Below are 72,089 nucleotides of genomic sequence, written 5' to 3' on the forward strand. Positions count from 1 at the left end.
AGGGGTGTCTGGGATCATTGAAAATAAAGGATTGACAGTTAAATCATCAGTACAAGGTAACAACCTATGCTCTGCTGGAAACAGCTTTCTATCCTGCTTTCATTCTGTTCTGTACTTGTGAAGAATGAGAAAATATAAGAGATCATTTAATTAAAAATTATAAAGGCCATTCTTTAAAGGACACAAGAAAATTTCTCTCTGAAACGAGCCAAGAATGTAGGCTGGCCAGTTCCAGGAACAGGCTGACTGAAAAAGAAGGATATAAGTCATCTGGGTGGTTCCAGGAAATAGTTAACCATAAAGTGAATGGTAGGGCAAGACCATATTCTTAAAGAAACTGGATGTACAAGCCACATGACCCTGACTAATATGGGTTGGGTCTCTCTGGGACTTTCCACTATTTTTATATTATGTTTCCTTAATTACCCCCTCACCCCCCTGGTTTGTGGTTTTCTCCTATATAAGCCCTCCTCACCCAGCCATTCTTTGTCAGTTCCTTTGCCCCTGAATGGGTTATGAATTGACCATCAGCTGGCTGATTAAAGCCTCCACATGCTCGCATCCAGTTTTGGTGACATCCCGAGACTTGAGTGAGGGTCTTCCCTGAGTGGGGGTCTTTCACATGTTTTGTCTGACCTGCCTTCTCTGGAGATCCTTGAGACTCTTCTACAAGTGATTCTCTCTTGATATTCTAAAAAGTTCTCTGGATAGGTCATCTCCTGGAGTTCATATGCCCAGTCTTTTATTTTACACTTCAATCCAGTCATTTACTCCAATTTTCCTTTTGATTATCTTAAGAATGGACATCCTTGGACCACAGGCCCTTAATTCTTAGAAGACAGCAAGTACACATTTTCTTTAAACACTAATAAAAGAATTTAGAGACCTGCAGGCTTCAGATAACCACAGAGGCTAAACTAGCTGGGTGGAACCCAGTCATAAGCTTACCACTTTAAAACATTGAGGGTTAACCTAGCCCTGTCCAAGGTTGATCCTCAACTCAGGAAGCTGTTTGACTTTGTGAGCATAAATAACAATTAGAACAACAAAAACTTAGGTGGGTTGAATGAATCTCTTGTCATCAAAACTCCTGAAGTCTCCTCATCTTCTATCTCCTTAGTATCTGTCTGAAAAGTTGGCTCACATCACACCTGCTTTCTTTCCTTTAGTTTTGTGAAGCCCCTCATAATTCAAATTGCATCACTACTTTTTGAGGAATTATATATATGGAACCCAAGTTTTTAGAGTTTTTTTCCACAGCCTTAAGGGCTGTCATGTAGGTCCAAGCATTTACATTTTGGTGAGACATTAGCCACACCTTTGGTTCCTGGACTTGTGCTGCCTCAGACCAGCAGGAAGTCATTAAGGATAGCAGGGAGGATATTCCTAAAAATATATGTACATTTTAATACAAACAAGCCTTATGTTTAAATCACCTATTGACACTCCTGGAGGGCCACATCCACTAGCCCTGTATCCAGGGCAGGAACCATGTTGTCTGGTCTCCACCAAGGCCATTAGGTACTCTGTGCTACAAGGAAACACAAAAATATCGTTTGTTGATTATTGTCTTTTGACAGTAACTGGTAACATGCCATATAATGAATGAAAAGTATATTCTAGCAGTATATATGCGCTGGAGAAATATTCAACTATGTTAAAAAGATTTGGAGATAGTCTTGTGAATCTAGCTTGATATATGGGTCTGAGGTAAAGAAACAGAGATCGAATACAAATGTACAATGGCTATAAAAATGAGTAATGACAGCAGTCCATTAGTCAAAAATGGCTCCATTTCTTGTAGGTCACACAATTGCATAACAACACTGTCAGCTTGGGATCCATGATCATTGAACCACATGCACTCTGGAGGATATTTCACATTTAAACAAAAAAAGTTAATTCTGGAAGCAAATATGAGTGACCACAATCTAGTAAAACATGTGTGACTGCTACACTTCTTGCTCTTATATAGTAAGAGTGTCTTAAGGGTTTTTCTTTCACAACAACAGAACAAGAGAAGTTATGAATAGAAGCATTTAAAATGTACAAGTGGAAGCATGACATAGGTGTGTTAAGTCAAATTGGGGAAATTCCTCTTATTGACTACAGACTGAACATCATGACAATGTTAGTCTCTCCATGGGTTAACACTAATGTAGAATGGCCATGGGGACTATGATCTTCTTACAAGTTATACAGAACTCAGGGACAGCTAACTTCCTACGTCACCATGGAGTTCAGATAAGCAAACTTATCTGTTTGCTTGGCTAACTTTCAAATGCAAAGGTCATGTGAGTGGATCATGATGTATATTAGTGACAACTGAATCATGTTTTTTCTGTTTCATAAAGAATATTTAAGGATAATATGAGTTTTTAACCATGGTAACATCAGTTGTTTTTCTCTCATATGGTGGCTAGAATGTTTTCCAGAAAAAAGAGGAAAGCACTTTCTTTTTATGTTATCAAGATCAAATTATATTCAGTGGGTAGGATTATAGCCAATGTAGATTGTGGCAAGATTAATGGGATGTTTCTCTGGGAATTTAAAAGAGATATTTCAAACAACCAGGATGGAAAATTTCTTTTATTGTGAAATTATCTTCAGTATTTTTTTTGTATGCTGCCTGGTTGGTGGTTCAGGGTTTGAGAGATTTTAGGGTCTGTGTTTGTTGAGACTCGTGGTCTTCTTATGTGGTCACCCTCCTCCTCAATTTCTTTAAACCTTACCCTAATTCAACCACAGGGGTCCCTGACTTCAGACCATAGGTTGGGTGCAAGTATCTGCTTCTGTCTAAGTCAGCTGTTTGTTAGGCATTTTGAGGGCAGCCATGCTAAGGTCCTGACTGTGAGCACTCCATAGAATCAGTAATAGTGTCAGGCCTTGGAGCCTCCCCTTGAGATGGGTCCCTATTTGGGCCAGGCACTGGATCTACTTTCTGTCAGTCTTTTTTTTTTCCTCTTTGGCCCTGCAGTTCTGTTAGACAGGAATAATTCTGGGTCAGAGATTTTGAATGTGGGATGGCAACCCCAGCCCTCCACTTGATGCCCTGTTGCTCTACTGGAGGTGGATTCCACAAGATCGCTCTCACCACTGTTGGGAATTACATCAATGGTCCCTCCCTTTGAGCCTTGAGATTCTCTCAACTCTTCCTGGTATCTAGTACATTCTAGAGGGTCAAACCTACTTGATCTTGGTGAATGATCACATTGATATATTCTTGTATTCAGTTTGATAGAATTTTATTGAATACTTTTAAATCTATATTTATAAGTGTAATTGGTCTGACATTCTATTTTTTGTAGGCTTTCTGTGTGGTTTAGGTATCAGTGTATTTGTGTCATTATGGAATGAATTCAGTAGTGTTCCTTCTGTTTCTGTTATGCAATAGTCTGATGAGCTTTAGTAATAAATTTTCTTTGTAGGTCTGGTAAAATTTTGCACTTAAGTTATTTGGCCCTGGGCTTTTTATGGTTGGGAAGTTTTTAATGATTTCTTCTATTTTCTTCAGGGATATAGGCCTGAGTAGATAACTTACCTGCTCTTAATTTAAGTTTGATACCTGGTATATGTCTAGAAAATCATCTATTTCTTTTATATTTTCCAGTTTTGTTGAGTCTAGGCTTTGGTAGTAGGATCTGATGATTTTTTTTCAAATTTCCCCAGTTTTTGTTGTTATAGCTCCCCTTTCATTTCTGATTTTGTAAATTTGAATACTGTCTTTCTGACCTTTATTTAGTTTGGCTAGGGGATTATGTATCTTGTTGATTTTCTCAAAAGACGAAGTTTTGGATTTGTTGATTCCTTGTATCATTCTCTCTGTTTCTATTTGGTTGATTTCTGCCCTGAGTTTGAGTATCTCCTGCCTTTTACTCCTCTTGGGTGTGTTTGCTTCTTTATGTTCTAGGGCTTTCATGTGTGCTGTTAAGATGTTAGAGACAAATCTCTCCAATTTCGTTATAGGGGTACTTAGTGTTATGACTTTTCCTGTTAGCACTTGTTTCCTTGTATTCCATAAGTTTGAATATGCTGTGCTCTCATTTTCATTCAATTCTAAAAAGTCTTTAATTTCTTTCTTTATTTCTTCCCTGACCAAGTTATGATTGAGTAGAGTTCTTCAGTTTCCATGGATGTGTGCATTTCTGTTTTTTGTTTGTTTGTTTGTTGTTTGCTGTATTGAAGTCTAGCCTTACTCCATGGTGATCTGATAGGATGCATGGGAATATTTCAATATGCTTGTTCTGTTGAGGCTTGTTTGGTGAGTGACATATGGTCAATTTTGGAAAAGGTACTGGGAGGTGTTGAAAAGAAGTTGCATTTGTGTGTGTGTGTGTGTGTGTGTGTGTGTGTGTGTGTGTGTGTGTGTGTGTGTTTGGGGGTGAGACGTTCTGTATATATCTGTTAAATCCATTTGGTTCATAGTCTCTACAAGTTTCTCTGTATCTGTGTTTAGTTTCTGATTCAATAAATTGTCCATTGATCAAACTGGGGTGTTAAAGTCTCCCACTATTATTGTGTGGGAATCAATGTGAGTGTTGAGCTTTACTAAAGTTTCTTTTATGAATGTAGATACCCTTGCATATGGGCATAGATGTTCAGAATTGAGAATTTGGACTTTTCCCAAGATGTATCTGAAGTATTCTTCTCCATCTTGCTTGAGATCTTTTGCTGGAAACTCTATTTTATTGGTATTAGGATGACAACTCTTGCTTGTTTCTTGTGAGTGTTTGATTGGGAGACTTTTTTGAGCCTTTAACAGAGAGGTAGTAGTTGTCTTTGTTAATGAGTTGTGTTTTTTGTATGTAGCAAAATGCTGGATCCTGACTGTGTATCCAGTCTGTTAGCTGAGTCTTTTACTAGTCTTTTTATTGGGGAATTGAGTCAGAAAATATTGAGAGATACTAGAAACAGATGTTGTTTGTTTATGTAATGTTTGTTGTTATAGGTGGGATTACCTGCATGTGATTCTCTCCTTTTGGTTTTGTTGTAAGATGATTGATTTTTCCTTGGGGTAGGTAGCTTTTTTTTGCTGGAATTTTCTTTCTAGAATATTCTGCAGTGCTGGAGTCATAGATAAATACCATTTAAATTTGGTTTTGTCGGGGAATATTTTGTTTTCTCCATCTATGATGATTGAGAGTTTGACAGGGTATAGTAGCCTGGGCTGGCATTTGTGTTCTCTTAGGTTCTGCATGACCTCTGTCCAGGCTCTTCTGACTTTTAGGATCTCTGTTGAGAAATGTGTTGTAATTCTGATAGATCTGCCTTTATATGCTACTAGGCCTTTTTATCTTACAGCCTTTAATATTTCTTGGTTGTGTACATTTAGCACTTTGATTATCATTTGACAAGAGGATTTTCTATCCTGGTCAAATCAGTTTCATGATCTATATGCTCCTTGTACATTAATGGCCATCTCTATCATTAGGTTGGGAACATTTTCTTCTATGATTTTTTTTGAAGATGCTTTAGGGTCATTTGAGCTGGGAGTCTTTCCTCTTTTCCACTCCTATTTTTCTTAGAATTGGTCTTTTCATTGTGTTATGAATTCCTTGGATGATTTGGGTTTAGAGTTTATTCTTTTTTGAATTTCCTTTGGAGTTTATGTTGATATCTTCTAAGCTATCTTCTACACATAAGATTCTCTTTTCTATCTCTTATATTCTGTTGTTGATGCTTGCATCTGTAGCTGCTGACATCTTTCCTAGGCATTCTGTTTTCAGTGTTGCCTACATTTGTGTTTTCTTTATTGTTTCTACTTCCATTTTTAGGTCTAGGACCACTTTGTTCAATTCCTTCATCTGTTTGATTGTGTTTTCCTTTATTTCTTTAAGACATTGATTGGTTTCCTTTTTAAGAGCTTCTACCTGTTTTTTTCCTGGATTCCTTTCAGTGAGTTATTTATGTGCCCCTTAAAGGACTCTATTATCTTCTTTAGACAAGATTTTAGGTTAGCTTTCTGATTTTCAGGTGTGTTGGTGTATACAGGGCTTGCTGTGTTGGGTGAACTGGGTTTTGATAGTGACAGAGTATATTGGCTTCTGTTTATGTTCTTGTGCTTCCCTCTTACCATCTGGCTATCTTTGGCATTAATTGGTCTAGGCGTCTATGCAGCCTGGCTCCTGTATCCCAGAGTTGCTGCTGGCTCCTTTGGCACTGGCTGTATCAGCTCTCCTTGGAGTCTTTCAGACTGTGGGGTATTAAGAGGAGCTGTCATGCTGATCATCTGACCAAATGGAAGGTGCAAAAATTAAAGTGGCTAGAGTTTACACAGGAGATTGGTGTGAAGATGTATCCCTAGTCTACTTGGCTCCTCAGGGTTCTCAGCTATTGTGTTTATTTGGGAGGTTCTTTTACCTGAGGCCTTGCCTGTAGCAGACCTCCTAGGAGGCCTTCAGACTATCAGACTATGGGGACTTCAGAGGGGAAGACATGCTGATAATCTGCCCTGAAGGAGGCATAGGCCTAAAAGTAGAATGGTAAATTTCTAAGGGGTACAAGTCTCTTGTCAGGTATGTCTTACAATTCTTTCTAATCTGCCACATGCCCTCTTTTGAACCCCATTCACAACTCAGCATTATGTTCCCTGGGATCTCCAGCATTTGTTAAGAATTTGTTATTTATTTGTGGTAACCTTTCTTGATTACATCATTTCATCAAAAACTGAGAGGCTCACATTTGCTTTGTCAAAAATGCAGGTCTCAGCATCTTCCTAACTCAAAAATATGATCTCAATTCAGAATTCCTAAAGAATGGATATTATTTCTGCCTTGCTGCAGTCAATGTTGAATGTATGTTCATATATTTACATGGTTGGCTTTCTAAAACACTTATTATAACAGCCAATTTGCAATATACAGCACAACCTTACAAACAGTATTGAACTTTGTACACGTGGTTAAAGCATCTCCACATACTTAGATGTGAGAAGGAAACAACACAAATATTTTTGACAAACAAATTCATCTGCCGATATGATTTATTTTGAGAAAAACAAATGTTGAGCATGGTATCTGTATTAAGAATACTTTGGGGAAAAAGTTCATTTCCAGTGCCATTAGTTGAAAAAAGTTCAGCATATAATTTGTGGTATTTGATAAACATAAAGTGTTAAAAATAAAATGTCATGAGCTGGGTCATGAGGTAAAACTATTCTGAGATTTCTGAAAAATATCAAGTTGACTTACAGAATGTTTGTATAAGTTTGCAATCCCACCAGCAATGGAAAAGTGTTCCTTGCCAGCATGTGCTGGAGTGAAAAATTTGAAAAAACATTATATATATATATATATATATATATATATAATTTCTTTTTAGGTTTTTCTTTAAAGGACATAGAAAACTTCTTTCTGAAATGAGCCAAGAATGTAGATTGGCCAGTTCCAGAACTGGCTGCCCACAAGGATGTAAGTCATTTAGGTGGCGAAACACAATGACCGGGCTGTGGCTGGAGCAAGTGAGAAATTGTCAATCAGAAATAGCTGGTAAATGACAGGGTAGGGCACAGTGACATGGTAAAACTACATTTTTGAGAAGAATGAATATACAGAGTGTTTTTCACATGACTTTGGATCATTTAGGTTGGGTTCCTCTGGAATGTTCAGCTATTTTTATGTTATGTATCCTTGACAACCCCTTACCCCCCCTCCTCACTCCCCTGGTTTGTGGTTTTCCCCTTGAAATAGTTCCTCAGCCGACCTGCCAATTTGTTAAACTCAGCTCCTGTGTGAGCCTGCAGTCTGACCGTTGGCTGGCCAACTCTCCCTAATAAACCTCTGCTGATTGCATCCAGGTATGGTGTCTTGCCATTTTTGGGTGGCCGTGATTTCCCAAGACTTGAGTAAGGGTCTTCCGAGTTTGGGGGTCTTCAGTGCTATCCCTTGAGTTTTGATCTTAGCCATTCTGGTGGGTTTATAATACAACCAAAGTGTAGGGCCATGAAAGGATGATTTGGTCTCCCTAGTAGAGCACTGGGTTTGAGATAGCCAGAGACCCAACACGTGACCATGGCCTGTGAGGGACAGCACACATGCCCCATGCCCCCAGATTCCAGACTCCTCCATGCTTCCTACATCCCCATTAACCTGCACCTTGCAGACACGTTTGGCTCAGAGTAGCTCCTCCCAGAGAGGTTTTGTGTCACCAGCTACAACCACAGGTAGAGGGTGTGGTTACAGGCCTCAGCCTTGAGATTGCCATATTCATGAGTTACCTAAAGGCGTGGGGGGAGGGAACCTAGCTAAATTAAGTTATTCCTTCCCAGTCCCTCCTCTTTTCCCTCTCCCTGTTTAAGCCAGCTCCCCTTTGGATTGAACGGGTGTGGGGGGGGGTGCACACACCATCTACATTCACCATGGACAATTAACTTTGGAACCCACAAACTCCTCATGTTTATTGTGGCCTGCCACCCTGTGACTGGCATGGAGGACTTCCCTGCGACCTGACTACCGGTCCACTGCTTTTGCAAATTTGTCCCACACCCAAGGTTTGTTTTGACTTGAGTTTCTCTGATGAGTAAGAGCTTTGAACATTTAAGTGCTTCTCAGTCATTGGACTTCCTCTGTTGAGAATTCTCTGTTCAGTTCTGTGCTTCCATTTAAATTGGGTTATTTGTGTTGTTGGTATCTAACTTCTTGAGTTTTTTTAAATGTATTTTGGATATTTGCCCTCTGTCAGATGTAGGGTTGGTAAAGATACTTTCCCAATCTATGAGCTGCCGGTTTGTCCTATTGACAATGTCTTTTGCTCTCCAGAACCTTTTTTATTTTGATGAGGTCCCATTTAATAATTGTTGATCTCAGAGTCTGAGTCATTGGTGTTCTGTTCAGGAACTTGTCTCTTGTACTCATGTTTCAAGGCTATTTCACAATTTCTCTTCTAAGAAATATGCTATGTCCAGTTTTATGTTGAGTCCCTGATCCACTAGGATTCGAGTCTTGTGTAGGATAATCAGTACAGATCAGTACAGAGATACTTCCTTCTTCTTCCACCAGTAGGACCAGCACTAAATGTCAAACATTTTTTGTTTCTAGCATTGTATGGTTTTGCACTCTTAATCAAAAATCAAGTATCCATAGGAGTATGGGTTTCTTTTTAGGTCTTCAGTTGATTCCATTGATCAATATGACTGCTTTTATACCAGTATAATGCAGTTTTTAAAATCACTATCATTCTGTAGCAGTGCTTGAGGTAAGAAATGGTGATTCTTACTGACATTCTTCTATTATTCAGGATTATTCAGGATTAATCTGTGAATAGTGATACTTCGACTACTTTTTTCCAATTACTATTCCTTTAATGTCCTTTAGATGTCTTACTGCTCTAACTAGAACTTCAAGTACTGTATTGAGTAGATACAGAGAGAGTGGGCAGCCTTGACCTGTCTCTGATTTAATGGAATTGCTTTAAGTTTCATTCCATTTAACTTGATGTTGTATATTGGCTTATTGTTCATTGATTTAATTATGTTTAGATACATGCACAATATCCCTGATTTCTCTAGTACCTTCAACATAAAGAGGAGTAGGATTTTATCAATGGCTTTCTAAGAATCTAATGAGATAATCATTTGATTTTTTATGTCAGTTTGTTTATACAGTGGATTACATTGATGGATTTTTGGTTATTGAACAAACCTGCATTTCTGAAATGAAGCCTACTTGTTCGTGATGAGTGGTGTCTTTGATGTATTATAGATTCACTTTGAAAGTATTTTATTGATTTTTTTGCTTCTTTGTTTATAAAAGAAATAGGTCTGAAGTATTTCAGTATTTCTGTTGTTGTTGAAGTCCAGCTTTAATCCATGGTGGTTTGATAAGATACAAGGCATTATTTAAATTTTCTTGTATGTGTTGATGCTTGCTTTGTGAGCAATATAATCCATTGTTAAGAAAGACCCATGAGGTGCTGAGAAGAAATTATATTCTCTTTTGTCTGGTGTAATTCTGAAAGGTCTGCATTTTGTATGTTTCTTGACTTTTTTCTTTTGCTCCTTTCAAAAAGTTCTGTGCATGCTTAATAAATTCCAGGAGGAATTTCTTTTTCTGTCCTAAGTGGTATTCTATAAGCTTTTTGTATGTGTATAGACATCTCTTTTTTGGGAAAAATTTTCTTCTTTGATTTCATTGAGAATAATTTCTGGGCTGTGGAGCTGGGACTCTATTTCTATTCCTATTATTTTTATGTTAGGTCATTTCATAGTATCCCAAACTTCCTGGATGTTTTCTGTCAGGAAGTATTTAACACAAAATCCCTGATTCCTCTAATACCTTTAACATAAAAGGGTGTCATAATTTGCCAAATGCATTTTCACCAGCTAATGAGATGATCATTGATTTTTTTTTCTTTGAGTTTGATTATACAGTGAATTATATTAATGGATTTTTCAATATTGAACCAACCTTGCATCCCTGGAATGATGAATGATTGTTTTGATGTGTTCTTGGATTCAGTTTTCAAGAATTTTATTATTTTTGCATCGATATTTATCAGCAAAATTGGACAGACTTTCTCTTTCTTTGTCGAGTCTCTGTGTGGTTTAGGTATCAGAGTAATTGTGGCTTCATAGAATGAATTAGGTAGTGTTCCTTCTGTTTCTATTTTATGGAAGAGTTTGAGGATTGTTGATATTAGCTCTTCTTTGAAAGTCTGGTAGAATTCTGCAATTAGGCCATCTGGCCCTGGGCTATTTTCCACTGGGTGGATTTTTTTTTTTAAATGAGTTCTTCTATTTCCTTAGGGGATATAGGCCAATTTAGATAGTTTACCTGTTCTTGACTTAACTTTGGTACATGATATCTGTCTAGAAAATCATCCATTTCATCTAGATTAGCCAGTTTTCTTGAGTATAGTGTTTTGTAGTAGGATCTGATGATGTTTTTAATTTCCACCCTTTCTGTTGTATCTCCCTTTTCTTTTTATTAGATATTTTACATATTTACATTTCAAATGTTGCCCCTTTCCCATTTTCCCCTCTGGAAACCACTCCTCTTGGGTGTGTTTGTTTTCTATGTTTTGGGCTTTCAGGTTTGCTGTTAAATTGTTAGAAAAAAATCCTTCCAATTTCTTTATAGGGGTACTTGGTGCTATAAATTATCCTGTTAGCACTGATTTCCTTGTATCCCACAAGTTGGGGTATGTTGTGCTCTCATTTTCGTTCAATTCTAAAAAGGTTTTAATTTCTTTCTTTATTCCTTCCCTGACCAAGTTATCATTGAGCAGAGTTGCTCACTTTCCATGGGGGTGTAGGTATTCTTGTTTTTGTTGTTGTTGCTGTTGGTGTTATTGAAGTCTAGCCTTACTCCATCGTGATCTGATAGAATGCATAAAGATATTTCAATATGCTTGTATCTGTTGAGACTTGTTTGGTGAACGATAATGTGGTCAATTTTGGAAAGGGTACCATGAGGTGCTGAGAAGAAGGGACATTCTTTTGTTTCAGAGTGAGATCTTCTGTATATATCTTTTAAATCCATTTGGCTCATAACTTCTACTAGTTTCACTGTGTCTCTGTTTGGTTTCTGATTCAATAATGAGTCCATTGATGGGAGTTAGGTAATGAAGTCTCCCACTACTATTGTGTGGGGATCAATGTGAAAGTTGAGCTTTAGTAAAGTTTTTGTTTGTTGTTTGTTTTTTTATGAATGAAGGTGCACTTGCATATGGGGCATAGATGTTTTGAATTGAGAATTTGGATTTTTCCTTTGATTGTATATGAAGTGTCCTTCTCCAGCTCACTTGATAAATTTTGCTTGACACTCTATTTTATTGGATAGTAAGATAGCAACTCCTGCTTGTTTTTTGTACCATTTGCTTAGCAAACTTTTATTGAACCTTTACCTCAGAGGGAGTGACTGTCTTTGTCATTGAGGTATGTTTCTTGTATACAGCAAAATGCTGAATCCTGCCTGTCTATCTGGTCTGTTAGCTTAGGTCTTTTGACTGGGGAATTGAGTCAGTTAATATTGAAAGATACTAGAAACAGGTGGTTGTTAGTTCCTGTTATGTTTGATGTAAGTCTCTCCTTTTGGTTTTGTTGTGTGATGATTAATACCTTTTTTTCCCCTTGGTGTATGTACCCTCCTTTTGTTGGAATTTTCTTTCTAGAATATTCTGTAGTTCTGCATTGGTAGACACATAACATTTAAATTTGGTTTTGTCGGGGAATATTTTGTTTTCTCCATCTATGATGATTGAGAGTTTGACAGGGTATAGTAGCCTGGGCTGGCATTTGTGTTCTCTTAGTTTCTGCATGACCTCTGTCCAGGCTCTTCTGACTTTTGGGGTCTCTGTTGAGAAATGTGTTGTAATTCTGATAGGTCTGCCTTTATATGTTACTTGGCCCTTTTCTTTTACAGCTTTTAGTATTTCTTGGTTCTGTGCATTTAGTGTTTTAATTATCATGTGACAGAAGGATTTTTTGTATTGGTCTAATCAATTTGGTGGTCTATGTGTTTCTTGTACATTAATGGCCATCTCTATATTTAGGTTGGGAAAATTGTCTTCTATGATTTTTTGAAGATGTTTTCATGTCATTTGAGCTAGGAGTCTTCCATGTCTTCTATTCCTATTTTTTTCTTAGGGTTCAACTTTTCATTGTGTTGTGAATTTCTTGGATGATTTGGGTTTAGAGTTTTTTTTCTGTTTTGAGTTTCCATTGGGCTTTGGTTGATATCTACCTAGGTATTTTCTACACCAGAGATTCTCTTTTATATCTCTTGTATACTGTTGTTGATGCTTTTGGTAGTTTCTAACTTCTTTACTAGGCATTCCATTTCCAGAGTTACCTACAGTTGTGTTTTTGTTATTATTTCTATTTTCTTTTAAGGGTCTAGGACCATTTTGTTTAATTCCTTCATTTGTTTGATTGTGTTTTCCTGTATTTCTTAAAGAGATCTATTGGTTTTTCTCTTTAAGGGTTCCTACTTGTTTTCTTGTATTTCTTTCAGTGAGTCATTTATATGCTCCTTAAAGAACTCTATGATTTCCATAAGATAGGATTTTAGGTCAACATCTTGATTTTCAGGTGTGTTGGTGTATCCAGGGCTTGCTGTGGTGAAAGAACTGTGTTCTGATGGTGCCAGAGTATATTGGCTTCTGCTGTTTATGGTCTTGCACTTGACTCTTACACCACTCTTTGGCACTAACTTGGATGGGTGTCTGTGTCTGTAACATGCCTCCTGTGTCCATGAATTGCTTCACACCTCCTGTGTACCTGGCTGTATCAGAAATCCTGGGAGGCCTTCAGACTATGGGTTATTAAGAGAAGGAGTCATGCTGATCAACTGACCAGGTGGAAGGCACAGAAATTAAAGTGGGTGGTGTTTACACAGGGGATTGGTATAAGGATTTTTCCAAAGTCTGCTGGGTTCTTAAATGCTGCAGTTACTTGGGAGGTTCTCTTACCTGTGTTGCTGGCTGTAGCAGCAGACCTCCTAGGAGGCCTTCAGACTATCAGACTCTGGGGTCTTCAGAGGAGAAGACATGCTAATAGTCTGCCCTATCCGAAGACATAGGCCTTATAGTAGGATGGTAGAACTCTAAGGGGTACAAGACTCTTGACTGGTGTCTCTTACAATTCTATGAAGTCTGCCACATGGCCTTTCGAATCCCATTCACAACTCACATTGTATTTCCTGTGGTGTCCAGCACTTGTTAAGTACTGCTGCCAATTCAATTGAAGAACCTTTCTTGATTACATCATATCACCAAACACTGAGAGACTCATGTCTGCCTTGTCTAACATGCAAATCTCAGCATCCTCCTAGTTCAAATATATGATCTCTTTCAGAATTAATAATTGAGTGGATGGTGTTTCTGCCTTGCTGCAGTCAATGTTGAATGTATGTGTTTGTTGATATATTTACATGGTTAGCTTTCTAAACCACTTATAACAGGCAATTTGTACTCTACATCACAACCTTACATGCATTGTGAAAGGTTGTACATGTGCTTACTGCAACTTCACAAATTTAGATGCGAGAAGAAAGCAACACAAATATTTTTGACTATCAAACAAATTCATCCACCTATATGATTTATTTTGAGGAAAAAAAGTTGATCATTGTGTCTGTATTAAGAATTGGTTGAAGTCAGGATGGCCGAGAGGTCTAAGGCGCTGCGTTCAGGTCGCAGTCTCCCCTGGAGGCGTGGGTTCGAATCCCACTTCTGACAAAACTACTTTCAGAACTAAATGTTTTAGTTAGAAGAGATGACAGAGGTGCTGGTAGGTCAACAAAAGGATGGACTGGGTATTAGGACTATCTTGTACCTCACTGGTACAAATTGGCATAATTATGCTCTAATTGTATTTTGAGAGAAAAGTTTCCTTTTAACAGGAAGGGTGATGTGTAGGAGGAGCTAAGGTGGGAGGAGTACTGAGAGGAAGAAAAGGAGTAAGAAGAGGAGAAGAAGAAGGAGAGGAGAAGCTAGGTGATGAAAGAGAGATAGAGGGGGGAGACAGGGAAGCAGATGTTCATGAATCTCCACCAGTCAAAGATAGTAGATATATCTAGGTTGGGTAGTGGGTTACACCTCTGATTGAACAATACCAAACTTATAAAGCCTATGATTAACATTTTTTAAAAAAATGTATAAATGCAAAAAGGAAAAGGGGGCATGGGATAGGGGTTTTCTAAGGGGGGGGAATGGGGAAAGGGGATGGCATCTGAAGTGTAAATGAAAGATCTAATAAAAAAATATATATATAAAAAGAAAAACATGCATTGTAAAACTTGATAAATGTAATATGAAAAATAACCACAAAAAAGAAATTATAATTTATTAAATGGTACAAAATTTACTTTGATTTCAAATTTAAAAAAAAAAAAAGAATTGGTTGGGGAGCTTCTTCTTCTTTGGGAAAACACCAAATGGTGAATGATAACAGTGCAGGAGAATTAGGCAGGGGTCTTAAGGGCCATGGTTGTGGTTGAGCTCATGAGGCTTGTGGAGGTAAAGCTGAAGACAAGGAATGGATACCTGTCACCAAGCTGGGCCACTTGGTTAAGGACATGAAATTCAAGTCTTTGGAGGATATCTACCTGTTCTCTCTGCCCAGTAAGGAGTCTGAGATCATTGAGGTTTTTCCTGGGTGCATTCCTAAAGGATGAGGTTCTGAAAATCAAGTCAGTTCTGAAGCAGATTCCGGCTGGCCAATGGGCCAGCTTTAAGGCTTTCAGTGCTACTGGGGACTACAATTGGTCCCCAACTGTAACATTGGTCTTGGTGTTAAGTGCTCCAAGGAGCGTGCCACTGCCTTCTGAGGGGCCGTCATCTTGGGCAAGCTCTCCATCATCTCTGTGAAGAGAGGTTACTGGGGGAACAAGATCAGCAAGCCCCAAACTGTTTCATGCACGGTGACAGGCCTCTGTGGCTCTGTGCTGGTGCATCTCCAACTCTATGCCATCTTTTTTCATCAGTGGTTTCTTCTTGAGGAAACCAAGGACATAACTCTTTTAATAAAACCAAAGATGAGAACAAATGCGGAATTTCCACATTTACTCCTCACTTTAAAGACGTTCTCATCTCTTCATGCTAACGTATTTCTTGCCCCATTTGTATTATTGTGACTTACCTGGTCTCAACAAGCAGGTTCCCACAATTACCTTTGTTTCCCTTTTGAATTTTCAGTCGTCCCTTCCAGTAATGACCCTCACTGGTTCTCTCTTTATCCCTGCTCCATGTTAGGTGCCAGGTGATCTGGGCCACAGGTCAGTCAACAGGGTCTGCAAGAGAGAGAGTGGGGATGAAGAGTCAAGAGACAGGAAGAATGAAGCCAAGACAAAGTTTTCTGATCAAGGCTCATTTATTGAAAGGGAATTGTGGGTATATGAGCACAAGCAGGGGAGTGCAGCTGGAGATAATTAACCACGGTTGCCTTGCAGAAGGGGGCACTAAATAGCAAGTCCAGGATATGTCTGAGAAAAACAAGATGTTTATCAGAGTGTGCTCAGCTGTTGTGGACTGCTTGTAAAACCATCATGCTAGAAAAGCAAGTATCTTGTTAGGATGGAAAAGTATCAACCTTCAAATATGTGTCCCAAAATGGCTGCAAAGATAATAGCCACTTTCTGCTAGGAGTTGCCTGCCAACATTGGGTTAGAAACTTTTCACATTTTGCATTTTTTGGCAGTTGTGTCAATGTTTTCTGTGGTATCTTCTGCACCTGAGATTCTTTTATCTCTTGTATTCTGTTTGGTGATACTTTCATCTATGACTCCTGATCTCTTTTCTAGGTTTTCTATCTCCAGGGTAGTCTCCCTTTGTGATTTCTTTATTGTTTCTACTTCCATTTTTAGATCCTGGATGGCTTTGTTCAATTCCTTCACCTGTTTGGTTGTGTTTTCCCATAATTCTTTAAGGGATTTTTGTGTTTCCTCTTTAAGGGCTTCAATCTGTTTACCTGTGTTCTCCTGTATTTCTTTTTTTAAAAAATATTTATTTATTTATTATATTCATATGAGTACACTGTTACTATTTTCAGACACACCAGAAGAGGGCATCAGATTCCATTACAGATGGTTATGAGCCACCATGTGGTTGCCGGGAATTGAACTCAGGACCTCTGGAAGAACAGTCAGTGCTCTTAACCGCTGAGCCATCTCTCCAGCCCCTCCTGTATTTCTTTAAAGGAGTTATGTATGTCCTTCTTTAAGTCTTCTCTCATCATCATGAGAAGTGATTTTAAATCTGAATATTGCCTTTCCAGTGTGATGGGGTATCCAAGACTTGCTATGGTGGGAGAATTGGGTTCTGATGATGTCAAGTAACCTGGTTTCTGTTGCTTACCTTTTTGTGTTTGCCTTTTCAATCTGGTTATCTCTAGTGCTACCTGCACTCACTGTCTCTGAATGGAGCCTGTTTCTCTTGTTATCTTAGTTGTGTCAGAGCTCCTCAGAGTCCAGCTGTCTCTGTAATCCAGTGACCCTGGGTGCCAGAGCTCCTGGGATTCAGGTTGTCCCTGGGATCCTGTAATTCCATGATCCTGGGCGTGTTAGAGCTCCTGGGAGTCCAGCTTCCTCTATGATCCTGGGTGTGTTAGAGCTCCTGGGAATCCAGCTTCCTCTGGGTATTGTGAGATTGGTTGCAGAGGTAGCACCCAAGGTGTATTCAATGCACCAGCTCAGAACAGAAGGAATCCGTGCTAATGGGTCAGGGTATGGTGTCTTCACAGGAGCAGACCAACTAGGAGTTAACTTCTCTGGGTACAGTGGATCCTCAACTGCTCTGAGTGAAGCAGATCTTCTGGGATGGGTCTGAATATGGTGTCTTCCTGGGAGATGACCAGCTATAAGCATGCCCTAGCAAGAAGGGCCAGGCAGAGGGGTGGAAGGCGAGTGGTATTCGGGAGGGCAGGGTTTTGGTGAGTGGTGGGCTCCTAGTGCATTGCTGGTCTCCCAGGTGTAACTCTGGGACCTTGGGTCATGGGGAAGGGTTCTTAACATCTGCTCTGAAGGCAGTAGATTCTCTGGGATGGGTCTGAATATGGAGTCTTCCTGTGCACTGCTAAGAGTAACAATATTAATTTCAAATTTTGTGTCAACATAAGAAATTGATACCAATGAAAAACTTAAATCTGCATCAATAAATAAATCCATTACCAATGTAAAGTTATAACATCAATTTGTATCAATTATAAAGATTTCTAACAATGTAAAATTGTAGTTATATAATGCTCTGAATAAGAATATATTTAGTAATCTGTCTAATCTACTTTTCCCTAGTTCAAAATTATGACCATTTCCAATTTGCCCTAAAACTGACAACCTATTTATAATTTATAAAATAACCATAACCTGATACCTAAACCCAAGGGATCAGGATGAAAATTCTCTACAAGCTCTTCCTGCATAATAGATGTAAAAAGAAATACTTTAAAGGGTTGGGGGAAGGCTAGGAAAAATGATAAAAATTGGTTAGTCTTAAAAACATAAGGTTGCTGGGCAGTGGTGGTGCACGCCTTTAATCCCAGCACTTGGGAGGCAGAGGTAGGTAGATTTCTGAGTTCGAGGCCAGCCTGGTCTACAGAGTGAGTTCCAGGACAGCCAGCGATACACAGAGAAACCCTGTCTTGAAAAATGAAAAACAAAAAAACCATAGGGTTAAGCATTTGTTATCCAGTCTTACTACATTCAGATGGCTCAGGATTTGACTGAAGTGCTGACTGGATCCATCTGGAAGGTTGAATGAAGTGAGGTCATATAAAATCACCAGCTATTCCTGAAGCTGTTTTGGAAGCAATTCTCTGGAAACAGCTTCAGGAGGCAGGGGTTCTGTTACAGTAGGTCATTTCAGGGTCCTGTTTTCTTTGACTTCAAATATTCTATTCTTTTCTGTAGCTAAGATCTTCAGGGAATCTTCCTTGAAAAGTCTGATTGATAATACCCTGGAAGAAGTTCAAAGCCTTTTCTCTTTCCTGTCAACCAAAATATAGAACCTCTCTCCCAATGTCCTTGGTTTAGTAACTGAAAATCATTGAAGGTGGAGATTTGATTAATTTAGTAGCTTGATCTCTCTCTCAGGGGAAATTTAATATAACTGTGAAACTCATAATTATATGCACTTTGATAATTAAAACAATTTAAAGTAATTAACACAATCTAAATAAATATTATTATCTGCCTAACTTATCCCCTGCTCTTTGACCTACATGATATCAAGGTCTATCTTTATTCATCTGTATATTTAACTTCAATTTGATTTCTTTCTACTTACTGTATGAGTCTATTTCCAGGTTCTAAATTTGTCATACCAGGCTGAAAAATCCCAGAAATACCAAGTAAACCATGTTCACAGATCCTAAATATTTGCTCTGGCAGGGACTTTTTGAATTTTCTTTAAAGCATTTTTCTCAATCAGTCACCTCCTGTGTGTCTCTGTTTTCTATATTTGAGAACAAACACCTGAATTTATTTATTCCAAGTATATTGACAAGTGTTTAGACAATTACCAGTATACTCTCCTCTAATCTTAAAAACAATTAAATCAAAATTAATCTATTCCTGTCCTTTGATTATCTGCTTGTTGGAGGCCAATAGCCTGTATTGTCTGCCTCTCTCTGCCATCCTCTGAGCAGCCTGTCTATTTGAACAGCAGTGACTCCCAGCACCTCTAAGCCTAAATTCTTTGTATAGTTCTTAAATGGTGGAAGAAATCACCACATGGCCTGGGCTAAATCTGTAGCTTGCTAAGAAGCCAATTCTCCCCTCCTTCTAATCTTATATCATAGTATATCTATTCCATCCCAGAATCTCTAAATAATTTTTAATATTGAGTACTTTCCCCATGTTGGGTGCCATCTGTAGAGGCGAACTGTTAATTCACTTGAGTTCCAGGAAGTTCCAGCATGCACTGCACCCATTCTCCCCTCCTTCTAATCTTATATCATAGTATATCTATTCCATCCCAGAATCTCTAAATAATTTTTAATATTGAGTACTTTCCCCATGTTGGGTGCCATCTGTAGAGGCGAACTGTTAATTCACTTGAGTTCCAGGAAGTTCCAGCATGCACTGCACCCATTCAAGAGTTCTGGATTCATGAATTAAAGGCACACACATGTAAGTTTAATCTTTAACATGCCTAAGTAGCTCACTGACTGTGCACTTCTAATCCTCCCAATTGCTGGCACATACTTTTCTCTGTATTTTTGAGTTAACATTTTCTAAATCTACTTATAGTCTTTTCTTTTCAAAACCCAAGTTGGGGAGTAGCCCCTGGGGCTACTTTCCTGGATGCTTATATGTTGGCCTGTCTTTACTTCTGATCTCTCTGCTTCCTTCATGGCAATTCTTTCTTTCCTCATCCTCATTACTTCCTTGTTTGTGCAGTCTAAAAGTCCTGCCTCTATTTCCCTGCTCAGTCACTGGCTGAACAGCAATCATTTATTACCAATCAAAGCCATCTGGAGGGCCACTTACCATCTATAAGCAAGCATTTTGGAAGGCAAATTAAAACACAGCATTATATTCAGTCTGCCAACCCATGCACATAAGTATGGTCTTTGAACTTCCAGATGGGTTTGCTTTGAAAGAGCACAGATGGTACCAGGTCAAGAATCTGCTATAGCAATGCCCACTCTTTCTGGATACCTTCTAATTAATGATGCTCTGTGCAAGCTTTGGATTTGTTTGTTTTCATACAAATTGATTGCTAAGGATAATTTGGGAAATCAAAAGGTAATTGTTAAGAAAAATTATTGATCAAACTTCACTGTTTTCTATATTTTTTCTTTTTATAATATATTTATTTTTATTTATATTCATGGGTGTTTTGCCTGCATGTGTTAATTCACTGGAACAGTAGTTACAGACAGTTTTGATCTGCCATGTAGGTGGTGGGATTTGAACCTGAGACTTCTGGAAGAGTCACCAGTACTCTTAACCATTGAGTCATTTCTTCAGTCCCTAGATTTTTGTTTTATTCTCAGAATTCTAAATGTATATATAATTTATTATTATTATATAAGCCCTTCTTTTTCCCAATACGGTCGCCAGATCTATCCAAAACAACCATCTGCTAACTATGTAATCTCCAACTCTTCCTGCTCTTCCTTCTCATCTTCCCTACTAAGTCCATTTAGCAATGCTTGCATGTGCCTGGCTGTGGTGCCCTTTACTGGAGATTAGGCAATCTTCCAGTCACCTCATCCACACAACAGAATGACCACCATTGCTCAGCTGCCAATAGCTCCTCAGTTGAGAGTAAGACTATGAGATAGTAGGGTTTTGCCTGGCTTTTCTACACAACCATTTTTTACTTAATCCTCTCACAGACCCAATTTACCCCATTGTATCCTGCCTGCCTTTGACTAAATGTTTCTTTTTCTAATCAAAAAATATTTATTTTATTATTCTATGTGTATGGATGATTTGTTTGTTTGTATGTGCACTGCATGCGTGCCCAGTTTCCTCATAGATCAGAAGTGGGCAGTGGATTCTTTGTACTGGAGTTTCAGACAGTTCTGAGCCACTGTGTAGGCACTGAGAATTGAAACCAGAGCCTCTGCAAAAGTAATTGTTGAGTCACCTCTTTCGCCCCACAATGCCCATTTTATCACTCTTTTTTCAATTTTCTCAATGGTTAGACATCTTTTTCATTCTTTGTATATTCTATCCACTGATCCTTTTTCAGATGAGTATCTGCCAGAGATGCCTCTCCTCTTTTGTGGGCCTCTCCTCTTCACTGTCTCCTGACAGTTCACTCTACAGAAGTTTTAGCTCCATGGGATCCCCTTTGTCAATAATTACTCTCATTCTCTGCACTTCCAGGGTTCTTTTAGAAATCCCTCTTCTGTACTTCTATATTGATGAAGCTTCTTTGCTGTTTCTGGTGTAGTCTCAGAGTGTGAGGTCATGTGTTGATGTCCTTATCTGATTGGAATTAAGTTCTGTGCAGGATGAGAAGTAAAGATGTGGCTTCATTTTCCTGATCATTGACTTTCAGGGTTAGGTGTTCCAGCCCAAGCTGCCCCATGCCTGGGGGCCAAAATGTCCCAGACTGCGCTGCTCCAGTCCACGGGTCAGGGTCTAGCAAGAGAGAGAGTGGGGGGAAGAAGGGGAAGAGACACAAAGAATGGAGACAACACAGGGTATGTAGTCAAGTCTCATTTATTGTCTCCCATTTGCTCCCTCTTATTGTCTCCTTTATTGCCTCCTATTGACACTATTACAAGGAAATCCTGGGCATTTATAAGCACAAGCAGGAGAACACAGCTGAAGTCATTTTACCACGTGCACCATGCAGCTGGGGTCACTAAACAGCAAAACAAGCTATGTGGGATAAACAAGATGTTTGTCAGAGTGTGTTCAGCTGTTGTAGGCTGCTGAAAAACAAGACTCTTATCAGGGTATATGGCTCGAGATGGCTGCCAAGTTGATAGCTGCTTTCTGCTAAAAATTGGCTCCCAACAGTTCCCCCTTTTAAAATTTTTTTCAAAAGGGAAGGCTGAGAAAACTTACAAAAACCGTGCCTGCCTTAGGTCAGAACAAATGACCCCAGCCTCCCTTTCCCGTCCTTGGATACTCAACATCCATTGGTTGAGCTTCTGTCTTAGGATGATGAGGCCTTCCTTTTTAGGAGCAAGGGTCTTGAAGTGTTCTCTTACTCATCATTGACTATCCAGCTTAGCGCATATGTTAGGGGTTAATCCTCATCAGTCTTGATGACAGAGGTTTCAGAGTCCCCTACTTCCAGCCTGTAATAATGGACCTGTCTGGATTTCATTTGAATAGTGTCTATCTGTTGTACAAAAGCCATCAGTTTGTTGAATAGCATCAACCTGACAGACAAGAGACTTAATGCCTAAATAGTCAGTATAAAAGCAACACTCTTTTCTAAGGGCAACACACAACTCCCCTGTTGGAGAAGTAAAAGGTCTAAGCCTTGTACCCGCAAATTTTGAATAGAAGAAATTATACCAATGAAATCCTTGAATTTGCATCAGCTTAGTAACAATTATACAGATTTCTAACAATAGATTATGGCTGTGTAATCAATTTTAGGTCTTCCACTCTGTTCCAATAAAACACAAGTGCATACATATGTGAGTTTATGTGTATGTGTGTAAGCATTTGTGAGGGGATGCATGTCTGAATGTGTGGATGTGTGTATTTGTTAGAATGAGTTTGGTGGTGCATGTGTGTGGTTAGCACGTGTGTGTAGGTACGTGTATATATTGTGCATGTGTGTATGTGTGCATGTGTGGGTGTCAGCATTTGATACGGATAGAGGCAAGTGTGTGTGGGTACATGTGTATGTGTGTGAGCATGTGTGTGAGGGGTGCAGGAGTGGATGTGTGGATTTGTGTGAGTGTGTGTGAGAGAGAGAATGAGTATGGTGATGCATGGATGTGGTTATCACCTGTGTGTAAGTGTATGTATACATTGTGCATGTGTATGTGCATGTGTGCATGTATTTGTGTCATGACATGTAGGGGTATGTATGTGCATATGTGTGTTTGAACATGTTAAAGGTGCATGTGTGCATGTATGAGCATATGGGGTAATGCATGCGTGCATGTCTGTGTGTGAGGGTGTTTGGGGGTGCATGTGAGTGTGTGAGCATATTGGGAGTGGGGTCCAAGTGTGCATGTGTATATGTGTGGTAGGTTGCCTGTGTACATGTGGGGGTATGTATGTGATATGCATTTGTGTGAGCATGTGTATGTGGGTATATGTGTGCATGTGTGGGTGTGAACATTTGTTAGGGGTAAAGGCGTGTGTGTGTTGCAGCATGTGGCAGGTACATGTGTATGTGTGTGTTTGTGTGTGTATGCCTTTGTGTGTGAACATGTGAGTGGGTGTTCATTGTAGATGTTTATGTCTTTGTCAGAGATCATGTGACTTAGTGTCATTACATCTGGATCTTCTATGGCAGTGCATCAATCTGTGCCTGGCTATGTGTCAGTACCATGCTGATGTCTATGACCACAGCTCTGTAGTATCATCTGAAATCAGGTAATGTGATGACCCTGTAATAACACAGAACATAGTAGTATTTTATAAAAATTCAATCATGGGTAGATCTTTTATTAATAAGTTATACTGAAATTAGCTTTATAGAAACAAAGAAACCTTTAAAACAGTTTTATTTCACTCTTTCATTCTATCTGGGCACACCACCTGCTCATCAAACCAAAAAACATTGAGCAATAATGGAGGCCACCACAACAGAGCGACCAGCACCTTCATGACCTAGAGATTCCCTGAGAAATGGCAAGTGAGCTTCTTCTGGAAAAGCCTGTGCCTTGTATTTTCTTTCTCTTTTATTGGATATTTTCTTTATTTACATTTCAATTGTTATCTCTTTTCCCAGTTTCCCCTTTAGAAACACTTTATACCATCCCCACTCCTCCCCTTTGCCTCTATTATGGTGCTCCCCCACCCACCCACCCACTCCTGCCTCCCCACCCTGGCATTACCCTACACTCTGGCATTGAGCTTTTACAGGACCCAGGGCCTCTCCTTCCATTGATGCCTGACAAGGCTATTTTCTGCTTCATATTTTGCTGGAGCCATGGGTTGCTCTTTGGTGGTTTAATCACTGGGTTCTCTGGTTGGTTGACTGTTGTTCTTCATATGGGGTTGCAAACCCCTTAGGCTCCTTCAGTTCTTTCCCTGACTCCTCCATTGTACAACCTGTGCTCACTCCAATGTTTGGCTGTGAGTATCCACCTCTGTATTCATCAGGCTGTGGCAGAGACTCTCAGGAGACAGCTATATCAGTCTCCTGTCAGCAAGCACTTCTTGGCATCTGCATTAGTGTCTGGGATATGTGACTCTATATGGGATGGATTCCCAGGTGGGGCGGTCTCTGGATTGCCTTTCCTTTAGACTCTGCTCCACCATTTGTCTCTGTATTTTCTTCCATGAGTATTTTGTTCCCCATTCTAAGGTCTGAAGCATCCACACTTTGGTCTTCCTTCTTCTTGAGTTTCATGTGGCCTGTGAATTGTATATTAAGCATTCTGAGTTTTGGGCTAATATCCACTTATCAGTGAGGGTACACAACATGTGTTCTTTTGTGATTGGGTTACCTCACTCAGAATGATATCTTCTAGTTCCATTCATTTACCCAAGAATTTCATGAAGTCATTAATAGCTGAATAGTACTTCATTGTGTAATTGTACCAAATTTTGTGTATCCATTCCCCTGTTGAAGGACAAATGGGTTCTTTCCAGCTTCTGGCTATTATTAATAAGGCTGCTATGAACATAGTGGAGCATGTCTCTTTGTTATATGTTGGAGCATCTTTTGGGTATATGCCCAGGACTGGTATAGCTGGGTCCTCAGGTAGTACTATGTTCAATTTTCTTAGAAACTGCCAGACAGACAGATTTCCAGAGTAGTTGTAGCCACTTGCAATGCCACTCAGAATGGTAGAGTGTTTATTAATTTCCACATCCTTGCCAGCATCTTCTGTCACCTGAGTTCTTGATCTTATCCATTTTGAATGTTATGAGGTGGAATCTCAGGGTCATTTCGATTTGCATTTCCCTGATTACTAAGGATGTTGACCATTTCATTAGGTGCTTCTCAGCTACTTGATATTCTTCAGTTCAGAATTCTTCATTTAGATCTTTCCTCCATTTTAATAGGGTTATTTGACTCTATGGAGTCTCACATCTTGAGTTCTTTGTATATATTGGATATTAGCCTTCTACCAGATGTAGGATTGGGAGATATCTTTTCCTAATCTGTTGATTGCCATTTTATCCTATTTACAGTGTCCCTTGACTTACAGATGTTTTACAATTTCATGAGGTCTCTTTTGTTTATTGTTGATCTTAGAACATATTTCATTGGTGTTCTCTTCAGGATATTTTCCCCTGTGCCCATGTGTTTAAGGCTCTTTACCATTGTCACATTTGCTGTTGTCCTTTTTGCAGCCACTTTTCAACTTGGACAGCCATATCCAAGGGTCTGCACCTAGATGGGATCTTGGCTTCATTGTAGTGATAGTTCACAAGATGTTCTGGGAGCTTCTCATGTTTCAGCTATTGAAGAGTTTTTCTTTAGGTTAGGAACTCACCCTGAATTATGATTACAGCAAGTGATTTGTGCAGCATTTGTTGTTCTATGTTTTCTGGGGAGATGTGAAGAAACTTCTGTTCCACCCAGAAAGAGCATGTTGAGAGAGAGGAGATGGCTTCACCCAAGTATTGCTTGGTGCATCAGTGACTTTTCTTGTTGCTGATTAAATACCTAATAAAAATATTTTAGAAGTATGGAAAGGAAAGGTTTATCTTGTATCATGGTTTGTTGGAAGTCCATGGTGAGAAAGGCAGAGTGGGAGTTGGGAGACAGAAATGGGAGGCAGGTGGGGGGAGTGGGAGGCAGGTGGGGAAGGCTAGTTAGTGGGAAGAGGGAGGTAGTTGGGAAGAGGAGGACAGTTGGGGATGAGTGGGAGGCAGGTGAGAGTAGGATGCAGGTGGGGAGAGGTAGGCAGGGGTGGGAATAGAAAGTAGCCTATCAAATTGCATCTGTGATACAAAGAAAGACAAAAGGTGTTCAATTCATTTTCTGCCTAAGCTGGGCCACCAGTTGGAGTTTTCCCATTCAGAATGGCTCTTTAAAATTTTCTTAATCTTCTCTCAAAAACTCCCAAACACATCCAGAACTGTGTCTCCTAAGTCATTTTGATCCCATGAAGGGGAGAGAAATTTTTATCGGTCTGGCAGCCATTTTATTTTTGTGTGCTGTCTTCAGGGGGAATTCCTGGCTAAGAGAGGACTAACCCTTAGAGGCATGGCCAAAATTTGAACTTAGTGCCTGTAAAACACTACTTATTAAATTTATCCCTAACTTTAAAGAATGGGATTTAAACTATATTTGTTTATTAGGCTCTGTACAATGGCTGGGGGATTACATCTAATCAAAATCTCTAAATGTTCCACTGGCTAATGGCTGAACTGTGCTCCACAAATAATCCCTGTTTGAAATCCCCTGGGCTATTTATGCTCCAACAGTCTATCACTCTGGGAGATATATTACTCTGGCATGTGCTATTGGCCCCTCACGAGTCAGGGAGGCCTCCTCTTCTCTCCTCCTCCTCCTCCTCCTCCTCCTCCTCCTCCTCCTCCTCCTCCTCCTCCTCCTCCTCTTCCTCCTCCTCCTCCTCATCCTCCTCCTTCTCATGCCCCATCTCCTCTCCTTCTGCTTGTGGAACCTACCTATTAAGCCAGTTCTCTTTATCCCATGCCCTAAAATTTGGTTGTTGCAAGTTTTATTTAACCAATAATTAAAAATAGTGGAAAGGAAGTTTACATAGCATCACTTGGTGTGCATTAGGATTTGCTATTGTCGCATCAAGATCCTGAGAGCAGTAAATAGCATTTCAACACAAGTATCACAAAAAGAACCCCTACAAGATTCTACTTAAGGCCTCCAGTGCTGTGGAGGAGGTAGCTCTTATATAAACCAGGCTCACCTGAGCCTTCAACCTTTGCAGAGATCCACACTAGTCATCAACAGCCTGGGCTTTAATGAGAAATGGCCCACCTGTATCATCACACATGACCTCCATGGTCCAGGAAAGAGTGCATTGTGGGAAGCATGGCAAAACACAGTTGCACACAGGTAGCAATCTGAGAGGGAAAGAGATGGGTCTCTGGACAAGGCTTCCAGAAACACTCAAGCATGACATCTGGGGACACTGACCCCTCTGCCTCAAGCATCAGATGCACATGCAGGTACATCACCACTGTTCTGCAGATACTAGGGACATCACCCACTTCAGGAATACATGCTGGGTCCAGGCAGGTCAAGACTGTGATCTAGTAATCCTCTGTTCTTGTCATTTGTGAAACAGCAACCATGAGACACTCTGTGGACAATGGTATCACTATCAGCAGCTCCAGGTATCAGGGTGTGTTTCTACTTGCAGTGAGGGACAAGCATAGGCTTGGCAGGATGGTGTCCAGCATGGTGAACAGAATGGGCCACCCCTACATGTTCACTTGGAATTCTGTGGACAACAACTTACATGCAACATATACTTTACGTTTCATTTTAAAATGTCCTCCAATACAAACAAAATGTTAAAATTTATGCTAAACATCATGGCTATTGTTACAATAAAATACCCTAACAAAAGCAATTTGGGAAAGAAAGGGTGGCTTTACCTCACAGTTCCTGTCTATGCTTTATTATTGGATGATGTCATAAAGTCAAGGGCCTGAGACAAGAGTTAACCCCTATCCAGAGTCAAGAGCAAAAAGTGTTCAGAGTATGTGGGCTAGTGCATACCTCACTTCTCCATTGTTACACAACCAGGGTCCTTGCCTAGGGAATGGAGCTATGCACTATGGTGACTCTTTTCACCTTAATTAACACAATTACGACAGCATTCCACAGATATATTCATAGGCTAACCTCATTCAGATGATGACTCTGTGAGACTTTCCTCACAGGTGGTTTTAGATTTTGCCAAGTTGACAATGAAAAGGATCCACCACTGCCTCTTGTTTTTTTATGGTCGCTGAGACAGACACAGGAAAACAAGTGTTCTGGGATGTGTGTGGACAACTTGGACTTCTTGTGTGTGAGGGAGGATCGTGAGAGGCTGTGAGAGGATCCCATATCTATAGAAAATGGTATGGTGACTCCCAAAGGACAACTAACAACAGAATTAGCATGGAAGCCCACAGTTCTCCTTACAGAAGAACTGAAAACCAAGTGTCATATAGGTTTCCCCACCCAGGCTTATCACAGCCCTATTCTCCAGAGCTGGAATTATAAGCAGTCAGAGTTCTTTTAGAGGATTAAGAACTAAGCCAAGCACACTCTGTACAGACAACGGAATATCAGTCCTGACACCTAATATAAGGTAGATGAAATCTGAAGTCTCTCTGGGTTTTGTTTTTTTGTGTGATGAAATACCACAGCAAAAGCGACAACGAGAAAAGTTCATTGGAGACTATCAAAGTAAGTACAGTAAGAGCTTGTGGCCATTGTTGCAGGATATTTGTTCACATGGTGAAACCTGAGTATGTGAACTGGAAAAACCTTTCTTCTGCTGTGGTTCAGCCCTAGCACACTTCTTAACTTTGATAGATTTCTGTAAACAGGATTAAATAAACTTGACCATAGATCAATAGGCAGATTAAGTTGCCAGTTGAGATGAAATTAATACAAGATATGGAAAGGATGGCAATTATTTGAAGGGTATTTAAGACAGCTTGGAGGAGAAAGGGCCCTTTACTTCTGTGTCATTGGTTGAGGAGCATGTTTAGCTTGGTTCTTTCTCTGCCTCTCTGATCAAGAAGGATTTCACCACATCATCGGCTTCCTGAATCTTCTTTGTATAATTTAATGGCTGAGATATTGCTTTAAAAAAAGAAAACAAACAAACAAAAAACAATGGACCATCATGGCAGGAAACATGACAATGAGCAGGTTGCATGGTGTTGCAACTGTAGGTAAGAGATTGCATCTTGATCCACAATGAGTAGTTAGAAAAAAAAACCCTCAGAAAGGTTTGGGGTTCGAAAACCTCAAAGTCTTCCTGCCCCCAGTGACAAACCTCTTCTAACAGGGCCACGCCTACTAATCCTTCCCAAATTTTCCCACCATCTAGGGCCCAAGTATTCAAACATGTGAGTATACTCCAACAGTTCTCATTCAAACCACCAAGAGGTCCTTATAAAAAGTGAAATGAGCGAGCCACAAAATGAACAACAAATATTTCATGATCCATAGAACTATCAAATGCACAGAGGTGGAATTAAGAATAGGAGCCAAACGTTGACTGAGAAAGATGAAAGTTAATGCTTCACTAAACACACAGGATAAGTTTGCAAGATCAATGATGCTCTGTAGATGGGCTGTGGTATTTATTCATCATGTTCTTAGCACTGCTGAATTGGATACTTGAATGTGGTAACATGGCAAATCTTTTTTTTTTTTTTTTTTTTTTGGTTTTTTGAGACAGGGTTTCTCTGTATAGCCTTGGCTGTCCTGGAACTCACTCTGTAGACCAGGCTGGCCTCGAACTCAGAGATCCGCCTGCCTCTGCCTCCCAAATGCTGGGATTAAAGGCGTGCGCCACCACCGCCCGGCGGCAAATCTTATATACTGTGTTCTTTACTGCAAGTAAAAAGAACAAACAAGGATAATAAGAAGAGACAAGGAGCAGTATGAGGAGCAGGAGGAGAAAAAGGAAGAAACAAAGAGGAGGAAGAGGAAGAATAAGAGGAGGACAAGTAGGTAGAAGAGGAGAAGAATGGGGAAGGTGATGGACACCAGATTGGCCAGAACTCAGAAGTTAAACAGATGAACATCAGGAGGGATTTTTTTTTTTCCATTTTTGCTTCATCTGAAGAAATGACTCGATTCTAAATCACTAGAAGCACCATGCTGAGTGAGGGGACCAGACCTTGCTCCACACAGGGAGATGATAGACCCCAGAGGGCACAACAGCTTGGGATGAGTCTCTCAATCTTTCTGAGAGAGGCTGCATAGGTCAGAAAGTTGTCCCTGTTGTGTAGAATGAAGTTTTGTCCATAGACATGCAAGTGTACCAGGCCATAAGTAGCTGAGAGGAAAAGAACTTACCTTGTCTGACCGTTTGTATAAGCTTGGCCCAGAGAGTAGCACTACTAGAAGGTGTGGGCCTGATGGAGTAGGTGTGGCCTTGTTGGAGTAGGTATGTCAATGTGGGCACAGGCTTTAAGACCCTTAGACTAGCTGCCTGGAATTCAGTATTCTGCTAGCAGCCTTCAGATGAAGATGCAGAAAATTTAGTTCTTCCTGTACCATGCCTGTCTGGATGGTGCCATGTTCCCTCCTTGATGAAAATGGACTAAACCTCTGAATCTGTAAGCCAGCCCCAGTTAAATGTTGTCCTTTATAAGACTTGCCTTGGCCATGGTGTCTCTTAACATAGTCAACCTGTAACTAAGACACCTTACAAGCATGAACACCTGAGTTGACCACTAACAACAGTTAAGAGTTTGTCCCCAGGTAGAGATCTCAGTCTGCAAGGAGGCTGAGTTCACCTTGATTCCAGATAAACTACTGTTTGAGAAATACAAGTTGTTATGAATTAGAAGCTGTAAGAAATCTTTATTCTGCTTGCCTTTAAAAGATGCTGGAGAATTCAAGGGAGTATACAGTGGTATACAGTTCCTCTGCATCCCCTGTGTCCTGACTGTTTCACCCCTATCCAGAAACCCCATTGACCCCAATAGACAATGACAGGGATAAGGAGGTAAGAGACATGTCCAGAAGGTGATAGAGACCCGGGATAGTGGAGAAACCCAAGAATCTGTGGAGGTGATCTTAGCTCTGAATCACTACATTTCATACATTGCAGAAAGTAAAACCTGAAGAGGGCACTCATAGTGAGACAGGTACCTCAGTGGAGTGATAAGAGACACCAACCTACCCAATACTTTCAAAACACAGTTTATTCTGTCTACAATAAATGCAGACATGAGGGTTGTAGCAGAGACTGGGGAAATGGCCAACCTATTATTGGCCAATCTTAACACCCATCCAATTGTCAAGCACCAATTTCTAGTATTAATGATACTATGTTTTCTTCCAGAGAGGAGAATGTTGTCCTCTGAGAGGCTCCACCTAGCAGCTCACCAAACAGGTGTCAGTGGTCAGCCCCTGTGGTGTCTTTTTCTTGTAGGTTCTCCTTGAGGCAGTGGAGGGGGAAGAGCATCAGTTGATGCTCTTTGTCTTAAGAGATATTTAGGGTTGCTGTATGTCAATAAAAAGTTTACTTATCTAAGTCTAACTTACTATGCTACTGTAGCTGACCTGACTTCTGTGTTCCTCTGAGGACAAAAACTGCAGTCTCTGGCCTTAGCACCTCATCCTAAATAGCAGGAGATTAAGTAAAGGATTAATTGCTAGATCCTCTTCCCTTTTGTCTAGATGTCTCTTTCTTTTATGGCTAGGAGAAATTTTTGAGCAATAAGCTTCCATTGAACTGGGAGAAGAGATTAACACTCACAGAAGAAATTTTACATGCGCCAATATACATAAACTCAAATAAGTTCATGTTTAGATTAACACACACATATTTATTCATTTCAATTCAAAACAGTTGGGCCCAGCTTGCATGCATTCTCAGAATTACATACATGTGTACACACACACACACACAGAGAGAGAGAGAGAGAGAGAGAGAGAGAGAGAGAGAGGCATACATTCTCACAATTTTATACTTACACAGGAACATCCATATTTACATATGCATATGGAACAATAGATCAGGTACCAGTACAGAAATAACTCATACATTCTGGATGAAAAGTTTGCTCCAATATTTACAGCATAAAATGAGAAAAAGCTTCTACCCTTTTAATGCCAAATGACTTCAATCCAAGTTCATAAGAAGTCAGCTTTGTTCCTTTAATACTACTAAGCCTGCCTTATTAATAACAAAAAGACCTGTTCTGTCCCTTGGTAAGGACAAGCCTGACCGCTCCTTTTGCTCTCTCTGTAGCTTCTTTTTTTCTCTTTACCTCTGCCTTCTTCACCTTGCTGTCTTAGTTTTTTATGTTACCTATATATTTTAAGTTATTCCACTCTGCATTGTCTTTCTAATCTTGCTCCCTCCTCCTGCTTTGATGTCACAATAAGGCTCTTACTCTCAACTCCTTTTTCTCTCAATGCTAAGTGTATACTTCTAAGATCTTCTTGAGTTCAGTACTGTATAAAATTGTTCTAAAAAGTTCTTCTCAGCTCAGTTCTCTCTGCTCAGTTCTTCTCAGCTCAGTTCTGACTTCTGTCTTTGTCCTGCATACTTAAAACATCTTTCAGATTATATAACATGTTAAAAAGTTCATCATCAGTTTCCACATAAAGTCAAATCATAAATTGAAGTAGATATTTACAACAGATAATGTTTATATGCATATCCATTAGGGGTAATTATTTGCCTAAATGTCCATCACCTCTCATAGCTCCACAGCTTTACTGAAAGTTTAAAACCATAACTAAGTTATTAGTGACATTATGTACAGATAACCCTGTCCTAGCGTCTATAATAAACAACTAGTTCCCTCTTATTGACTTTTGGTTAATTGATTTACATCATCTTGGAATGTTCTCTCAGTAGAAGAAAGTCTAGTTACTATCTAAGAGGCAAGTAACTGGTGACACACAGGAGCCTGACAGAGTTTTTACTACAGTTTTGACTATCAGTAAAGTATTTAATATCAGTCATACTATAAAAGAGCTTAATAATCACGGCTATAATATTAGGTAGGAATCCTTATAGGATTATCATTAAGATTTAACATGTCATATATTTGTCTGTATAGCATTACTATACGTACATCTTTGTACATATGTAAAGATCTACTCAAAAGGGGTGGGCTAATAGCTAGTGATTGTTGTATATGATTAATAATAACAGAAAAAAGCATACTAATAACAGGAATGTTTCCTAAAATGAATTCTCCTGGGCCTTGGCTGTGAGAATGAATCTGTCTCAGATTATATCATAATCTGAAGCAGAACATCTCAGGAAGCTCACCTGATAGTTACTGACTTGTCCTAATATTGTTCTGTGAAGACAGCTGCTTAAAAACCCGTTACACATTACACAAAGGCACAAACACATCACAAATGCTTATTAAAATACATCTCATTGCTGTTACGCTGTCGGCATCTCTAGATAATCCCCTTAGATGGCACACTCCAAGATGAAGAACCAAATGGTAACTAATGATGTGGAGAGCTTTGGGGGCCACTTGTCAGGAATCTGATATTAGTCCATGACAGGAAAGTAAGTTCAGGAAGGAATCTAATTTTAGGCTAAAACAGGGAAGTAATTACAGTCAGGAATCTAAATGTAGGCTAGAACAAAAAAGTAGGCTTCAGGCGTGAATATGACTTTGGGCTAGGACAGGAAAGTAGGCACAGATATTTTGGTCATCCTGATTAGCCTTTAGAAACAGTGATCACAGGACTTTGCTTATTGCCTTGCTTGTTCCTTGACTATTTGGATTTAATGTATTGCTAGTTCCTTAACCTAGAACTGACCTAAATACTTGCATTAATTAAAATGGTATAAAAGCAGATTGGAAAAAAAATAAAGCTGCCCTCAGCCTCAGAACTGGCTGAGGTCATGCTATAATGTTGTCTAATCATCTTTTTTCTTTTTAATCCTCACTCCTGAACTGGAGAACCTGTTGACTGACTCAGCTGGCCTGGTCACAATGGGAACATAAAGAAGTATGGAACATCAATAGATGTGTGCACATTGAAGTATTTTATGATTGTTATGTCCTCATCTATTAAGCAGTTTAACATTAACATTGTTGAGATATGTTAACAAAACAGAAAATATTGGGGTGCATCTACTATGCTATAATTTGTATTCAATAGGCTGAACCATGAAGATCAAGAGATAAAATATATCCTTGAGTAATGACTGACATCCAAGTCATGATACATAACAAATCACAACATCTGAAGGGAACTTCTAACAGTTGTGTTGCCACATCTCATGTGAAATCATACCCCACCAAAGCCATATGCCAAATTAAATTCTTTAAGAAGTTGCTTTAGACATTGGGTTTTAGCACAGCAACAGAAAACACATTAATACAGAGCCAAAAAGTATGACACTTGGTTGAGAAATTTATGTAATTGAAAAGAAATAAGATTACAATTTCAAACAAAATATAGAAGAACATCACATCATACGGCTTGAATAGATTGTTGACACATTTTTTTTCCTGAAAAATCATCTTGTGTATTGGCTATAGATCTTACCAAATCCTTTATAATTATCGACGCCCTTCAGGGTGGTGCCTTACATCTTCAAAGACTACTATGATGTGGAAAGAATTTAAGATTGATTATACACTGAACATATTACTCTTGTATAAAGGAACCTTAAAGTCCAAAATGTTCCCACACTGACTTCAAATATGGGTTCTTCTGCAGTATGGCCCTTCTCATGGTATTTGAGACTATGGCTACATGCAAATGATTTACCAATTGCTTATTCAGAGGATTCTTGTCCTGTATGTTGTGTATTTGTGGATAACTATGTTGTAAAAAGGCCTTATCACATTAAATCCATTGGCAGGGTTTCTCTCCAATGTGCTTATTTTCTTATTTATTGAAAAATGATGCCAGGCAGTAGTGGCACACACCTTTAATCCCAGCACTTGGGAGGCAGAGGCAGGCAGATTTCTGAGTTCAAGGCCAGCCTGGTCTACAGAGTGAGTTCCAAGACAGCCAGGACTACACAGAGAAACCCTGTCTCGAAAAACCAAAAAAAAAAAAAAAAAAAAAAAGAAAGAAAGAAAGAAAAGAAAAATGACTGATAGGCAAATATTGGGTGTATTAATAATTGGTTAATTTCCTCTGCTCCCTGACAGTGGCTGTGCAAGTCTACCAATTAGAACCAGCTGAGGATAGAATGCACATCATCACAAATGCATGGTTCTTGGGCAATTTGGGAACTGACTTAAAACAAGTAGCAATAGAACCAATCCAAAATATTTCACCAGTTTCTTCCAGCATCAGGAGGCAGGTAGCTGAAACAACAGGTCATCTCAGCATATCCACCAATGAATCTTGCCAAAGGGGCACATTCTGCAATATATGAATCTTACAACTAGAATTTCAGTACTATTAAGATATTCCTATGGATTATGCAAGGTGCACCGTTCAGTTAAGGATGAATTTTTGCTTCTGGTTTGAGCAGGTGCAAGAAAACTATCTTTTTAAGTTAATTTGATCAATAAGCAATTGTAATAAATCTTCACTCATGCCATAGGAGTGATGGCATGTGTAATCTTAAGTGTTCCATAAACAACAATATAAACTGCGTACTTTCATCTGAAGTTTTAGGTAGAGACTTTTTATGTCTAGCCTAGTTATAGGGCTGTTCCCATGTGGAGGAATCAGCAAATCATGTTTCCTGCTTGTTTGATTTTTCTGAAACTTTTCTTTCCTTTAGCCAACATTTTCAGGGGGACTTCCCCTGTCATATCTGGTCCATATCACTCTGGAAGGGGTCCAAAGCCTTTTCTTCTTTCCTACCAGCACAAATATAGAGCCTCTCTCCCATAACAGTATGTCCTTGTTCCAGTAACACACAATCATCAGTGGTATAGACTGATTCAATTAGCAGCTTTTAAGCTTGTCCTAATTTACTCTCTATCCTAGAGGATTTTAAAATCATAACCACCAAACTTATTTATCTATAAATTCTCCTTCTATGGAGATTAATACCTCTATGAATATATATCTTTTCCCTTTATATAACTTGAACAAACATCTTTCCCTATGTATTTAACTTCAATTAAATTCACTTCTACTCACTGAATATAAGCCTATTTCCAGGATCTTAATTTACCATATCTGGCCAAGCAATACCTGCATTGCTGTTGCCCACATTCAAAGAACCTGAATGCCTGCTCTAGCATCGACTTTTAAATTGTTCTTTAAACATTTTTCCATTCATTCTCCACTGTGTAAAGATTAATACCTCTATTATTATTTGTTCAGATACGGTACCTCTATCTTCATGCCTGTTTCCTACATTTAAGATCAAAGGCCTGGATGACTTTATACCATGTAGACTCACAAGCACTTAAACAATTACCACTATATCTCTTTTATCCTGAAAAGCATTTTAACAAATCTCATCTATCTCTGTCCTTTATGTGATTAGAGCTGGCAGAAAGCCTCTACCATCTACCTTTGTCTCTGCTTTCTGAGAGGACTGTTTCTTTGGACATCATCTCAGAACTCAAACTCTCTGAGACAGCCAGAAACCTTTAAAGAGGGCTCATAATAAATCCTTACTACTCAGGTTGTCTGGGTCAGCTTTGGTGATTTTGCCATGTTCCAGCTCATGCCATGAACCCCAGAATTATGCATGGCAGTTCAATTCACCTTTTGTTCTAGTTGGGAACCTGCAAAGCTTGGTGAGGAACCACATGGCTTCAGCAAAACCGCAATGCTGCTAAGAATACAATTTTCATTAACTCCTAATGTCAGCCCTCTTTTAAAAAAAAACTATCTTGATACTAAAATTTGTTTTGAGAATTGTATATTGCAGAATGATCAGCCTTGGTGTATCTACTCAACAAGCAAGCTGGGCAGACCTGCTCAAACCTCTGAGATCCGGGAATTCCATCTGGAGGCAGCGAAGACGCAGCATCAGAGGATTGTCAATTTGCTCTTCCCCCCACTCCTCTTCTAATATCTCAACGCCCATAATCAGCTTGAAGAAGCTAATGAAGAGTCAGCGCCCCTATTCCCTGGGCTTGGGGACTAATGTGGTAAATGTTGAACTGTCTTTCTAGGGAAAAGTAGCGGTTTTGTGGGAATAGAGAGGATTAGCTAGGGGTTAATTGCATAGCCATAACCTATTAGTAGAAATCTGTATAATTAATATCAAGATGAAGATATAAATTCTTAAATGGCACCACTTTACTTTGATTACAAATTTTAAGGTTTTCATTGGCATGAGCTTCTTAGTGATATAAGAGTGACATGAATATTGTTACTCTCATAGGCATTGTACCAGTATGACACATTTAGGAATACAAAGCTTAGACCCAGTCCTTCTTTAACTTTTTTTTAACTAATTTGAGATGGTCAGCCTGTGAGTTAAGGGACTATAGCAAATTCATGACTTGGAGTTTATTATAAAGGTATTCTCTATGTTTTATTTAGAAATAGCTGAGTGGAGTTAACAGGCAACAGTCCAGATTACCTTACATGGATAGTTGGTTTTCAAAACATCAGAAATCCTTAGAATTGACATAACTCCTAATCTCACATCATGACAGGTATTTCCCATTTGAGAATCTCCAAATAATTTTTAATACTGAGTTCAATCCTAAAGGTGAGACACATTCTGTAGAGTTTGTTGGTTACTCTGCTCTACTATAAGATGCTTTGCAAATGCTATGGATTCTTAAATAAACGACAGACACCGAGCTTTATTTAATGTGCCTAAATCAGCTCATTGGCTGGGCCACTCCGCAACCTGCACATTGCTAATCCCTCCCCTGTGATTCTCCTGAACTAATAAGAAAAACCTATATCCCATCTCTGCTACCACAGATTAAATCAGAGAAGGGAACACTGGGGACACTCTTTCCTGGCTGGCACTCTGTCTTTTGCAGCTCACAAGCCTGCATCCAATTCCTTTAATGGCATGGCAATCCTCTTTGGTCTCCTTGCCCATTAATCCAAAAGTCCTGCCTGTGTCTTCCTGCCTAGTCATTGGCTGCTGGCAATTTTATTTACCAATTAGAACCCGCTTGGAGCAGGGAATATTAGAGTCTCAAATGCAGAACTCTCATGAAATTTGGGAACCAATTTGACACAAGTAGCATTAGAACCAATACACAACAATTAGGAATAAGCAGAAAACAAAACTCCACTCCTTAAGTACTGCCTTATTGTTATCATCCTCCATTTAATGGCATGGTGAAACTTATGTTCACGCTTCCAGGCATGGGGGAGCTAGGGACTTCCCACACTGGAGCACCATCATTAACTCTTCTTTTGTTTTTGAAAACATAATGACTGTCTCTAACAATGCCTTCTGCTATTCATCTTGTGCTCCTCAAAACATAACACCTGTTCTTTACCACCTAAGAACAAATCGATATGATTGTTTAAACTGTAAAACCCACATTCTGTAACAGTTGACAGTGTCAACTCCATAAACCTCTATCCCTAAATCCTGAATGAAGGGAAAATGTAGTTGTAACTTGGCACAGAAGTTTCTGGTTTTCTCTCCTTAATTTTAAACTTTTATTTTTTCTTATTCTTTTCATTTATTGTTTAACCTTTTTTACAATCCAGATTTTATACCCCTTCTGGTCCATCCTCCAACTCTTTCTCCTCCTCCTCCTCCTCCGCCCCTCATCTCCAAGATGTCCCCATGCACAGCCTCCACCCACCAGATGTCCGAACTCCCTGGGGCCCCAAGTTTCTGGAGGGTCACTTGTATCTTCTCTGAGTCCAGACCCAGTAGTCCTCTATTGTGTATCAGGTGGTTTATGCTACCTGGTTGGTGGCTCAGTGTCTGAGAGATCACAGGGGTACAGGCTCTAGTTCGTACTGCTTGACTCCTATACACTTGCCCTCCTCCTCAACTTCTTCCAATTTTTCCGTAATTCAACCTCATGGGTCACAGGTTTCTGTCCATTGATAGAGCATCTGACTCTTTCACCTGTTTATGGGGCCTCTTGGAAGTCAGTCATGACAGGCCTCTGTTTGTAAGCACACTATAGCATCAGTAATAGTGTCAGACCTCGGGGCCACCCATTGAGATGGATCTCAATTTGGGCATGTCACTGGACCTCCTTTAGCTCAGGCTCTTCTCCGGTTTTGTTCCTGCAGTGCTTTCAGACATTAATAATTGTGGGTTAACCTTTTGGACTGCAGGATGCCAGCTCTATAACACTATGGCTCACAGTGGGGAAATGTGTGTGTTACAAGTCACACATTATGTTCCAAGTATGTCATGATCCAGCAGCAGCTTTGTTACCATAAACTCCTGTCACTTGCATTACCTGAGACTGAGTGGTGTTGGATCTGAGAGGACCCCACACCAGAAAGGCTCTACCACATCGTTTACACTCATAGACTTTCTCTCCATTATGAGTACTTTCATGATGATGAAGACAGTAAAAATGTACAAAGGCTTCCCCACACTGAATGCATTCATGGGATTTCTCTTTCATGCTGATGAAAACTTGGGAAATTTGAAAAGGCTTCACAATATTAAATGTATTCATAAATTTCTATACAATATGGATTGTTTCATGGTGATGAAGACTACAGAAGTGTGAAAGGCTTCATCATATTAAATACACTCACAGAATTTCTCTACATGCCGGGCAGTGGTGGCGCACGCCTTTAATCCCAGCACTTGGGAGGCAGAGGCAGGTGGATTTCTGAGTTCGAGGCCAGCCTGGTCTACAGAGTGAGTTCCAGGACAACCAGGACTACACAGAGAAACCCTGTCTTGAAAAACTAAATAAATAAATAAATAAATAAATAAATAAATAATTTCTCTACATTATGGTTTCTTTTGGGCCTTTGAATATGACTGACATATGAAGGTTTTACCACATTGCTTATGTTCATAGAGGTTCTCACCTGTATGTCTTCTTTTATGTATTTGAAGAGGATAGCAATGTACAAAAGCTTTATCCTGTTGATGTCATTCACAGGGTTTCTCTTGAGGGTTTCTTCTTTTATTTACTTGGAGAGTACTGTGACTTGCAAAAGGTTTACCACATTGCTTACATTCACAGTGTTTCTCTTCAGGATGTTTCCTTTGATGTACTAGGAGATGACTCCTTTGTGCAAAGGCTTTACAACATTAGTTCCATTCAGAGGATTTCTCTCCAGTACATGTCCTTCTATGTATTTGAAGATGATTGGGACATAGAAGAGCTTCAGAACATTGATGATATTCAGTGTTTCTCTCCAGTACATGGTCCTTTATATATTTGGGGACACTGCTTTGTGAAAAGGGTTTAAAACCACATTGCTTACATTCAACAACTGCTCTCCTGTCTGTGTTCTTTTATGATTGTGCTGAAAACTGCTCTGTGATAAAGCTTTACCACATTAGTGACACTCAAAGGGTTTCGCTCAAATAAGTGTTCTTTTATGTATATTAAGAATACTGATTTGTGAAAAAAGTTTTACCAGATTGGTTACATTAATATGGTGTTTCCCCTATATGTATTCTTTTATGACCTTGTAGAACACTGCTATGGGCAAAGGCTTTACCACATTGGTTACATTCATAGAGTTTCTGTCCTGTATGTGTTCTTTTATGATATTCAAGACTACTGCTTCGGGCAAAGGCTTTACCACACTGGTTACATTCATAGGGTTTCTCTCCTGTATGTTTTCTTTTATGATATTTGAGTCCACTGCTTACTACAAAGGCTTTACCACATTGGCTACATTCATAGGGTTTCTCCCCTGTATGTGTTCTTTTATGACATTTGAGACCACTGCTTCGTGCAAAGGCTTTACCACATTGGTTACATTCATAGGGTTTCTCTCCCGTATGTGTTCTTTTATGATATTCGAGACTACTGCTTCGTGGAAAGGCTTTACCACATTGGTTACATTCATAGGGTTTCTCTCCTGTATGTTTTCTTTTATGATATTTGAGACCACTGCTTACTACAAAGGCTTTACCACATTGGTTACATTCATAGGGTTTCTCTCCTGTATGTGTTTTTTTATGATATTCAAGACTACTGCTGTGTGCAAAGGCTTTACCACATTGAGTACATTCATAGGGTTTCTCTCCTGTATGTGTTCTCTTATGAAATTGAAGAACACTGCTGTGTGCAAAGGCTTTGCCACACTGGTCACATTCATAGGGTTTCTCTCCTGTATGTATCCTTTTATGATAGATGAGACCACACTTTCGGGCAAAGGCTTTACCACATTGGTTGCATTCATAAGGTTTCTCTCCAGTATGTGTTCTTTTATGGTATTCAAGTCTACTGCTTACTACAAAGGCTTTACCACATTGGTTACATTCATAGGGTTTCTCTCCTGTATGTGTTCGCTTATGTATTCGGAGTTTACTCCTTCCTGCAAAGTCTTTACCACAGTGGTTACATTTATAGAGATTCTCTCCATTATGAGTTCTTTCATGCCTTTGATTATGATTCTGATATGCAAACCCTTTTCCACAATGAGTAATCTCAGAGGGTTGCTCTCCAGTACAACTTCTTTCATGCCTGCAAATACAATTGGCACATGTGAAAGCTTTCTCAAATTCATTATACTGATGAGTGTTTTTATCTATGGAATTCATTTACAATTTGGTTAACTTGTAAAGGGTAATCTGATTTTAACGTAATATCACTTTGTTAACATTCAAAGGTGTTCTCTTTCATTACTGGTTGGTTTACATCTTTAAAGATGCATGGAATGGGAAGAGTATTGATTATAGGGCTCACATTTATAGCATCCTTTTTTATAAGAGGTTATTAGCATATTGGAAGAGAACAGCAAGAACTCAGAAGTTTTGCACACAGATGGCATTCATAAATTTTGCTATTACGTAAATAATACTACATATGGAATATAAAACAATGCTAGCAGAAAAAAATTCTACTTCCCTAATTCTCATAAAGAATTTCAGCAGTTTGAGTTGATAAATATCCTCAATAATATTGAGAAACTAAATATTTATAAACTTTTAGCACATTTACAAATGTCTACTCAAAGGGGGCAGTGATATCTATCTTCTGATTGTTCTGCAATAGAGAAAAGTATGTTGCTTCTGTCAATACCCTATGCTCAGATGGCTTGTATCCGTCAAGACCTATGACATCCATATTAAAAAGAAGAATAACAAATGAAAGAGATCCACATTACATTCACAGAGCTTGACCTTTTCCTCATATTGATGTGGTATATTTTTGCTAATTACGAAGCTTTAGACATATCACCTAATAAATGTGTTTCCCTTTTGCAATAGCTAAGTGGTATGAGACTGGACAGACAGGCAGTTCTACAGCATGGCCCTACTGAGCTTGATTCAAATAGTGATATATCTATCTGTTAATCCCTTGTTTTATATTTTTTAAATTAAGGAACACCTTGCATACACAAACTGGATGTCTGCCATTAACATACATGATTTTGTGAGATTTAATAATCATCTATAACTTAAAGCAGTGCATATTTTACCCTATTGTTTTTCTTTACAACTTGTAGGACATATTAAACTTTATTCATAGGCATTTTCTTATTATCTTGCACATGAAAATTACCTTCCATGTCTTCTAGAACTTGGAAAATGTTCACCAATTGTATGGTCTTCCCAAATGTAGCCTAAAATATAGTACAAGAGAAAGTAGGTTACATTGTTGAAAATTAGACATTTAAGTTATCAACGTGAGTGAACTTTAGAACCATCTTTGATTTATTCACCTCATTCTTCCTCACTCTAAACTAAAATTACAAAAACAAATAACAATAACAAAGAAACAGATGTGCCTACATTTTAAAAGTAAAAAAAAAAAATAAAATAAAATCACTGTATTACCTATAGCTGTGAGATTCCTATAGGTCTCCAGCATCACATCTTTGTAGAGACTCTTCTGAGAAGGATCCAGCAAAGCCCACTCTTCCGGAGTGAAGTTCACATGCACGTCATCATAGGTCACTACATCCTAAAAGGTCCAGTATATATGTACATAAGAAACCATGATTCCAGCAACAGTGTAAATGTGTACTTCAAAATGAATAGTTGCTGACTTTTTAATCGAATAAGCAAGCAGTCTTTAACAGTTGAAGAAAAACATAAACTTAAGTAAATGTAAAAGCATATAAATCAGAGGAACCTGATGCCTCTGTATTAAGATGTTGGGTATGGACCCATGATGGATCCTGACAGACCTTACTCACTTTCTGTTCCCTAAGACCCAATTCCCAAGGGTACCCTTAGGACTGCAGTTTCTTCTCACCTGTCCAGGCCTCCTGTAGATACAAAAGACCATTTCCGTCTTCCCTTCTCTTCTTACTCCATTTCTGTGTCTGAGTTTTGAACAATGGGTAAAAACCCCCTACTCAACCAGAGGCCAGTCCTCCAAAAGTCTAAGCCGTCTGTCCAAAGACCCATCCCACTATCTGTTACCCATAACCAAATTTTCATTGTTGCCCAACGCTCTGTAAAACAATATCAGAGAAACCTTCCTTTGACCATTTCCATGGGACCAGTTTTCAAGTTCTCTTCAAAACAACTGAGGGAACTACACCAGGAAAAATGTGAACTTGGCCAATGTTACCAGTGCTTATATACAAATAAAATAAAAACAGATTTCATGACTCCTACAAAAATAACTGAAGTGGCCCCTAAAATGTTATATTTCGGACCTTTCAGTTACTACATGTCTGTCTTCCAAACAGAGAGGCCTGATGGTATAGAGTTCTGTCAATAAAGGTAGGTGATCAGAAGGTGGTCTATGGCTCTGCAGCTCTTCATGACCCCTAGTGATTTAAGGCAAAACTAGCTCCACTGAAGTCTAACAAAACACAGTATAGAATAATGACTTATTATCGGCTTCCTGCCACATGGATTATGTTACAGGATGTGAAATCTGTCCTATGTAACTATCCAGCACCAAACACACCTGAGAAACTTCTACATCTCAAAAGCTCCTTTTGTAACCAAGAATTGAATGTCTGTGTACCAGGCCATTATTACTGGAGGTAACAGAACGGCTAAAGGATTCTAGTTAATGTTTCTGAAGTATGATCCCTAACACCTCTTTTCTACTAATTTCTAAATTATTTATAAAATTAGTCACACAAAACTGAATATAGAAGGTTCACAAATTCTAGAACTCAAACCTCCATTTTTGCAATGTCATCCTACTGCACACAAAAAGCAATGCCTGTGTGTACACACTGGATAGTGACATTTAAGTTTCACTACTTGCCACTCACAGAGCTACAGACCCTCCCTGGAAATCTACTCAGCAAGGGTCAAAGGACAGGGTCCTCTGCTACTATCACTACATGGAGCAAAAGGACCACACTCTGAACCATGGTCCCTCTTAATACCAGTAGATCTGACTCCAATACCTAAGCAGACTTGTTCTTCCTGTCTTGGCGACAGAGATGGCCACAATCACCAGGGTATGGCTTGGGGTCTGCTGCATAGCTTGTAACACATGCATCTGAGGAAAATCCTATAAAGAACCTGTAAGCTACCTTCCACTAGTGCTCCTGATTGATACACCTGCCAGAGCCCCTCATTAGCTAGGAAAACTCAGCTGGGCATCAGGACAGTAAGTAGCAGGTCCTCTACCTGGAGACCACAGAGCAAAAGACTCAGACAGCTGAAGTCATCCAAGCTCTGCTGTTCCACCCTAAATGCAGACATAGCCCTAGTCTTGGAAATTTGCATTTACTAGAATGTTCTAGTCTCCCAGAGCATTTATTTTCCTTGTTAAAGGCACAGGGTCCTTTCTTTGCATATTCAATTATACATGGAGTGTCCAGTGCAGCCATCTCTGCTTCATACTGGTGAAGGCCTGCAGTCAAACTGCAATCAAATTCATAGAGTAACAACAATTAAAAAGTTGCTATGAATTTTAAAGCTAGGAGTGGATAATAGGAGAGAAATGAAAAAAAGAAGAAAGAAAAATTATAGGACATCATTGCTTCTAGATATGGTTGAGTAGAAATTTTAGTATACACAAAAGAGAGAACATAGGCAGACCCAGTTATATCTGGGACAATTTTAGAATACACATGACATTGAACCTTGTGGAGAGGTAGGATGGGAGAATGAAGAGCCAGACCAAGAGACCTGAATGAAAAAGTCCAGGCCCCAAATGGATGGATGGCATAGGGAATGACAGCTGGGAGATTGGCAGCCCTACTCCTGGTTAGAGGGTGAGGTATGTCATCAATATTCTGTAACAGGTAGGGACTGTGGTCTGTTGAGAGAATCCAGCCAGCCAGGTTTGCTTTGATTTGTTAAATGGGCCCCTCAGTTCCTTGTCCCAGAGTTTCAGATGTAGCTCCAGGGAGAAAGGAGAAGAAAGAAATGATGATTATACCCTCAAAGCTTATTTTATAAGTTCAAACACACTTTATGGTCCAGTATTTTTGAAAAAGTAAACATACGCACTAGAGCGCACCAAGGAGCACTCACATCTTTTCTCTTACACTGTGTCTGTTCACACAGGAATAATAACAATCCTGTTAGGCACAGCCACACCAGTTTGTCTAGATCTTCTTTTGTTTGAACTAGTGAAAATACAGAAATTTGGTTTCTAGATATAAGTTCTGTTCCTCATTTAGATTCCTCGTTATCCTGATCTGAGAAGTCAAGATGGCCAGTGTGGAATTTAACTCACTGTCTAAAATTGCTTATTTGACTGCCCATGGCGAATGACAACTACTGCAAAAGCAAAACAGCCTCACCTTCCTTCTTCCTCCTCCTTGTCTGTGCTGCAATTATTCCAGCTTCATCTGTGGTCACTGAACTCAGTTCTTATACAGGTCCCTCTTTATTTGTAATCCCCTCACCCCTAATCCGGGGAGGTTGGACAACACTCATTCCCTGGTGGTTTGTCTCACTGATCAATCAGAAGCCAGACTGAAAGGAGTTGTAGGACTGTTTTCCAAGCACTGGGCAGCAGAGGCAGGTTCAGGTGTTCAAAGGAAGTCCTAACTGCATGGCATAAGGAAAGCCTGAGCTACAGGAGATGTTGCTCTAAACAGGTAGATAGGAAATCTCTTTAGAAAAGGGAATGACATTCTTAATTTCTGGGAAACATTGGATAATAGAAACAAGTAAGGAATCAGAGCATCTATGAATAAAGAAAACGAAATTTAAAAACTAGTAACAAAAATTGAGATTTTAAAAAGATAAATATAAATTAAAAACCATATTGGTATACTGACTTCAAAAAAGAGCAGACCATTTCTGGTAGAGGAAATGGCATTAATAAGATGGTGTCTGTCACTGCCCCTATGTGCAGTGTTAAGTGCTGAAATCTATAACGTGACATGCACAGCTACATCTAATGTCATGTGTTTTAAATTTCTGAACCAACTTAAATATGTCAGCTAGGATTGCTCATATCTATATAATACTGGTCCTAAAAACAAAATTCATTATCCACTGGTTCAAGCTAAGCTGCCCAAATTAAACACTCACCAATATAGTTTAATTTAATCATATGTAATATTAAATATACACTGTGAAATTATAAAATTATTCACCTTGCCTGAATCAGGTCCTACTCCAGAATTCTGACACCTGCAGCTGACTCTCATAAACTTTAGTCTGTGATCCAGCTATTGCCTGCCCTGTGTCACCTGACAGTGAATAAAGTAAGCCATTCCTCCTGTTCTCATCTGAAAATGGAAGAAATGGACAGTTCATTATATGACTCAAATGAGCACATTTACAATGCTGTTGTGCTGCATTCTTTTAATTCAACAATTTATGAATTTTCATCAAGCAAAAAGCAAGGTCATTGCCCTGGGGAGCAACAGACAGAGATCAAGGCCACCTGAGTCAACAGAGCTTCTCTTAGAAACATCTCTATAAAAGGAAGAAGATGCAGCTCTCCAGAATTAATATATCATCCCAGAAAGAAATCACTCCACATACAACATTAACATATTAACTAGGAACAATCTCCCTAAGGACAGCATGGATTCAGCTCTGACTAATGCTCAAAGAGGAGCCAACCAAAAACAGATTTTGGATACTGTCATCCATAAGTTTGTTTCCTGTTCAGGACTCAGGTTATTTTAAACAATTTAAATATGGACTAGAGATTGTAAGTGCTTCTTAAGATAGCAATGAGATTTGCACAGCCGAGATCCCAAGAATCATTGATTAAGTGCATCAAACAGACTTTGGATAATGTCATCCATAAGTTTGTTTCCTGTTCAGAACTCAGATTATTTTGAACAATTTCAATATGGACTAGAGACTGTCAGTCCTACTTGAGATTTACACAGCAAGATCCCCAGAATCATTGATTAAGTGCACCAGAGCCCTGAAATGGCAGGTCAGTTTTCTTTTCTTTTCAGTTTTTCGAGACAGGGTTTCTCTGTGTAGTCCTGGCTGTCCTGGAACTCACTCTGTAGACCAGGCTGGCCTTGAACTCTGAAATCGGCCTGCCTCTGCCTCCCAAGTGCTGAAATTAAAGGGATGTGCCACCACTGCCAGGCTTGAAGGTCAGTTTTCAGTGACGGGTTCCTGAGTTGGGAGTGAAGATGAGAAAGATAGGAAACTTAGAAGGTAGAATGTCCAGCAGCTGTGGTGGGGAGACCTTGCACAAGCTCTGTCCATGTCAAGTAAGCTTCTTAATAGTAGCATCTTGTGTGTTACTTACAGGGGATAAAGGGAACGAGATGGAGACTTCTAGGAAGGCAGCAGTGACTATCATACACTGGGACAAACTCAGGAGAAGTGGAATAAAACAACTCTGCACAAGGGAATCCATTACTGACCAAGACCACAGTGGACGTGGGACTGATACCCACATCACCCTATGCTGGAAAGAGTTGGAATCTCAGGATCTGAAGCTTCTCCTCCCCAAACACCCTGGTTGCAAAGCATCCAACCTCTGCCAACCCTAACACTGGCTTAGGAGAAACAGCACTGCTTTCTATTCAATACCCCAGGTCCTTAGGTAAAGCTCCTGAAGCTTAAGGCTCCAGGCTGTTAAGGGGATAGACTTTAGGAAGGAGATATGCAATTCTGCATACATTAGGATCAAGCCTTATTTGATTGGACCAGCCCAGATCATACAGTGTTGTCCTTTTCAAAGGGATGTCACCAGGTGTAGTCCTGCCCAAGATGATAACTGGATCTAAATGGGACATCAGGCCTTAATGTTGGCTGTGACCCTGTAATGCCTCATTGAGCAGCTTGTCAGGGGCCTGTTTTTTGATATCAGCATGAGCCTAATGGCTGACTGTAAATCAGATTTGTCCCCTTTGTTAAGGTTTGGAGACAAGTGTCTGGACAATCCTGGTAAGGAAACATGTGTACTACAATACTGAGTTTTAACAGGACTGCATATTTAGCATGCTACATACTTGTCAGGTGTTTACAGGCAGTGCTTCCTCGGATAAATTCCACTTAGTGTGACTTACTATTTCCTAAATGTTGGTAATTCCTTATATCATCAGTTCTACACTTGTACATCACAGCTCAATATTGGAGTGATACCCAACACACGAGAGTTATTTTTACAGCCTTCACAATACCAACTCCAAGTGGAACTTACACCTACAACTTCATTGCTAAGAGCAGAACTAGGAGAAGAAACTGGAGAAACCAGGGCTCTCAGGTTTGGCATCATGCCGAGTATATTTCTACACACAAGCCACTGCTGCCCAGTTTTGTGCAGATGCTCCCATAACAAAGTTATTCAGAGGCCACAGCCGGGTACAAGGAGAGACCACAAAGGACCTCACAGGAGGCTGCACGTGTCTGGCTGCTGTTTACCATCCAGACACCGGGAAGACCCACGACACATGCGTACTTTGCTAAGCCGCTTCCGCCTCCCGGTCGTGGGAGATGAGCTTGCACTTACCATGTCTGCAGTTCTGAGCTTGCCGAGCTCCGCTCACAGCACCCAGCAGAGTCACTCAGAAGGTTTCACCCAGAAACACTCAAGCCGCCTGAGTTACAGGAAGAAACTTCAGGCTTGTTACCCGGAAGTGCCGCCTCCTCTTCTGACCGGCAGGTTCATGTGGAGGTTCCGATTGGCTAGCGACACTTGAGTGACATAATCACTACTCTTAGGATTAGGGTCTCTTAAAGAGACATGGCATGCATAGTGGTTCCAGCTTTGGCCAATCCTTTTCCAGATCTGCAGATTTGAAGTTCAGAAGCACAAGTGCCTCTCCTCCAATATTTTATTTGTTTTTCCATCAAGCTCCTGGGAGAAAGTAAGAGTTCACATCCCTGCTTCTCAGCTGCCTGCTTCTACCCACGTGGGCCTCGAGACTGTGTTCATTGCTTTGCAAATTTAGAGCTTTCCTGAACTCCCATCACAGCACTCAGGAGGTACTTCCACTTCATCCTGCTGGATTCAGGTTGGATGGCTCTGGCAGTCAATAAGTCAGATCACAATGGAGTTACTAATCTGTCCCACGAGTGGACAGGTGCCCAGAATAGTAAAAATTAAGAACGATTTTAGAAAACATTTTTTTTTTCCTTCAGGCTGGGTTGAGGTTAACTGTAAGTACTTTTCACCTGATGTTTATGAGACAGGCCTCAGAGCAAAGAAGGAAATAAGTGACAGACACCTTGGATTACCCTTCTTAATCAGCTGAAAGTCCTCAGTGAGTCTGTAAAATGAAAATAGCAACAACAACAAATCAGCAGCTATATTACATATAGTAAAGTTTCTCCAGATGAACAGAGCTGATAGAATGAGTCTCTACTATGTAGGAAATGCATTTATTAGATGGCTACAGGCTGCGGTTCAACTAGTCTAACAATGACTGTCTACAAATGGAAAGACTAAGAATCCAATAGTGGTTCAGTCCATGTGGCTGGATGTCTCAGCTGGTCTCAGTAAATACCTTAAGTTTGTAATGTAAGTGCTATTGCCAGAAAATAAAACAAATAAACAATAACAACAGCAACCTCAACAAAAAGTTGCTAACCAGAGTTAAGGAGTAAGACAAAGAGAAAGAACTACCATCTTCAATGTCCTTTATATATGTAGGCTGTCACCACAAGCAGTAGCCTAGGTTAAAGATGGATTTTATTATCCCAAATGACCCAAGTTAAAAATACTTTTCCCAGTTCGAAAACTTTAATTACAAAAAATCCTGCACAGTACTCTACTAATTGAGTTTTATTTAATTCCAGATGTGTTCAATTTGAGTACCAAGAATAGCTAGCACAACAGACAAGACAGAACAGCTGGAAAAGATTTTTTCCTGTATCAGGTAAGGAGAACATAGGAGCTATTTAAAAAGAAATGCCTTTCTTCAAGAAAGGGAGCATTGAGATTTTACTTAGGTATTCTAGATACATTTACACATAGGTTTGCCTATTCCTATGATGTTAAGTTAAATCCTTTTCTGAACACAATCAAATGTAAAAGCTGAGATATTTAAGGGCATTCTTACTTCAAAGTCATCCAGAAATATATGTAAATAATAAAAATGGTGGACAGAAATGAATCTGGAAAGTTCCTCTTGTATTACAAGATCTTAGCTGAAAATCAAGGGACAGCTGAGAGCTCATGTTTTGAACTCCAGACAAGATGAAGTTAGCAATAAGGGCAAGGTCAGGAGATATTAAAGCCTAAAAATCTATCTCAACTCTTCCAAGAAGGCCACAGCTTTGCTGCTTCTCAAATAGTTCTACAAACTAGGAAATAATATTTGAACATATGTGTCTATGGGAACCATATTCATTTACCTACCACATGTCTCCTGAATAGTGAAAATAACTTTTTATCTGATCTCACTGTACCATATCCTTAAGAGAGACTCTTTTGTTTTCAACCTACAATGTTAAAAATGAAATAACCCTTACCAAAAAGAATCACAGCATTATAAAGAATGGACAGACCAAACAAAGACAAAATTCAACAGGTATAATATCGAAACTTACAGATTCTTGTTCAGCAACTTGAGATTATGATGAAATTTCCTTAACCACAATGTCTTAGGTATTTCCACTCTTCTAGCTCTGACACCTGAAAAACACACAGCTTCATTCCCAGAAACTCCACTATCTTCCTGCAGCTTTTCTCAAAGCTGGTCTTTGTATCACAAATCTGTTATGTGTAGTATTGAAGATCCCCAAACTCGGGAGACCCTTACTCAAGTCTTGGGAAGTAGCGACCACCCACGAACTCTAAGACACCATACCTGTATGCAATCAGCAGAGGTTTATTAGGGAAGAAAGCTGGCAGCCAGCAGCCAAACTGCACACTCACACAGCAGTAGAGTTTGACCAAGCCAGTCAGTCTGAGAGGGTTTTTAAAGGAGTAAACCACAAACCAGGGGAGTGTGAAGGGGGGGAGTGGGGGGTTGTCAAGGATACATAACATAAAAATTGTGGAACATTTCAGAGGAACTCACCCTAAATGATTTAGAGTCATGTGAAAATCACTCTGCACACTCATTCTTCTCAAAAATGTAGTTTTACCATGTCACTGTGCCCTACCCTGTCATTACCAACTATTTCAGGTTAAATATGTCTCACTTTCTCTAGTCACAGCCCCACCTAGATGACTTGTATCTTTTTTGTGGTCAGAAGTGTGTTTTCCTGCTTTTGGGCTTTTCCCACCCACAGGTGGGTCTACTCCCTGAGGCTTGAGGAATGTAATCCAGCAAGTGTCCTCTGATTCAGGGATAATGTCCTCCACCCGGAATGTGTCCCACGGCAGTGAAGGCCTGAAATCTTATTTTCAGTTCTGATTTCTGGAACTTGTTCTCTTTCTGCTCATGTCTAAGGGCAAAGAAAAAGCCTGCATATTTTTCACAAAATGGTCTTTGTAATTTTTCACTCTACAGTATTCTCTTTCATTTTATTGAAAGTGGGTGAGTGTGCTATGGGGACCATTCAGTTGTTAAGAGCACTGTTCAATCCCTTTTCATTTCCTGGCACTCAAATGGCAGTTCACTAGCTACACTTGTATCAAATCATTGGCTATAAGCTGGTACCTGGCATTGACTTGGATGGTTATTTAAATGAGAGACATTTTCTGTAAGTCCTGACATCTATATTTAAAAATTAGTGATATCAAAGAAAACCACTGTTGCCAAGGACCAAGCCTGGGCTTGGAGTGGAGAAGAGAAAGAGGGAGTATCTGGGAGCAGAAAAACAAAGGACTGGCAGTCACATTGTCAGTTCAAGCTATCCATCTATGCTCTGGAGACAGCTTTCCAGCCTGCTTTCCCTGTGTTCTGCCTTTGCTCTGGAGAGCTCCAGACAGCTCTCTGTGTATGTTCTGCTAGAGACTGTTTACCAAGCAGTTCTCTCCTGCCATTCTTCAAAACTCACTCCATAGCTCCTCTTTTGCATACCGTAAAAGCAATCTGTCATTTTCCCTATCACCCAGGCAGTTACTCCTTTTATTAGCCTCCCCTGCACACAGGCCCCTAATTCTTAGGAGACAGCAAACAAACCTTTTCTTTTAACTTTGCAAATGCATTCAGTTATCTGCCTGCCTCTGTTAAACACAAATGCTAAGGTGGCTGGGTGGGACCCAGTCCTGAAATTACTGTTTCTACCTCACCTGTCCTAAAGTTGCTCTGTCCCAGGCTGATCCTGAAATCAGGAATCTGTCAGCCTTTCTAAGCATGAACAACAACAGCACTGAAGACCCCCCATACTCGGGAGACCCTTCCTCAAGCCTCTGGATCGCGACCACCCAAAAATCACAAGAAACCATACCTGGATGCAATCAGCAGAGGTTTATTAGGGGAGGAGCCGGCGGTCAAAAACAACAAGCTCTTTAGCTCCAAGAGCAGGGTTTTTGGCCCCGTGTGGTGGGTTAAAGGGTCTTTTATAGCATGGGGTGGGGGGAGGAAGGCATTTTCGCGCGCTTACACATGATTGGTTGTTTTATAAATTTTGGACATAGCACTGGGAAGACCAAGGGAGGGGTAACCAAGAACAGTGGAACATTTCAGAGAATCTAGCCCAAATGATCTAGAGTCATGTGAGATCACTCTGCACACTCATTCTTCTCAAAAATGTGGTTTTCACCATGCTATTGTGTCCTATCCTGCCATTTCAGATTACTATCTTTACTTTTTCAGGCTATAGGGCTATGGCCCCACCTAGGTGGTAGCATCTTTATCTGTAGTCAGGAATGCCTTCCTGCCTTGGGCGAGGCTTGGGGAATGTAATCCAGCAAGTGTCCTTCACCTGGAATGTGAAGGCCTGAAATCTTATTTTCAGTTCCGAGTTCTGTAAGGCGGAAAAATCTACACATATTTCATAAAATGGCCTTTATAATTTTTCACTCTACAGCACCAACAACAAAATAACCGTTAGTTGAGTGGGTTCTTCTGTAAACACCACTCCCCACATCTTTTTTTTTATTAAGAGATCTCACCTCAAGTTTCTTTGTAACAGCATAGGACACTAGTCAACTGCAAATAGTGTGTGGGTAGGTGTGTCACAGCAGTCCATCTGTCTTCATGTTGGTAGGAGCCTTTTCTATGGGTCCTTCACAGGGGCCTGGACACCTTTGTGAGCCTGGGCTGGAGCAGAGACGTGGGCCTTACCTGGAGCTTGGCCTCTGCCTTGGTTTGAAGCTTGGGCTTTGGTTGGAAGAGCCTGTGCCCCTTTGCCTTTGGGGTGAGCAATGAAAACCAGAAGGCTGAGTTTGTGGCTGTGACCTTTGGCATCTTGGGCTTGATGGCCTGAGGCTTCACACGTGCCTTGATGGCTTCTGCACTTGCACTCACTGCCTTTGCATTGTTGGCCTGCATCTTCTTCAGGCCTTTCTTTTTGTGCTTCTTGGCAAAGTACATGTTCCTCAGGAACTTGAGGTCAACCACCTCAAGAGATTCGTATCTTTGTGACCGGGGTTTCTTGATGCCCTTTCTGCACCATTTCTGGAACTGGCTGTGTGTGGTGTGGTTCTTGGACTTGGCCATGTCTCCTGGTAATCTGAGGCTCCCCCAGCACCTGGGACAGAAGAGCTCCCCACATCTCTTTATCTCCTTCCTCCATGTCTTTCTAAGAAGTTGATTTACAGCACACCTGATTTTGTTTTTTTATACTCCTGAAGTTCCTCATAATTTATATTACATCATTATTTATGGAAAAAAAAATTGAACCCATGTTTTTACAGGTTTATCCACAGCTTTAAGGGCTGTCCTGAGGTTGCAGCATTTATGAGTTGCTGAGATATTAGCCACACTTTTGCCTCTAGGACTTGTACTGTCTATGATCCACATGGAATCATTAATGTTGACAGAGAGAACATTCCTTAAAGCAGGAATATAAAATATGTACATTAGTCCCCCAGCCCAAGGGGATTCGACGAGACCATAGGGGAAGGGGGCTAAAGAATGCAGGGACAAGAGACACAAAGAATGAGAGCTAGTGTGAGGTTCTGATCATGCTCTGAAACTTTAATTTTAGGGGCAGGTCATAAAGACACAGCAAAACAAGAAGTTTGGGCAAGGGTCATTGCTTAGGGCTATTCCACTGTCATATCCTTATTGCCCTAGACCATCCCATTGTGGTAATAGGCTCCCAAGAAATGCCAGATGTTCTTTAAGTTCCTGGACCTAAGACCCATGAACATCCTTTCATAACCTTGTATTTGTAGAGTGAAAAATTATAAACATCATTTTATAAAATATATACAGGTTTTTCTTTAAGCTTTTCGTTAAAGGACATGAAAAATATAGGAAGTTTTTATGACCCCTAGACCTGAGCAAAAGAATGCAGGATCACTAGTTCCAAGAAAGCAGAACTAAATGTAAGATTTTGGGCTTTCACTGCCCCAGCATACATTCCACATTCTGGGAGGGGTACATTATCCCCGAGTCAGAGTCAGAGGACACTTGCTAGATTAACATTCAAGAGAGAAAGGGAGGGACTAATTAACATTCCTTAGACCTCAGGGAAGAGAACCCACCTATGGATGGGGAAGACCCAAAGCAGGAAGACACATTCCTCACCACAAAGAAAGATGCAAGTCATCTGGGTGGTCCCAGGAACTGGCTGACAGAGAGATAAATGGTTGAGATTACATCCTTACAAAAGATAAGTGTATAAGATGTTTTCCACATGACCCTGACTAAATTTGGGTTGGGACCTTTTAAGACTTTCTATGTTATGTTTCCTTAGCAACCCCTCACCCCCTCCCCACTCCCCTGGTTTGTGGTTTTCCCCTTTAAAAAGCCCCTCAGCCAGCCTGTCTTTGTCAATTCAGCTCCTGCGTGGGCCATTGGCCGGCCAACTCTCCCTAATAAAGCCTCTGCTGATTGCATCCAGGTACAGTGTCTTCTGAGTTTTTGGGTGGCCGTGACTTCCTTAGACTTGAGTGAGGGTCTCCCAAGTTTGGGAATCTTCATATTGACTAGGTTTTCCAGAACAGCAGATAATTTCTTGGGTGTGGCTCCAGGCATCTGCTCCCTTTTAGCAATTTAAATGAGGCTGGCAGGGGAATGAAGCCATTAAGAAATCTCATTGGCAGATAAATGGGCATTGACCAGAGGGGAAAAGCATTGACCTGATCCTCCCAGTATCATTTGTAATGGTGTCTTTTGGGGGAGGAAAGGGTTATTTGTCTCATGGGCCACATAGGATATCGAGGGTCCTAGTCGGCTGCTTTGAGAAACAAGAAATCAACACCAACCTCTATGCAATCAGGTTTGCTTCTCAGGGGACTCAGAAGCAGACAGTTTGGGTCCTCCCTGTGTGGTACCTCATCAGGCACTTCTTGCAGATACCCATGTTGTGTCTGTGCCATGTGTTACCAACTTGCATAATCTGAGTTCTATGCAGCTCCCAAAATATCTATGTCTTCGCAAGGCTCAGCCAAGCCTCTATCATCCAGACCAAGTCTGTGATAATGTACTTGTAGAGGTCTAGATGCCATGGAGTCAATTTGTTGTTTTATAAAGCCAGTGAGTCTGTTAAAGAAAAACAGAGCTAATGATAACAATACTAGCAGAACAATTACTGGTCCAAGAAAAGGGAGAAGATGAGCCAAGATCCCATTCCAAGCACTCCACATGGGGCTGTTAAAAAGCTCTTGACACCCCTTTTTAATTCCCCCTGATGTTTTCAGATCCGGTCTCAAACGATTCCAGATTTGTTTGTGAAAAAGCAATACTTTCCCTGCAAAATTAACAGATACCTTCTTTGTCTGCCATTAGCAAATCAAGGCTACGTCTATTTTCTAGGACCATTTCTGCCAGAGAGTCTACCTGATCTTGTAGGTCTCTGACAGACTGATAAACTATGTTGATATCTTCTATCAATTGTTGGAACAACTTATTATAAGTGTCCATAGCCATCCCAATGCCAGCAGAGCCAGTGGCAAGTGCCCCAGAGATTCCAAGCCCAATCAAGGGGGGAATATATTGAATAGCTCTTTTATGCCTGGGAAAAATGCATCAAAACTAGGTAAAGGGACAAGCTGTTCCCCAGGAGTAATTTCAACATCTGGTAAGAGTACTGCAGGAAGGCAAGAGGGGTTCCAGTTCACCGGGAGAAAAGGATATGCCACATTATCTCCACACACAAAAATGTTTCCTTTGTCTAAACATATGGAATCAGAAGTAGTAATGAAATGACGGCAGGAGGCAAAAGTTGCCAACACAAGATCTACATCAAAGGAATTATTTTTAAAAGGGCTAAAAAAGCATGTAGGTGTATTAAAAAACAGTGGGTACCACTTTAAAATGTCTTAAATAACTGCAATTATTTATCAAGTAAGAGATTAAGGGATCATTAAACAAAGAAACCACCAGGGGCCAGGAGGCTCCCAGTGCAAGGCACAACCAGCAATCACTGGCTAGAGAGGTGTTGGGAGAGTTCAGGGCAGCATGTGTAGCAGCAAGGATCTCAGTAGCTTGGGGGTCTATATCAATGCCTCTTGGTTTTGGCAGCAAAAGTGGATGATGATGAAGGCAAGGCAGAAGGCTATCAATTTGATCTTGGATTCATTTCTGAACTTGTAATTCTTGAACCTGGTCAGTAGGGCCACTCCCATCTGACACAAGTGCAGGAGCAACCTGCGGCCAGCAAGCAAGTTTGCCTGGTGGAGCAAGGCAAGAGGCTCATGCATACTTTGAAGTATATGCCTCTGGGCCCACCACTTGGGTGTTAGAGGACCAGTCTCCAGCTATTGGGATACCCATGTTTATTTGGATTCTCAAGGGAATAGCAACAAAATAGGGTACATTGTTCTTAGTGCACACTTTAAATTTAGCATAGCAGGTGGCATGCATCTGATCAACAAGGGTGAAATTTGTGGGAAAAGTACCATCTGACAGCAAGGCAGGCAGGGGTTCTGGTTTACATACAGAGCCCCAACCTTGGCTCAATCCTCCATTATGGGCATTGATAATATACAAATAGGCTGTCTTATCTCCACAGTCAACAGTTACTGTGTATTTACTTGTAAGGAGTCAATTTTCCCCTCTACAATCACAAGCATTACTATACAGTGTCTTCATAAGTTGATTTCTGTCAATTGGCTGATCAAGGCCGCCTTCAGTAGTAATTTGAGGAAAATTAGCACTTTCATCTTCTTTTGCTGTTTCTTCAAGGGAAGGGGAGAAGGATCTCACGGGGACTTTTACCTGAATTATTAACTATCATCAGGGGTCTCAGTGGAAGGATCTTTTTTGAAAGAAGCATCTGTTTTACCAATCTTTCTGGCAGCCATCTAGCCGCACCTTCTTTGGCATCGAACAGACATATTTCTCCTCGGCCCCATATAAGAACCGGGTCTGGGCCATTCCATTTAAAGGTAAGAGGGTTCTTCTGCATAACTGTGACATAATTTTTATTAGTCTCAGGATGCCAGAGGTGATTGGCAGCAGATTTTCCATGAGCGTTAAGATTTAGAAAATTGAAAACAAACAAGGCATGATGGAGAGTATTTCTAGGGGACCCCTTCTGGGGGTATAACTTCCCCTTCTTTAACTTATGTAGAGTGTTCTTGATAGTCTGGTGGGAACGTTCAACAATGCCCTGTCCTTGAGGATTATAAGGAATGCCAGTAATATGTCTGATTTGTAATTAGCTGCAAAACTCTTGAAAAAATTTCCCCCTGTACCCAGGACTGTTATCAGTCTTAATAATCTTAGGCTTACGCATGATGTAGAGACAGTTCAAAATGTGGGCTATAACATTTTTAGAGGCCTCTCCAGTATGTAAATCAGCAAAAATAAATCCACTAAAGATGTCTATGGTCACATGGAGATATTTAGGACTGCCAAATTCAGGAATATGTGTGACATTCATTTGCCATATCTAATTTGGAATTAAACCTCAGGGATTAACGCCCAGATGGGGGGGTGGGCAAAAGTGTGACACAGGCGGGGCATTGTTTAACAATCTGGTGTGCCTGTTCATGAGTGATCTTAAAAAGTAAACAAAGGGTCTGAGCATTTAAATGATGTAAGGCATGACTCTTCTGGGCCTGTTCTACAGAGCCTATCAACACTGGGAAGGTCAAGTGAGTGACAGCATCTGCACAGGCATTTTCTCTAGAAAGGGGACCAGGCAAATTGGAATGAGCATGGAGATGTCCAACAAAAAAGGGGTTGCATCAAGAGGCAGTCAATTTTTGAAGCTGAGTAAAAAGAAGGGCAGCATTTGTGGAGGATCTAATATATGGGACTGTCTCGAGAGTGGGAACAGATTGAGCAATATAGGCACTGACAGAATACAAATTAAAGGGGTGATTTATCAATAACTGAAAAGCCTTTATTATTGCAAAAAGTTCTACAAGTTGGGCCAATTTAAAGGGGAAACAAATAGGGATAGCCTGCCCATCTATAACGTAAGCCTCCATTCCATTAGAGGAGCCATCAGTAAACACCAAACAAGCATTTGGTATTGGTTGAGGGGAGGTGAACTTTGGGAAAATAAAGGGATGAATCTTAGCAAATTGAAGCAATTCATCAGCAGGGTAATGATTATCAATTATTTCCAAAAAGGAGGAGCAAGCTATGGACCACTCATCTATGGTTTGCATGAGCCAATCTAGTTGATTTTTAGAATATGGCATAATTATTTTATCAGGATCTTTTCCAAAAAACTGGCATCTCTGTTCGTGTCCTAAAAGAATAAGCTTAGCAGCCAGGGAGGTATAAGGGGCAAGTACTTTAGGGGAGGAAGCTGAAAGGTGAACCCAGAGAAGATGGTCATGTTGCCAAAACACTCCTGTAGGTATATGTGAGGTGGCACAAATAACAAACAGGAATGGTGTTTCATAAGAGATAAAGGAAACTCCCTGTTCTTGGATGGCTTTTTCTATCAACGTCAAGACACATGTAGCTGCAGGGGTCAAGGAACGGGGGGTCGGGGGAGGAGGGATTGGAATCCCCCTTAAGAACACCAAAAAGTGGTTTAACCTCCCCAGTAGTAAGTTTAAGATAAGGTCTGATCCTATTTATTTATTTATTTATTTATTTATTTTGGTTTTTCGAGACAGGGTTTCTCTGTGTAGTTCTGGCTGTCCTGGAACTCACTTTGTAGACCAGGCTGGCCTCAAACTCAGAAATCCGTCTGCCTGTGCCTCCCAAGTGCTGGAATTAAAGTCGTGCGCCACGACTGCCCGGCTAATCCAATTTCTATCACCTAACGATTTTTGAAAATCATTAAGAGTTTTCAAATGGCCTACTTGGAGCTGGAGTTTTTGGGTGACAATTTTCTGATGGCACAGCTCAAAGCCTAAATAAAAATAAGGATCCTGTAGCTGAATTTTATTAGGGGCAATTTGGAGTCTTCTGTCTGCCATCTTCTGTGACAGTTCTTGACAACAGTAAAGTCATTGGGTACCATTGGGTCCCACTAGAAGGATATCATCTGCGTAATCGACAATGTAAATGGAAGGCCATATTTTACGATAGGGATCAACCACTTGTGCCACAAATATTTGACATAAAGTTGAGCTGTTAGCCATGCCCTGAGGTAGGACCTGCCACTGGAAATGTGGCATAGGCCCTTTGAAGTTGGTTACTGGCAGGCTAAAGCCAAACTGCTGTCTATCTTCAGGGTGTAAGGGAATGGTAAAAACGCAATCTTTGAGGTCTATTATCATCTTAAAAAATCCAGCAGGAATGGCCACAGGAGTGGGCAATCCAGGCTGTAAGGCTCCCATAGTGAGCATAGTTTTATTAATTTCTCTCAAATCTTGTCACAGTCTCCACTTGCCTGATATTTAGTTAATAACAAAGATAGGTGTGTTCCAAGGGGAGGTGGTAGGTTCTATATGGCCAGCAGCAAGCTGTTCCTGTACTAACGCTGTTGCTGTGGCCAGTTTTTCTGAGGTTAATGGCCATTGATCAACCCACATGACTTCATCTGATTTCCATGTAATTTTAACTATGTGGGGTACAGGGATGTCAATGGCCATTAGGGTAAATTTTCTACAGCAAGCCCCAGGCAGTTAAATTTTTCAGTCATTGAGATAGGCTCTTTTATTCCTTGTGAATGTTTTCCTAGCCCTTGTCCGGGTCGAAATCCCTGTTTTAACATTTGATGAGCAACTATTTCACTAGGGCTATACATAATAAGATTTAACTGGCCAAGTATGTCTCTGCCCCATAAATTAATGGGTAAGGTACAACATAAGGCTGTACTGTACCAGAATTGCCTTCTTCATCTACCCATGTAAGGACCTTAGCGCTTTGTTGGGGATTAGAGGTTTGTCCAATGCCTTTTAAATGTGTTAATGAGGCTGCCAGGGGCCAGGAAGGAGGCCAGTTTTGTTGTGAGATAATCATGGCATTGGCTCCAGTGTCTATAAGGCCTTCAAAGGCTTTTCCCTCTAATTTTAATTTAAGAAGGGGTCTATCTTGGGTAATTTGCTGGACTCAATAAGCATCAGATGAACCTAGGTTATTAGAGGTCCTAGAATCTCAAAAGAATCTTTGATTAGGATGTTTAAGTGGGACTAAAAGTAATTGAGCAATTCTCTGCCCTGATTTAACAGCCATGGGACCAGAGGTAGACAAGGCCAGAATCTTTATTTCACCTCTATAATAATTGTCAATCACTCCGGGGGAGATATTTAAACCCCCAAAAGTGGAACTTGCACACCTAAGGAGAAGTCCAAAAGTATTAGGGGGCAAGGGGCCAAAGACCCCAGTGTGGAGGACTCATGTCCCCATCTCAAGTGTCAACCTGGTGGACCTGGGCAAGAGAAGTAGTCAGTGACCCTTTAGGAGGGAGTCATTTCCAAGACTTAAGACCTGCATCTTGAATTTGAGCTAGAAGGTCAGGAGGGAACCAAGCATGTTTTTTGTTAGTGTCATAAGGGCTCCTTCCTAAAAGCTTATCTTTGGTCTACTTCTTTGAAGTTTTACTTTCAGAATTTCGAAGCGCTATTTCTCTGCAATGTTTTGTTTAAGAATAAATTTGAGCCGGGCCTTTAATCCCAGCACTTGGGAGGCAGAGGCAGGCGGATTTCTGAGTTCGAGGCCAGCCTGGTCTACAGAGTGAGTTCCAGGACAGCCAGGGCTACACAGAGAAACCCTGTCTCAAAACAAAACAAAACAAAAAAAAAAGGAACTAGGGTTGGAGAGGAGACTTAAGAATAAACGGGATTGAATCACACTCTGTCTGGTCTCCATTCTTCGAATCTGTCCTCACTCTCTCTCTTGCTGAATCCCGATTTGAGGACTGGAGCAGCTTGGGGCAGTGCAAGCTCTAACAATTTAGCCTCCAAGGCTTTTGACAGAGCTGTCTATAACAATTTAGCCCCCAAACGTGGGGCAGCTTGGGCCATAACACTTGGCCAATATCAGATATCTGCCAAGTAATCTCAAAAGCTCTCCACATAAGTTAAATCCTCTTTTGATCATAGTCAAACGTCAACACAGAGATTTTTAAGGACACACTTACCTCAAAGTCATCCAGAAACATACGTAAATTATGAAAAATGGAAGACAGAAATGCATCTGCGAAGTTCATCTTATACTACAAGGTCTTAGCTGAAAATCAAGTATATGACACTATGCCAGTAGATTGCTCAGATGCCAGTTCTACCTATTAATCATGATCTGTGATGTAACAAGTAAATGGATCAATGCCACAATGTTCACAGATACAAAAAACACAGAACACAAATTCAGTAAACCTCAAGGAAAAGTCACCTATTTACCACTGTAAACACTGTTCTTAGAGAAACTGCTATTTATCTCAGAGCCATGACATTATTCACAGACATAAATTTATATACATAAACATATCTATCTATCTATCTATCTATCTATCTATCTATTTATCTATCTATCTATGGAGACATCACTTATTTTTTCTTTATAGACTTCTATATGTATATGCATGCATATGCAATACATACATACGTAAATACATACATACATATAGGGAGAGATAAAGAGACAGATAGACATACATAGTCATAATATATTGTATGCTGAATATAATTTACACTTGTGTGACTCAAATGCTGATGTCTCTCAAATCTTGTTTCAGTCAGGACATGGCATTGTAATACATATACGAAGAATCTCCTGTTTCAAGTTTTTGTAAACAGGTCTTACCTTTTACTCTCTACCTTGTGAATAAATGCTGATCAATCAATCCTGAATAAATGACTGGACAGAATCAGGGAACAGGGTGGGACTTACACTAGTGAGAGGCAGGGGAGAAGGAGAGCAGATGTGCTTTGTGGACAGAGGAATTTGATCTGTGAAAGGGGGGTCTGAAGAGCCAGCTCAATAATGATAATATGTAAGTACCATGGGGTGAAGTGTGTAGGTAGCCAGATTAGCATAGAAGGTAAGGATAGGTCATTTAATTGCTCAGCAATTGAGGTGCAGTTTTAAATAAATCTTAGCTTTGTGTGCAGGCATTGGGGACAAACACCAGGTATAGAAATACCACTGCCAGATTAATGTACCCTGTTTACATTTATGTGAAAATTAATTTATGATCATGTACATGTATGTATGTATATACAGAAAACCCGTGTGTGTGTGTGTCCCTGTGTGTGTGTTTTCATTTATTTGTATGTGTGTGCACTCACAATGGTTAAACAACAACAGGAGATGCCTGAAACTGGAATAAGCGCAAAAATAGTTTCTAGGAATTGAGCCTGAATTCTTTGCAGAAACATTAAATGCTCTTAATCCTAAACTATCCCTCTAACCTATTTTTAAATTTAAAATATATTTTTATAGTTTTAAATTAAAATGTGTTATATCAGTTGTCCCCTTGGGTCCTAGCTCCACCACATTCCTAATTCTTTCTAGTCAATTTCTTCCTACTTAAGCTTGAGTGAAAGAGTATGTTCAAATGCTTCGGCCCATGGGGATTTGACGAGAGACCCTAGAGAAGGTGGCAAAAGAATGAAGAGACAAGAGACACAAAGAATGAGAGCTAGTCTGGAGTTCTGATCAGGCTCTGAAACTTTAATTTTGGGGGCAGGTTATAAAGACACAGCAAAACGAGAAGTGTGGGAGATGGTCATTGCTTAAACTATTCCACTATTGAATCCTTATTGCCCCAGATCATCCCACTGTCATGTGCTTATTGCCCTAGACAATCCCACTGTCTTAACTGGCTCCAAGGAAATACCAGGAGTTCTTTAATTTCCTGGGACCTGAGACTAGGTTTTCCAGAACAGCAGGTAATTTCCTGGGCTTGGCTCCCGGCATTCAAACATATGAATAAAGCATGTTGAGTTCATTTCTGTTGTTTGTGTGTCTATGGCTTCAGGACTGACCACATTGCATTGATTGCACTGAATAGACACAGACGCACAGAAGTTCTTGTAAGCAAAGGTTACTAGGGAAACCAGGAATGTAAAACACACAGGGTCCTCTTCCCAGTGATGGAGATAAAACACCTACATTTAATAAAAAAGGCTGGGAGTGGATTTTATTCATGACCTGGTGGCCTCTTTGCTATGTTTTGCTACACCTACGTTTTGCTACAAAGGTAAACTTAACTAATTCAAATTTTCAAGAATGTTTATCCCAGATATTTTTCTTCAGTAGACTCTTACCCATCCTTAGCAGAGATGCCACATGCAGTTTGTGGTCAGCTGACCTCCACATTCTTGGTCAGAGGCCACATTAAATTCTATGTCTTTCGGCTATAGAAATCACCTTAGTCACCTGTACTTTGGAAAAGAGTTTCTATGTAGTTACACCGTAAGGCTTATTGTATCCCTAGAAGTAGACTGATTGGACTAATTATTGCCTATAAATCTTTTCCCAAATCGTATTGTGTTCTAAATATGGTGGCAAAGATTCCAGATATATTAGATTGCCCCAATATGGTCTAGGTTATCAAAGTCATTGTGCACTGAGTTTCAATTCTCATCTCTTAGCATGATTTGCTTTCCTATGTGATAACTGCAGGTATCCCTATAACAGTTGTTAGATCTTCAGGTGACATAGAATGCCTTCAACAGGAATATATCAGGAATAGAAAACTTCATGGGAAAATTCCTCCAAAGCTAAGAGCACCACAGTTTCTTTTATAGCACACAGGTTCAGTCCTGGTACTTAAAGCAGCTCACTCCCATTTGTAAATCAAGTTCCTGGGGTTCCACAACCATCTCCTATCCCTCCTGGTCTTCCTGGCCAACAAGCATATATAGGAAACAAAAACACACATAGAGGCAAGACAATCAGACAAATAAAATGACAGTGAAACTTATTTTTGTAAGAAAAAGAGAGTAAGACACAGAGAGTAATGGAGAGAGGGATGGAGAGAGAGAGAGAGAGAGAGAGAGAGAGAGAGAGAGAGAGAGACAGAGACAGAGACAGAGACAGAGACAGAGAGAGAACTTATTGCCAAGCAGAGGATAGCAAGCAATGCATTTCTTCAGACCCAGCACTCAGAACTCAGAGGCAGGGAAGAGATCACTGTGTTTTAGGCTAGCCAATGCTATGTATCAACACACACACATGCACATACACTCACACACTCATAAAAATAAAAAACAAAATTAATAATATAATAAAAAAGAGCACTGGGTAATTGAGACAATACAAAAACACTTAAAGTCAATTCAGGCATTTAGAACTAGTGCCATACAATCATTTTCAAAATGACGATTGCCAACCATAATAGCATGTGCTACCAATCTCAGCAGTTTAGAGGAAAATTCATACCCATGAATTTGAGGCCACACTGGTCTACATTCTCACTTCCATAAGATAATCTCAAATAGACATATATTTTTTTTAAAAAGGTAGATATGGTTGCACTGTCAAGAACCAAGGGGGGCAATGGCCAAAAAGATGGAAAATAAAAAATTATTTTATTTCCAGGCCAATCTTGCAGTATCCTCTGAATTAGGAGAGAGAAGCAGCCCTGAGTAAAAACAGAAGAAATTTTTATATTCAAACTCAAGGCCAAGGAACATAGTAGGTGATTGCAAAACTGGAATTGCTTTGCAGTTAGTAATTTAATTAAAAATCTGGCAGTTCTAAACACATACCATGAAAAGTGGAAACAATTTACACTCTGTAAATCTCAAGGTTATAGAGAAAAAACAAGTCAAAATGACAAGTTGTCCTTTAACTTGGGATATGACTGGAGAAAACACCATACATAACAATATAGAAATTACTGAAATTTTATATTTAGGATTAATTTGGAACAGGAAAAATAATCCTTAACTGGTCTTAAATTTTAGTTTTGATTGTTTATAATCCTTTTTTTCCTTGAGACAGGTTCCCATTTAGAATGCCAGCTGAGCTTGATTTACTGAGCTGCAATTTACAATACTTATTGAATCTGTAATAAAGAGTAGTATATATTTAATCCTGTGCATTTGGGGCCTCTCTTCCTTATATAAAAGTCTTCAATACAAGTTGGACCTGATTCATTATTTGGTATTGGATGGGTTAGAAGTAAAAAGGAATGTTCTTTTTTTTCTAATTTTTTTTTCTTAATTTTTGAGACAGGGTTTTTCTGTGTAGCCCTGGCTGTCCTGGAACTCACTCTGTAGACCAGGCTGGCCTCGAACTCAGAAATCTGCCTGCCTCTGCCTCCCAAGTGCTGGGATTAAAGGCATGCACCACCACTGCCTGCCTAAAAAGAATCTTCTTAAAGGGGTTGCCTCTTCAGGGAAGTTTATAATTGTAACTTCAAAGGCAAAGGGCAGATCATAACTGTTCTAGAGATAAAGTTTGAAAAATACCCCTCCCTGGTTTCTATAGTTGGGAGGGATGATTTTATGTGTTCTGATCTTCCACAGAATATTTCTGTATATTTACCTTTCTACTGTTTTCTTAAAATACACTATGGAAAAGCAAATTATAATTGAAGGCATAAAATCAGACTTCCAGTTCCAAAGTGTTAGAGTCAGGACTGGCAGCATAAACACATGGCATCAGGCAAAGATGAGAATTCATATTTTGAACCTCAGACAAAAGGTGGCCAGCAATATGGGCATGGTCAGAAGTTATTAAAGCAGGCTAGAATGAGATGGCTCAGTGGTTAAGAGCACTGACTGCTCTTCCAGAGGTCCTGAGTTCAATTCCCAGCAAAAACATGGTGGGTCTCAACCATCTACAATGTGATCTGACACCATCTTTTGGTGTGTCTAAAGACAAATATAGTGTACTCATATATCAGGCAAAGATGAGAATTCATATTTTGAACCTCAGACAAAAGGTGGCCAGCAATATGGGCATGGTCAGAAGTTAAAATCAATAAATCTTTAATAAAAAGATGTTAAAACCTGAAAAGACTCCCATGTGACCCATCTCTTCTAAAAAGGCCACACATATGCTCTGTACCAAACAGTTCCACTACCTAAAAATAAGTTTTCAAACATATGAGTCTATAGGAACCATTGTAATTTAACTACCACATGTTATTTTCAAAAGTGAAAACTACATTTTATCAGACCTCACTGTACTATATCTTTAAGAGAGATCATTATTTGTAGCTGCCTGCAGCTACAGGAACCAGGTTCACCTGAAAGGAAGGCTGGGAATGAAAGGGGAATGGAGGGCAAGAGAAAACATGGGGCCAAGACAAGATATTCTGATCAAGGCCAGAAGTTTAATATTTTGCTTTCAGATATAAAAGGGAAGCTCCACCCCCAGAGCCTCTTCTCATTTCAGCCCAGCAGCTGGGTGAAGGGATAGCAGCCTGGAAGGGGTCCTATTGTTTGTTTGGTCTACCTTGGTAAACAGATCATTCAGGCCTGCTCAAGGCTGGGGGGAGGGTACAATTATTTTTTTCAACATACAATGTTACAAAAGAAACACGCCTTACCAGAAAGAGTCAGAGCATAGCAAAGAATAAACAGACCAAACAAAATCAAAATTCAACAGGGAAAACACTAAAACTCACAGCTTCTCATTCTGCAGCTTGAGATTATGAAGAAATCGCCCTGACTCTAAGGTCTTAGGTATTCTCACTCTTCTAGCTCTGTCTCCTGAAGCACACAGAGCTTCTTTTCTACAAACTCTACTATCTTCATGTAGCTTTCCTGACTGCTGGTCCTTCTATCTGGAGTATCTTGTGTATAGTATTCTCTTCAATTCTATTGAAAACAGGTTAGTGGGCTGCAGGGATCATTCAGTTGTTAAGTGTACTCACTGTTCAAACCCTTTCATTTCCTAGCACTCACAAGGCAGCTCACCACAGTCTGTAACTACACTTCCATAAGAACTAACAAAAAATTTTCCCAGCTGTTTTGTCTTGTCTGTGGTGCTAGCTATTGTTGGTACTCAAATTGAACACATCTGGAATTAAATAAAACTCAAAGAGTTGGATACTCTGCAGGATTTTTTGTAATTAAAGTTTTCGATCTTCGGAAAGTATTTTTAATTTGGGTCATTTGGGGTGATAAAATCCATCTTTAACCTAGGGCACTTTGTGTGGTGACAGCCTACACACATGAAGGACATGGAAGATGGTAGCTCTTTCTCTTTGTCTTATTCCCTCACTCTAGTTAGCAACTTTTTGTTGTTGTTGTTATTGTTTATTTGTTTTATTTTCTGGCAATAGCACTTATATTACAGACTTAAGGTATTTACTGAAGACCAGCTGAGACATCCAGCCACATGGACTGAACCACTATTGGATTCTTAGTCTTTCCATTTGTACACAGTCATTGTTAGACTAGTTGAACCAAAGCCTGTGGCCATCTAATAAATGCATTTCCTACATAAGAGAGACTCATTCTATCAGCTCTGTTCATCTGGAGAAACTTTATTACATATAATATAGCTGCGGATTTGTTGTTGTTATTGCTATTTTCATTTTACAGACTCACTGAGTGTTGGGAGCCGACTTTTAGCAGAAAGCGGCTATCAGCTTCACAGCCATCTTGAGCCATATACCCTGACATGTGACTTGGATTACAATAGCCTACAACAGCTGAGCACACTCTGATAATCTTGGTTTAGATACCTTGGGTGTGTGAGATTAAAGGTGTGTAATTTAAGAGTATAACTTAGAATTATAGAGATCGGAGTTAGAAACAAGACCTAAGGGCATGATTAAAGGTGTGACCAAAAGGCGTGGCTTAGAAGTGAGACATATAAAAGGCAGAGACAGAACAGATCAGAATCAGACACACCAGACATTAGGTAGAAGACACTTGGCTTTAGAGAGAATCAGATGAATCAGACATTAGGGAGACAGAGAAGAGAGAATCAGACGCTTCAGAGAGTACAACTTGGAGTAGGAATTAAGCATTAGGTAGCAGGCACTTGGAAGAGAACTTGGAAGAAGTAACTTGGAACTTGGAGGCACTAGGGACTAGGCACTAGGAACTCAAGACTTAGGACTTAGACTGAAGAATAAACGGGATTGAATTACACTCTGTCTGGTCTCCATTCTTCGAGTCCGGCCTCACTCTCGCTCTTGCTGAACCCTGACCCGCAGACCTGGCAGCTTGGGATGGAATACAGTGGCCGCCCAAATGCAGGACAGCCCAGGCCTCAACATTTTGCTCAGGCCGCAACATTTTTGGCCACCCGAACGTGGGGCTAGTGTGGACCCCAACAACTGAGGACTTTCAGCTTATTAAGAAGAGTGCTCCAAGGTGTCTGTCACTTATTCCCTGCTGTGCTCTCAGGCCTGTCTCATAAACATCAGGTGAAAAGTACTTGCAGTTTACCTGAACCCAGACTGAAGGAAAAAAAAAAAAAAAAAAAAAAAAAAAAAAGAAGTTTTCTAAAATCGCTCTGAATTTTTAATATTCTGGGCACCTGTCCACTTGTGGGACAGATTAGTAACTCCATTGTGATCTGACTTATTGACTGTGAGAGCCATCCAACTGAATCCAGGATGAAGTTGGAAGTACCTCCTGAGAGCTGTGATGGGGGTTCAGGAAAGCTCCAAATTTGCAAAGCAATGAACACAGTGTGACTGCCCACATGGGTAGAAGCAGGCAGTTGAGAAGCAGGGTTGTGAACTCTTACTTTGTCCCAGGACCTTGATGGGAGGACAAATAAGGTACTGGAGGAGAGGCACTTGTGCTTCTGAACTTCAAATCTGCAGATCTGGAAAACGATTGGCCAAAGCTGGAACCAGTATGCTGTGTCTCTTTAAGAGACTCTAACCCTAAGAGTAGTGATTATGTCACTCAAGTGTCGCTAGCCAATCGGAACCTCCACATGAACCTGCCGGTCAGAAGAGGAGGCGGCACTTCCGGGTAACAAACCTGCGAGTTTCTTCCTGTAACTCAGCCGGCTTGAGTGTTTCTGGGTGAAACCTTCTGAGTGACTCTCCTGGGTGCTGTGAGCGGAGCTCGGCAAGCTCAGAACTGCAGACATGGTAAGTGCAAGCTCATCTCCCACGACCGGGAGGCGGAAGCGGCTTAGCAAAGTACGCATGTGTCGTGGGTCTTCCCGGTGTCTGGATGGTAAACAGCAGCCAGACACGTGCAGCCTCCTGTGAGGTCCTTTGTGGTCTCTCCTTGTACCCGGCTGTGGCCTCTGAATAACTTTGTTATGGGAGCATCTGCACAAAACTGGGCAGCAGTGGCTTGTGTGTAGAAATATACTCGGCATGATGCCAAACCTGAGAGCCCTGGTTTCTCCAGTTTCTTCTCCTAGTTCTGCTCTTAGCAATGAAGTTGTAGGTGTAAGTTCCACTTGGAGTTGGTATTGTGAAGGCTGTAAAAAGAAATCTCAGTGTGTTGGGTATCACTCCAATATTGAGCTGTGATGTACAAGTGTAGAACTGATGATATAAGGAATTACCAACATTTAGGAAATAGTAAGTCACACTAAGTAGATTTTGTTTTGTTTTGTTTTATTTTGAGACGGGGTTTCTCTGTGTAGCCCTGGCTGCCCTGGAACACATTCTGTAGACCAGGCTGTCCTTGAACTCAGAAATCTGCCAGCCTCTGCTTCCCAGGTGCTGGGATTAAAGCAGTGCACCACCAATGCCCAGCTCAGTAAGTAGAATTTATCTGAGGTGGGAGGAATTCCTGTAAAACACCTGACAAGTATGTAGCATGCTAAAAATGCAGTCCTGTTAAAAATCAGTATTGTAGTATACATGTTTGCTTACCAGGATTGTCCAGACATTTGTCCTCAAACCTTAACGAAGGGGACAAATCTGATTTACAGTCAGCCATTAGGCTGATGGTGATATCAAAGAACAGGCCCCTGACAAGCTGCTCAATGCTGCATTACAGGGTCACAGCCAACATTAAGGCCTGGTATGCCATGAAGATCCAGTTTTCTTGGGAACAGCATAGTTTTGCCACAAGGGCAGGACTACACCTCCTGACATCTCTTTGAACAGGACAACACTGTATGATCTGGGCTGGTCCAATCAAATAAGTCTTGATCCTAATGTATGGAGAATTGCATATCTCCTTCCTAAATTCTAGCCCCTTAACAGCCTGGAGCCTTAAGCTTCAGGAGCTTTACCTAAGGACCTGGGGTATTGAATAGAAAGCAGTGCTGTTTCTCCTAAGCCAGGGTTAGGGTTGGCAGAGGTTGGATGCTTTGCAACCAGGGCGTTTGGGGAGGAGAAGCTTCAGATCCTGAGCTTCCAACTCTTTCCAGCATAGGGTGATATGGGTATCAGTCCCAAGTCCACTGTGGGCTTGGTCAGTAATGGATTCCCTTGTGCAGAGTTGTTTTATTCCACTTCTCCTGAGTTTGTCCCAGTGTATGATAGTCACTGCTGCCTTCCTAGAAGTCTCCATCTCGTTCCCTTTCTCCCCTGTAAGTAACACACAAGATGCTGCTATTAAGAAGCTTCCTTGACATGGACAGAGCCTGTGCAAGGTCTCCCCACCACAGCTGTTGTGCATTCTACCTTCTACATTTCCTATCTTTCTCATCTCCACTTCCAACTCAGGAACCCATCACTGAAAACTGACCTGCAAGCCTGGCAGTGGTGGCACATGCCTTTAATCCCAGCACTTGGGAGGCAGAGTCAGGCCGATTTCAGAGTTCAAGGCCAGCCTGGTCTACAGAGTGAGTTCCAGGACAGCCATTGCTATACATAGAAACCCTGTCTCAAAAAACTGAAAAGAAAAGAAAACTGACCTGCCATTTCAGGGCTGTGGTGCACATAATCAATGATTCTGGGGATCTTTGCTGTGTAAATCTCAAGTAGGACTTACAGTCTCTAATCTATGTTGAAATTGTTCAGAATAACCTGAGGCCTGAACAGGAAACAAACTTATGGATGACAGTATCCAAAGTCTGTTTTCGGTTGGCTCTTCTTTGAGCATTAGTCAGAGCTGAATCCATGCTGTCGTTAGGGAGATTGTTCCTAATTGATATCTTAATGTTGTATGTGGTGTAATTTCTTTCTGGGATGATATATTAGTTCTGGGAGAGCTGCATCTTCTTCCTTTTATAGAGATGTTTCTCAAACAAGCTCTGTTGACTCAGGTGGCCTTGATCTCTGTCTGTTGCACAATGACCTTGCTTTTTGCTCGATGAAAATTCATAAAGTCTTGAATTAAAAGAATGCAGCACAACAACATTGTAAATGTGCTCATTTGAATCATATAATGAACTGTCCATTTCTTCCATTTTCAGATGAGAACAGGAGGAATGGTTTACTTTATTCACTGTCAGGTGACACAGGGCAGGCAATAGCTGGATCACAGACTAAAGTTTATGAGAGTCAGCTGCAGGCGTCAGAATTCTAGAGTAGGACCTGATTCAGGTAGGGTGAATAATTTTATAATTTCACAGTGTATATTTAATATTACATAGGATTACATTAAACTATATTGGTGAGTGTTTAATTTGGGCAGCTTAGCTTGAGCCAGTGGATAGTGAGTTTTGTTTTTAGGACTGGTATTATATAGATATGAGCAATCCTAGCTGACATATTTAAGTTGGTCCAGAAGTTTAAAACACATGACATTAGATGTAGCTGTTTGTGTCACCTTATAGATCTCAGCACTTAACACTTCACATAGGGACAAGGACAGTCACTATCC

At 40.2% G+C, this 72,089-nt stretch overlaps 2 protein-coding genes and 1 non-coding gene across 3 annotated transcripts in view; 2 read left to right on the forward strand and 1 right to left on the reverse strand.

The window, feature by feature from the left end:
* The first annotated feature begins 14,092 nt into the window (after positions 1-14,092).
* On the forward strand, positions 14,093-14,175 carry Trnal-cag (transfer RNA leucine (anticodon CAG)). Its single transcript has one exon. It is a non-coding gene; the product is annotated as a tRNA-Leu (tRNA).
* A 17,342-nt stretch (positions 14,176-31,517) lies between these two features.
* On the reverse strand, positions 31,518-48,708 carry LOC117703764 (uncharacterized). Its single transcript, XM_076930345.1, has 4 exons — positions 48,576-48,708; positions 42,545-42,671; positions 42,270-42,330; positions 31,518-41,228 (listed from the first exon to the last, which is right to left on the reverse strand). Exons 1-4 carry the CDS (start codon positions 48,576-48,578, stop codon positions 40,184-40,186), a joined length of 1,236 nt encoding a protein of 411 aa, XP_076786460.1. The 5' UTR covers positions 48,579-48,708; the 3' UTR covers positions 31,518-40,183.
* Positions 48,709-69,310: 20,602 nt separating this feature from the next.
* LOC117704355 (uncharacterized) overlaps positions 69,311-72,089 on the forward strand; it is a 13,157-nt gene continuing 10,378 nt past the window's right edge. Inside the window, exon 1 of the mRNA XM_076930346.1 lies at positions 69,311-69,445. Within this exon, the coding sequence (XP_076786461.1) occupies positions 69,443-69,445 (3 nt within the window). The 5' untranslated portion in view covers positions 69,311-69,442. The remainder of the gene's footprint in view (positions 69,446-72,089) is intronic.

Source organism: Arvicanthis niloticus, chromosome 2, assembly GCF_011762505.2.
Source record: "Arvicanthis niloticus isolate mArvNil1 chromosome 2, mArvNil1.pat.X, whole genome shotgun sequence".
NCBI classification, from domain to species: Eukaryota; Metazoa; Chordata; class Mammalia; order Rodentia; family Muridae; genus Arvicanthis; species Arvicanthis niloticus.

Bases quoted from the DNA above. Each gene is read 5' to 3' on its own strand.
- LOC117703764 (XM_076930345.1), bottom strand. The intron at 42,331-42,544 runs GTAATACAGTGA...ACTATATTTTAG, and splicing joins TAGGAATCTCACAGCTATAG to GCTACATTTGGGAAGACCAT. The intron at 41,229-42,269 runs GTAATTTTCATG...TTGTATTTGCAG, and splicing joins AGTTCTAGAAGACATGGAAG to GCATGAAAGAAGTTGTACTG.